General features: G+C 36.8%; 1 protein-coding gene across 1 annotated transcript; it reads right to left on the bottom strand.

Annotated features, from left to right (window-relative positions):
• Positions 1–39,092: 39,092 nt before the first annotated feature.
• Positions 39,093–65,525, bottom strand: TASL (TLR adaptor interacting with endolysosomal SLC15A4). Its single transcript, XM_043996932.1, has 3 exons — positions 65,357–65,525; positions 45,275–45,329; positions 39,093–40,774 (listed from the first exon to the last, which is right to left on the bottom strand). The coding sequence occupies exon 3, from the start codon at positions 40,757–40,759 to the stop codon at positions 39,857–39,859; it is 903 nt and encodes a 300-aa protein (XP_043852867.1). The 5' UTR covers positions 40,760–40,774; positions 45,275–45,329; positions 65,357–65,525; the 3' UTR covers positions 39,093–39,856.
• Between the last annotated feature and the right edge of the window lie 6,564 nt (positions 65,526–72,089).

Here is a 72,089-nt window from a genome sequence, read left to right as displayed (position 1 = left end):
AACTTGAGAAGATGTCCTCAAGCTGACCCGTACCAAATGGCAAAAGGAAGATGGAATCAAGGTTTTAAAGTTTCATCCCCCTAGTTGAGGAGAAAACTCCCCCAATCAATGCCCTATTGGGGGGAAACCCTGCATATATGAAAATAAAACATAAAAATTAATTTCCAAATTGAAATTAAGAAGTCTACTATAAGAAAAATTACTCAATGGCTCACAAAAGACATAGGCTGTCTAAAAAACTGTTCTAATTTCAATAAGCCTTTCATGTACGTGTGTGTATGTATATATGTATGTGTGTACTTGTATGTGTATATATAGTATATATGTAAACAAAATGTTAATGACCTTCTGCAAAGTAGACTCCTGAAAAAAATGAAATAAATTCATTCCTAACCCTTTACAGGTTTCCCCAACTACCTTTGTTTCCAGCTTTTGTCATTCAAAGTAGCATTCAGCTTCTTAGAACTGAGCATTTTTTCAATCCAGACAGAAGCATATAAATTTTCATTCTATCTTTGTAACTTAGAGGAATTTTAACAGATATTAGGATGGATGTATTCATTAATAAGAAATAGACTTAGGAAAAATCTTGAGAAAGATAGCAAGTCATAAGGCATTCAGAAGGAACTAGAAGTCAAAATAAAGGCCATTGCTTAAGGTCTAATTCTATCCAGCTGTCCCATTTCTGTGACCTTAGGCAACCAAGGACATCAGTTTTCTCTTGTGTAAATTGAAGAAATTGGCCTGATGATTTCTACAATTATTTTCAACTCCAGGTTTCAACCTCACAAACACTATAGGATGTCTATGAAAAGCTACCAAGTCCCTTTTCAAGCATACAAGAACAGTGCCAGCCAACACAAATGGAATGCAGAGAACTTCTTATTTCTCTAGCATCGAAATGAAAACGTGACCTAATATGTCAAAACTTTCTGAGCATTTTTATGTCCTACCTAGTAGATCAGTAGAAGTCATTAGAGAGAGTATTTTGATTAACATTAATTTCTACATCAGAAAAAATAAATGATTCTCCATTTCTCTTCCTTCCTTTGTTCTCACCTTCAGGTTGTTAAAGTCTTTGGAAAGAATAAAAGATGACACTTGAGCAGCTCACAAATCAGATTTAACTGTTCCCATGTCAGTTTGAGTTTAAAGTAGATTACTTTCCTCTAACGACCCTCTCGGAGACAGTGCTGTGGACCAGTTCTGGGTCACCTTTTAGGATGATTTATGCAGCATCTATCTAAATTTTAAAATAGCAGAAAATCCTACTTCCTATCTAGCTTTGTGCTGCCAGGACAATTATGAACAGTATCCTTCAGCACTTCAGTGCCAAAGAAAAGAAGGAAATAAACATTTCCTTTCCTCTAACTTTTTGCCACTTGTTCTCGTCCCCCCTACTAGACTATAAACTCCATGAAGACATAGACTCTATTTTCCTTAAATGTTATTGCTCTTTTAGGACCTAGAACAATGTTCTGAACAACAGACATTTAATAAATAAATAAATGCTCACAGGTTTAAACAAATCACCTTGGAATAAAATAGGACTCAAAGTAAAAAGACAGAAAATTACTTGACTTACCTAGGAAAATATGGGCAGTTAGGTGGTGAAGTGGATAGAACACCAGGCCTGGAGTCGGGAAGACCTGACTCCAAACAGCCATCAATACATATCTGCTGATAAAAATGGCCAGACTGGGTCCAGTCTTCTTGTCAGTGGTCATCCTCTCCTTAGTTTTCCCTCCCACCAGCCAGATCCAACCTGATGGGACCCAGGACTCTGAACATCTCAAAGTCCCAAGATCACCTCAAATTCTAGATGTGTCCATCTTGGAAAAAATAAAAATTAATGTCAAGAAAAAAACACACAAAAACTAACATAAAGACACCAAATCAAACCCAGTCATAGGTTTTTCTACAAAGGACAGGGGATTTAGCTGCCATGTATTCATTAGCAATGGACTCAGGGGGCAGCTAGATGGCGCAGTGGATAGAGCACCGGCCCTGGAGTCAGGAGTACCTGAGTTCAAATCCGGCCTCAGACACGTAACACTTACTAGCTGTGTGACCCTCGGCAAGTCACTTAACCCCAATTGCCTCACTAAAAAACAAAAACAAAAACAAAAGCAATGGACTCACAACCTTCCCCATCTGATTCTTAAAGTAGCTCCGCATTATTAGAAGCCAGAAAGGAAGCAAGAGTGGTGAGATAGGCCATTTCCTTTCTTACATCTACTGAATGTTGTTATGCTATAGCTGCACATTTTTTTACATAGGTATTTCTCCTTCCTGCTTGTATATTACACTTGACAGACATTAAATTAGTATATTCCTTCCTTCTCCTGCTATGCTATACACATACCAAACCAAATGAATTGCTTTGGTCAGGGATGAAGAGCACATAAAAATGGCTGGTTAAAATGAATCTATGTTATGAACCTGATCAAGAGATATTTACAGAGCACGAGGAAGAGGAAGGGGAGGAGGAGAAGAAGAAGGAGAAGGAGGAGGAGGAGGAGGAGGAGGAGGAGGAGGAGGAGAAGAAGAAGAAGAAGAAGAAGAAGAAGAAGAAGAAGAAGAAGGAGAAGGAGAAGGAGAAGGAGAAGGAGGAGGAGGAGGAGGAGGAGGAGGAGGAGGAGAAGAAGAAGAAGAAGAAGAAGAAGAAGAAGAAGAAGAAGAAGAAGAAGAAGAAGAAGGAGAAGGAGAAGGAGAAGGAGAAGGAGAAGGAGAAGGAGAAGGAGAAGGAGAAGGAGAAGAAAAAGAAGGAAGAGAAGAAGGAGAAGAAGAAGAGGAGGAAGAGGAGGAAGAGGAGGAGGAGGAGGAGAATTCTTTCCATATAGATCTTTCAACCCAGAAAGCTTGAGGTCTCTGGATTAGCAGTTTGTGTCAGGTACTAGTGAATCTTCTCAGTGCTCATTTGAAATTATTTATGTACTTGTCATTTGGTGCCTTTAATCTTTCAACACTTCTTTCCACAAGACATCTTCACTCCAAGTAATTTTATTATGATGATTATTATAATGTGTTTTAAGTTAGCATAATTGTTCAGCAATTGTGCAATCATGGGTATAGAAACTAGCAGGTACAATATAAGCAGCATAATATCAGAAAAAAGTAACAGATTCATATGAGCCAGTATCCTAAAATGAATTCACTACTAAAACCAATGACTTCAGATGTCTTTTTAGAATTAAATTAAATTTTTATTTTCAGTTCCAATTTGTCTCCCTACCTCTCTCCATCCTCTCCTCCATCCATTGAGAAGACAAAAAAATATGATACCCATTATACATATGATGATTTCAGATGTTTTTGTCCAAATCCATGTAGAATGGACAATAAATACTGAACTAGATCTTAGTGCAAAGAGTCAAATTTGATCCCATAGTTATTACTGTGATGTGGTAGGCTGGAACTCATATTTAGATAGAATAACATTGTTTACTAAGAAGATATACACTAATGGAATAAAGTAGGCCATCTTTTGCCTCATTTCTTACCCAGCTTTTAATCACTGAATGGGTGTTACCTCAGACAAACGGAGACCTGGAAAATAACTTAGCTTACAAAGACCAAGATCTCCCACTGCATCTGGGGTCACCTCAAGTTGTCCTGACCTATGTCTTGCCACTGGACTCTGATGACTGGAGGAAAGAGTGAGGCTGATGACTTTGCACGGCCCTGCTTCACTTAAATCCAATTCACTCACAAGTCAAGTCATCACCCTTCTTAGGAGAGAAACTGCTCTTCTGGCCCTGATTTTGAATAGTGAAGATGTTGAAGTTCAGATAATGAAAATACTGGCAGCAAGGAATAACTAAAATATCTTGAGTTTTCTAGATTATTGCCCTTGATTTCATGTGTTTTTAGCTGGATAAAGCAAACTGAAATTTTGTCTACGTGATCTAAATATTCAATAACTGAATTTTCCTAAGTATCTGGACTTTGTACAGAGCTACTAGATTTAAAAATTCTCAAGGAGAAGGCTTATTATCATTTAGCAATAGCCTGAGTAGTAGAGAGGCATTTCTGATTTCTTTTAGTGACGGGTTATTAGATCATAGAAAAACGGGTTGTGGCCCATTCTTTATCTTCCACATATGTTGTTCTGAATGAATCAGAAGACCATATAGCAATCTACATGGGGGAAATTACTTTGAGAACAGAATTTCTTTTTTACTGTGTAAGGGAGGTCATTATTGCTAGAAAGCTTGAGGTCTTCAGGTTAGCAATTTGTTCTAGGTATTTGTGAATGTTCTCAGTGCTCATTTGAAATTATGTATGCATTTGCCATTATATGGCCTTTAATCTTTCACCACTTCTTTCCATAAGACACCTTCATTCAAAGTAATTTTATTATGATGATTATTATAATGTGTTTTAAATTAGCATAATTGTTGTAATAATTGTGCAATCATGGGTATCAAGTGTCCTCCTCCCCTTCATCTTCTTTATGTTTTAAGTTCCCTAGATGTCAAGGTGTCTATGGCATCTGTTGTGACAAAGTTCTGTTATTGATTCAGTGATTTTGTCTCTGCATATGTTTGCATAGAAGTAAATTCATGTGAGCAAAAACCAAGTTTGATTACTCGTTCAGTTCATTCAGCATTAAAGAGCTCTGTGGTTTCAATCAGACTTAAACGATATTTTAACAGATTCCTATCTATTCCTTAGGGCTAAAAATTGGACTCACTAATACACTAAAATATTTATACTCTAAAAACGTGTCATATCTTTCTCCTAAAAACTCACAACTACATTTCATCCCCCAACTTTCTTTAGCTTTTGTCATTGTTATTTTTTGCTTTTGCCATCACCTTCATTCCTAAATATGTCCTTCCCCTGTCACCAACCAGCAGGTTATCCTTAAAACAAAGAATTTTTTAAAAAATCAATTCAGCAGAACCAACAAAAATAACCACCAAACTTGACAAATTGAAGAGAGCTAAGGATATGCCTACCAGAGAGCATAAGATAATCACCAAAGAACAAATTAGTCTGGAGCAGTATGAAGAATGTAGGTTAGCTAACTCAAAGAGGCCTATTGGTATAAGCTATAATAAAAGGCAAAAGGGTTGATTTGAACACCCAGTTAGGATGATACACTTCTTAGAATTTGATTCAATTTAAGCAGTTGGAAAAATAAGACATGGAGACCAAGAGAGGGGAAATTGAATAAGTTATTAACAAATGCTATAATTAGGGGGCAGCTAGGTGGTGCAGTGGATAGAGCACTGGCCCTGGATTCAGGAGGACCTGAGTTCAAATTCAGCCTCACAAACTTGATACTTACTAGCTTCGTGACCTTAGGCAAGTCACTCAACCCCAATTGCCTCACCCCCCCAAAAAAGAACAAATGCTATAATTGTTAAAAAACCACATAAGCACCCAATGAATTTCTAAATGAATTTCTATCATTACTCTAAGTAAAACCAATACAGAGGTTATATAAATTGTTTTCCATAGCAAAGAAAGATACCTCTCTTTTGAGTTCTAGCCATAAGAAAAGTATTCTCCTGATCCAGAAAACCATAGACATATCACATGTGGATACTGAGATAAAATAAATACATGTGAGAAATACAAGAACATATAAAAAGTTATTTATTATTATCAAGTGAGATAATAATTGCTATCGTTTATATATCATTAATGGTTTGCAAAGAGCTTTAAAGACATTTTCTTATTTGATTCTCATAATCTTATTAAAAAAGTGCTTTTATTATTCCCATTTTAAAGATGAAGAAACTGAGGCTGAGAGACATTAAGTGATTTGCTTAGGTCACACAGCGAGTCAACATCTGAGGAAGGCCTCAAACTCATTCCCGACTCAAAGGCACTTAATCTACTATACCTCCTAAATGATTTATACCAAGAATGCAAGAATAGTTCAGTATTAGGGAAATTATTAGCATACGACATAATATTGACAAAATAACAGACAACATTTGATTATATCAAAAAATATAGTGAAAAAACCTGTGATATAAAATTACTTTTGTTGAAAAAAACTTAAAAGAATAGAAATGTTAAGGATTTGTCCTTAACAAAATAGAAAGCATTTATCTGAACAAAGATATGGCCTTAAGACATGCAGTAGGGGGCAGCTAGGTGGCACACTGGCCCTGGATTCAGTAGGACCTGAGTTCAAATCTGACCTCAGACACTTGACACTTACTAGTTGTGTGACCTTGGCCAAGTCATCTAACCCTCATTGTCCTGCCCTGCCCCCCCCCCGCAAAAAAAAGATGCAGTAAAGTCAACTGTGAATTTTTTTAAATAAATAAAGGAAGAATTAAATAACTGAAATGATAATTAATGTTCATGGAAGTTGTTGTTGTTCAGCCTGTCCAACTCTTTGTGAGCCTGTATGTGGTTTTCTTGTCAAAAATACTAGACTGGTTTGCCATTTCCTTCTCCAATGAATTAGGCAAACAGAAACAGCTTGTTTAAAGTAACCCAGCTAGCTCATTTGAACTCAGGTCTTCCTGAATCCAGGCCCAGCACTCTATCCACTGAGCCACCTAGCTGCTTCCCGTGTCCATGGGTAGACTGAGTTAATAAAGTAAAGGTGACGATACCATGGTTGCCATTGGCAACCAAGGCATGCTAAGGTGTCAGTTATCCACAGACCCATCAGATCCATTCTACTCCTTCTCCCTTGTGGACTTTGATGGGGGGACTTGGGACCTGGATCAAGGGGCTAGCTCACCCAAAGAATTGGAGGCTCATCACAAATCTTGTAAAATAAAGATTTATTAGGAGAGAGGAATATTTGGCTGGGAACAGAACACCATGGTGACTGTCCCACTGGAGTAAGAGAAGACCTGGTCTTTTGTATCTTTATAAAACAAAGAAAGGGGAGTTACAAAGCAAAGGGAAATGCAAAAGCTGGAGCCAGAAAACCGAGGGGGGTTTTGATAAGGGGGGTTATAGTAGGATATGCAGCATCCATCTTAGTATTGCTTATCAGCTTACTGGGGTCATGTTCCTGCCTCACCTCATACCTGAGGTGGAAGTGAAAGCTGTTTTCCCCTTGGCCTAAGGGGTTTGAATCCTTTGGATTTCTTAGGGTCTCACTACAGACTTGGCTTCCTTAGTAAACATTCCCATTCAGAACCAAGACTAGCATGGTCTTTCAGAACATAGGGAAAAAATTACTTGACTTGAATGCATGAAGAATATCTTGTCCCAAGGACTCTCTATGTTTTCTTTGGTCCTAAATTCTTCCTCTATTCATAAATCTGACAGATAAACCATTCCATGCTCTCTTAATTTGCTTATGGTATCATCCTTTATGTGTATATCATGCACCCATTTTGACCTTATTTTAGATGTTGGTGTTTACCTTGTTTCTGCCATACTATTTTCCAGTTTTCCTAGAAGCTTTTGTCAAATAATGAATTTTTGTTCCAAAAGCTTGGATCTTTGGGTTTATCATATACTAGATTACTATTGTAATTTGCTATAGTGTAATTTGTACCTATTGTATTACACTGATCCACCACTCTATTCCTTAGCAGTACTGGATTGTTTTGATAATTATTGCTTTATAATACAGTTTGAGATCTGGTACTGCTGGACCACCTTCTTTCACATTTTTCATTGATTCCCATGATATCCTCGAACTTTTGTTCTTCCAGATGAATTTTGTTATTATTTTTTCTAGAACTATAAAATATTTTTTATCATTTGATTGTTATAGCACTAAATAAATAAATAAACTTAGGATTGTCATTTTTATTATATTGGCTTGGTCTACCCATGAGTAAGTAATTCATGTTTTTCCAATTGTTTAGATATGACTTTATTTGTGTAAAAAGTATTCTATAGTTCCGGTCATATACTTCCTGGGTTTGTCTTAGCAGGTAGACTCCAAAGTATTTTATATTGTCCACAGTTATTTTAAATGGAATTTCTCTTTCTATTTGTTGTTGCTGGACTTTGCTAGTAATATATAGAAATGCTGGGGCAGCTAGGTGGCACAGTGGATAAAGCACTGGCTGCAGATTCAGGAAGACCTGAGTTCAAATCTAGCCTCAGACACTTGACACTTACTGGCTGTGTGACCCTGAACAAGTCACTTAACCCTCATTGCCCTGGAAAAAGAAATATATATATATATATATATATATATGTATAAATGCTGATGATTTCTGTGGGTTTATTTTGTATCCTGCAACTTTGCTAAAGTTGTTAATAATTTCAAGTAGTTTTTTAGTTGATTCTCTAGGATTTTCTAAGTATAACATCATATCATCTGCAAAAAGTGACAGTTTTGTTTCCTCATTACCTATTTTAATTCCTTTAATCTCTTTTTTGCTATAGCTAACATTGCTAGTACAATATTAAATAATGGAGGTAATAATGGGCATCCTTGCTTCACCCCTGATTGCACTGAGAAGGCTTCTAGATTATCCCCATTACAGACAATGCTTGCCGATGGTTTTAGATAAATATTACTTATTTTAACATAAGCTCCATTTATTCCTATGCTCTCTAGTGTTTTCAATAGGAATGGGTGCTGTATTTTGTCAAAGGCTTTTTCTACATCTATTGAGACAAATATAATTTCTGTTGGTTTTAGATCTCCTTTAGAAATTCTTCTCTTCTGGGTTTTTTTCTCTCCATATCCAGTCTCTTGCATGCATTCAAGCAAGTAACATAGCACAAGTGAGTAAGCTTTTTAATGCAGTTCTCCAAAGGGCACCAAACCCTTAAAAGTTACTATTAAAAGTAATGATAGGGGACAGCTAGATAGCGCAGTGGATAAAGCACCGGCCCTGGATTCAAGAGGACCTAAGTTCAAATCCAGCCTCAGACACTTGACACTAACTAACTGTGTGTCCCTGGGCAAGTTACTTAACCCTCATTGCCCTGCAAAATAAATAAATAAATAAATAAAATTAAATAAATAAAACTAAAAATAATGATAGCGCTAAGCTGTAGTGCTTGGGATACATCTAGAAAAGGAAAGGGAAGAAATCACTGTGACTAGCCCTTCCTCTTTATCCCGCTCTGCATGTGAGGACATAAGAAGGGAGAAAGTACATATGGAAACATAAGTGAGGGGATGAAGCCTCTCTTGGAGGAAGCATGGAAAAATGTCCAGTGGTAGTCTCACCATAGCCAGTAGATTCTCTCAGGTCCAATCTGTATTAACAGACCTCGGACTGTGCCAAGCTCTGCATCACATGTTCTGTTCTGTGCTGTCTGACGACTCTCTTAAAGGTCAACAGGATGAGCTGGAGCTCTTGGAGTGAATTCCATCCACCCCACACTGAGTTTTCAAAGTCCTACTTCTATAAAAAGTAATAAATATTTTCTAACAGTTTCAAAAACATGTTACCTTTAATCACATGAGCACATTTAATTGCATCTCTTGCTTTGTCTACTTACTAGGAAAAATAGGAAGAGTTGAATTTTTCAGTTAATTTTATTTCAAAGGTCTTCAGACCAATGGTAATTATTTTTACCAAGGTATTATCTGTGAGTGGAACCATTCAAAGTTGTTTTGCATACAAAATGCCAAGCACTGGTAGCACCAACATTTGCAACATCATACAATGCAAGTAACAATCATTTTTGATGGTGTCGATTTGGTTTTCAGAAAAGTTTATTTTGAGGTTTCTTGCTGGCTTCAATCAAAACATTCATACAAAATGAACATGCTAATATTTTCTCTCCATCAATCACAGTACTTTCAATCCATAAGTTAAATATGGGCATATAATATTTTCTGGATTTTGGTTTTTTACTTTGTGTTTCTCAATCTCCACTATCTAAATTTTTAGCCTCTTTTGTCTTAGCTTGTATTCATTCCAACAATTGATCTCATCTTCAAATTATGTTTATCATTTTTAAAATAAGCAGAAATTTTAAGAGAATTTATATATAATTGTTTTAAAATGTAAATGATTTTCAATGTCCTAAAAGTTGCAGGGGTTTTTTTAATCAGCTAATAATACTTACAAAATTAATAACTTTGAGTTTTTCTGCCTTAGCAGCAGTGATAGTAGCAAATAGCAGCTGCATTGAGATTCAACATGAGCTGATTAATTAAATTCTTTGCACTTGCAATAATAAATATTCCTTTATTCCATCCACTATCATTTGGAATAAATTTTCCATGCTACTCTCACTTTTGTTTATTTAAATTTAAATTTTGTTTTCATTTATAAAATAAATGCCATAATTATATGCTTCATATAAAATGAAGTTTCCTTCATAAAGTTAGCTAAATAGTGAAGTGGATAGAGTGCTGGGCCTAGAGACAGGAAGACTTCAGCAACTTATAAGTTGTGTGACCTTGGGCAAATCACTTAACTTATTTTCAACTAAGTTTACTTAATTGTAAAATGTAAGGGCCTAAAATTCTAGCTATGATGTCTAAAATCTAATGAGTGGTCACCTTAACCTAGAAACTTTAGCAAGAGTTTAGATTTTTAAGCATTTATTAAAGTGCATCAGAAGTTAGTGAAGAGAGAGAGAGAGAGGTAAAAAGCAAACTTCATCTAACTGTCTAAGAGACCCCAGCATCTGACCCGCCAAGCCCAAGTCAAGAACTGAAAAGGCTTCGCTCCTCCCAGAAGCCTCCTGTGAAACAGGAAACATCCACACACACACAACTCCAAGCTAATTGGTTGATAGCTATGATTGACAGGACCCACAGGGTGGGAAACATCACTTTCTGACACTGAGAAATCCCAGAAAAGGTCACTTGCAGACGTTAAAGTCACATGCTTTCTTTTCATGGCCAGAGCTCACAATGTCCCTCCCAGCAAGGAGTGGCATTCCAATTCTCACAAAAAAGAGGATAATAATAGCACCTACCTCACCAGGTTGTTGTGAGGATCAAATGAGATAACATAAAGAACTTAACATAGTGCTTGGCTACATAGTAGACGTCATATAAATGCTAGGCATTATCATTATTATTTGGAAAAGTAGATGCACTGGAAGTTGTACTCAAAAATATCCAATAATTATGACCATTGATTTTTTTGCTCCTGCCACCTATCCCTCAGCCCCCTCCACCATCACCCTTTAGTAATATTCTTTAAAGCATACTTTATTTGTAGTTTGTAATTTGTTTCCCCTTTGTTAAACATGGAGTATAATAGGTTAAGAGCTTATGTGATTATATTCTTTATTTATGTGTTTATTTGTGCCTATGGTTATTAATGATATAATAAAGTATTTCAAAGTAAAAACTATTTTTTTTTTGCAGGGCAATGAGGGTTAAGTAACTTGCCCAGCATCACACAGCTGGTAAGTGTGAAGTGTCTGAGGCCAGATTTGAACTCATGTCCTACTGAATCCAGGGCCAGTGCTCTATTCACTGTGCCACCTAGCTGCCCCATAAAAACTATATTTTAAAAGTTGTCCAAGTTCTTCGCAATATTGGTATCTTTAACATAAAGCCAATATGTCTATATGTATACATACATTCACGTGTATATGTACACATATGCAAATATGTCGGCATGTCAATTTAAATTCATAGTCTAAATTTTGAAAGGCAAAATATGCTATTTCCTTTTCCATCACTCCAACTTCCCACACTCATCCAATTGGAATGATTTTTCTTTCATCTGCCTTTTCACCTTCTCGTGAAACCACTGCAGAGCCCTTCTTTATCTGCTGTCCCCCATTCCTGGAATTATTTCCCTTGTTACTTCCATTTCCTGGCTTCCTTCAAGACTCTACTTAAATATCACCTTCTACAGGAATCTTTGAAGCTACTGATGAATTACCTTCTCAATGTGCCTTCTATCTACTCTCCACATACCTTGTATGTACCTGGTTATTTATATGTTGTCTCAGAAAGACCTGAATTCAAATCTGGCCTCAGGCAAATAACCTCTGTCTGTCTCAGTTTCCTGAACTGTAAAATGGGGGTAATAATAGTATCTATCTTACAAGGTTATTATGAGGATCAAATGAGGTAATATTTGTAAAATGCTTAGCACAGTGCCTGGTACACAGGAGATAATTTAAAAAATGCTTATTTCCTTCCTTCCCTTCTTTTTACCTTTTCCCTTTAGAATGTACTCTAGAACAGAGACTGCCTTCTTGCCTTTCTTAATCTCCCCAGAGTTTAGCACAGCTCCTGTCACATAATGAGCTTAATTAATGCTTGTCGACAAAGATTTAACTGACTTAACCCAATGTTCACACAGATACCACATAGAAAGAGATAGAGACAGCATCTATTATTTCATTGAGATTGCTGTCTTCATTCTTCATGAGAGAGGTCTGTGCAAGGTCAATGACCTCTTTCTCTCCTCCAGAGCCAACTGGATCCAGTGGCAAGATAAACATAAGGATGACTGGAGATGGCCCCACGTGTTTTAAGGCAATTAGGGTTAAGTGACTTGCCCAGGATCACATAGCTAGTAAGTGTGTGAGTTGAGATTTGAACTCAAGTCCTCCTGACTCCAGGGCCAGTGCTTTATCCACCTACCTGCCCCATTTCATTGATATAGGAAATGCATGAATAAGGACACTCCTTCTACTAAAGCACCTTCTCTGCCTCTTAGTCTTAGGGATTGCTTAGATTGTACTTTTTGACCCTACCCTCCACTGCAAAATAGGCTTGGGTAAAATTCATGCTCTTGCAGTGAGGACTTTGGACTTTAAACAGAGTATTTAGAAAGTTGGGATTTAAATTTAGGTTTTTGGACTCCAAATCCAATGTTCTTTCCAATACATGACAAGATTTCCTTTAAACATCACTTCTAAGTCTCATTGCTATCAGAGAAACATGATGAGTTTTAAGAAAATTCTTGGGTATTAAAAGATGAGCCAACATTCACAGTAGGAGGTCTTGTTTTTCACCACTACCTTGGTGGTAAAGAATTTTCAATACTATCTTTAAATAATTTATTAAATGTAGCTCTTTGGTTCTGTGGTATGACTTGATTCCTGGAAAATGTGCTTTGTCTCTCTAAGATGATATTATTCCTGCTGTGTGTCTGCATGTGTTCTACAAACTTCAAGTACTAAAATTTCTATGCTTCTCTTTTGTTGGGGGAAGGGAGGTTCTACTCTTCAATTGTATCCTCAAGGGCAAAACAAAAATCCTCACTGCTGCAAACTGTGCTCAGACTCTGGAGTAAGCAACAACCGACACTAAAAATATGGATCTTTTCTCCCTATGATGTTTACTTTTTCATACACATATGCTCATATCTTGATATTGCTTCTAAATCTGTTGGTTACTGGTTATAAAGAACAAAAATTTAATAGTCACATCCAATTGAAACATATTGCATTTCTCAGTCTACCTGAGCAAAGAAAGAGAGTAATCACTCACTGGGAGAAGTTCCCAAAATAACATTTCCAATAAAACTGTACCTGTGAGATGGAAGTATTTGTGTTGCAGAAAGATCAGAGGAGGAGTAATCTGGGAAGAAGAGAGAAGACAGAAGGCAGAATTAAAAAGGGGGAGCATCCAAGACTACAGTGGTGTTATGCCAGAAGCCACATATCCTAGCATATACAAGTGAACAATGAGACCAAGCTACCCCAAACTGCAGCAGCATGATGCAAGAAGACACAGCCTGGGGCAGCTAGGTGGTGCAGTGGATAGAGCACCGGCCCTGGAGTCAGGAGGGCCTGAGTTCAAATCCGGCCTCAGACACTTAACACTTACTAGCTGTGTGACCCTGGGCAAGTCACTTAACCCCAATTGCCTCACTAAAAAAAAAAAAAAAGAAGAAGAAGAAGAAGAAGAAGAAGACACAGCCTCCAAGTAAGAAGTTTATGAGGTGGGGGTCTACCCACTTCATTCATTCTGAATCTTGAGAGGGAGAGGAGCCTTTCCCTATTTTGGATTTGTGAGTCTCTGAGAAACTGTCTTTCCCAGGCTACTATCTTGGATGAGCTTGTACTCTTTCAGGAATGCAGTCATTTGGGAATGTCTATCTTTTGTCTTGTTTTGTAATACTTTCTCCTGTAAATACTTTATTGTGTCAATATATGGTTTCTGCCTATTCGTAAGGTGAAAGTAAAATTCAAATGGTGTTTAGAAGTTCCCCAGTAGTTGGGAGGATGGTCTCAAGGAAGATGGTATAAATCAACACCACCATCATCATAACAATAAAAAAATAATAAAAATAATAATAGCAATATAATTGATTTCACATGAATTCAGAGTTGCTTGGGAAATAGTTTTAAAATAATTTTAGTGTTTCTGTAACTCATTCAATTTCAAAAATATCATTTGGTTATTTTTCAGAACAACCCCTTGAGTTCATACTTACCTAAGTTTCACCACTTAGAAAACTTGGGACATGAATTTCTTTCCCAAGGACGGTGTCAGAACTAAAAATAGACCTCTATTCATGACTGTTCCTATTTAGTCATCTGTACAGTGCTCTATTTATCTCTATATTCATCTATAATATGTTCATTACAATCCATTTTTCTCCATTATTCAGATTCTCAAGAGGCTATATTTCATAGAGAATGGAACACGAAGATTCTCTGACTTGATCTTGAAAAAGTCATAGAACTTTCAAAGCTTCAACTTTCCCTCTATTGAAAAGTAATTAATGAGGTAGATTTGCTAATTGATGGGATTGCTCGCAATGGCTTTGTCCCATGTGACTCCATAAGAACTGACCTTAACTGTTTCCCCAAAAGGGAGTAGATTGGTAGGGATAAGGAGGGAGAGAGGGAAGAGTGACACTTTTTCATCACAGGTTCAATGTAGAAATTAATTTAAATATGAGAAGGTGGATTGTGGGGATGTTCATTTGACAGCTCTTATGCAGTTACCAAGTTTCTGCTCTAAACTAGTTGTCTAGTGATTTCTAGTTGTTTCCATAAGAAAACAATCTATCCTTTTGCTTTGTTGTTGTGGTTTGTCCTTTATTCTCAAAGAGGACCATGACACTGGGGTGATGTCATAACCTTGCAGTGATTTTAAGGGAGGGAGGACTGTGCAAGGTCAGCATTACTTTCTCCTCTGGAGCCATCTGGGTCCAGTGGTAAGATGTACATCAGGATGACTTAAGGCAATTGGGGTTAAGTGACTTGCCGGGGTCACACAGCTAGTGTCAAAGGTGAGATTTGAACTCAGGTCCTCTTGAAACCAGTGCTAGTGCTCTATCCACTGTACCACCTAGTTGCCCCAAGAATCACAGAAAAGCTATAAACCTTGCTGAACCTGGAACAGAACCCAGATAGTCGCACGCAAATAAGGGACTCTTGAAAATTCCGACAAGTCAATCAGAAACTGAGAACAGAATGAACTCTACTAACTGGACATCTCTCCTGAAATTGAATATTTTGAACTTGATCTCAGTTCTATAAATGATATACATGATTTTTTGAGTACTTTGGGCATGAGAAAATAAATATTAGACATATTGAGCTAGATATAAGATTTATATTTCTTCTCTAAACCCATGACTTTATTATTCTTAAAGGCAATCTGATATAATGGCTAGTGTACTAGACCTGAAGTCAGGAAGACCATTTTCAAATCCTTTCTCTGACATGTACTAACCATGTTATAATGATAATAATAATCATTATATCATTTCATATCATTTTATGTTATTGTATATGTATGTACACATATATAATTTTGTTATTATTACTAGCCTTTATATGTCACTTTAAGGTTTCTAAGTACTATGCATATGTTATCCCATCTGAACCTCATAACAACTTTGTAACAACCCTGAAAGGTGGATACCATTATTTTCCCCATTTTACCAATGATATAACTGAGGCAGACAGAGGTTAAATGACTTGTCTGGGGTCACACAGCTAATAAATGTCTGATAATGGATTTGAACTCGGGTTCCTGACTTCAGGTCCAGAATTCTATCCAATGTGTTATTTAAATGCCTCAGAAGCTTCAAGGGGAAGTGAATGAGAGTGATCATGTGAGGGAGGGAGTGAAAGGATAATGGTCCTAGCCACCCATGGTATGTCTTTTTGTTCTTCTTTCTCCCCAACAGCCCTTATCCTGCTATAACTTGTTATACTTGTTCCACCATTCCATCATTTATTTAACAAAAATCAAGGTACTTAGATTCTCTGAACCTTGGGCTCTTCATTTGTAATACCTTTGCATTTTAGAAGTAATTTTTTAAAAGTAATATTTCCAAACTTTTCCATTACTTTCTTAAATATGACAATGACCAAGAATACAGGGAAGAGCCAAGATGGTGAAGGAAAGGCAGTGAGCTCCCAAACTCATGACACAATCTCTCCAAAAAACATCCAAATAACGCCATAGGAAAATGCCCAGAGCAGCAAAACTTACAGAAGAATGTGCTGAAATCATCTTCTAACCAAGAACGGCTTGGAAGGTCAGAAGGAGGGAGCTGCTGTGCTGATACAAGAGTTGAGCCCAACCCCACAGTCACCCTGACACATATCCAGTCCCAGGAAGGCCTCAAAGAGAAGGAGACCCCCAGAGCCTCTGAATCAGCTGACGCATCAGTGTCATCTGGAACTAAGCTCACAGTCTGGTGAGTGGGCTGAGCCCTGGGCAGGGGGGAGACTACAGGGGTCTATGCTAGTGCTGAGGCAGAACTTGGATTTTACACCCCTGCTGAGAACCAGGAGGTAGGCTCGAGTAGCAGTGGCCCAGGTCGGGGAGGAGCACAGGCTCATCAGAGCTAACAACCACAACACACAAAGCTGGTTGATTAGCAAGTTGGTCTGGGGTCATCTAAGGACCAGGGAACAGGCTGGGCGAGTGAAGAACCTGATTCTCCTTAAATCATACCACCTGGGACTTCTTAAGCTTGGGATGCTGCAGCCTGGAAACAGTGCCCCACTTTAAGGAGCTAAAAGTCTAGTAAAAGAAAGGCAAGATGAGCCAACAGAGAAAGGTGAGGACCATAGAAAGTTTCTTCAGTAACAAGGAAGACCAAGGGACACCCTTAGAGGAAGTTGTCAACATCAGGGCCCCTATATCTAAAGCTTCCAAGAAAAATATGAATTGGTCTTAGGCCATAGAAGTGCTCAAAAAGGACTTTGAAGATAAAGTTAGAGAGGTAGAGAAAAAAATGGAAAGAGAAATGAGGGTGATGCAGGAAAAACATGAGAAAAAAGTCAACAGCTTGAAAAGTAAAATTGGTCAAATGAAAAAGGAGGTACAAAACTCTCTGATGAAAATAATTGCCTAAGAATTAGGATTGAACAAATGGAAGCCAGTGACTTTATGAGAAACCAAGACACAATAAAGCAAATCCAAATGAATAAAAAAAAATAGAGGGCAATGTGAAATATCTTCTGGGGAAAACTGCTGACCTGGAAAATAGATCCAGGAGAGATAATTTGAAAATTATTGGTCTACCTGAAAACCATGATCAAGGAAAGAGCTTAGACACCATCTTCCAAGATATTCTCAAGGAAAATTGCCCTGAAATTCTAGAAGAAGAAGCTAAAATAGAAATTGAAAGAATCCACCAATCACCTCCAGAAAGAGATCCCAAAAGGAAAACTCCTAGGAATATTATAGCCAAATTCCAGAGCTCTCAGGTCAAGGAGAAAATATTGCAAGCTGCCAAAAAAGAAAGAATTCAAGTACTGTGGAGCCCCAGTCAGGAAAGCACAAGATCTAGCAGCTTCTACATTAAAGGACTGGAGTGCATGGAATATGATATTCCAAAGGGCAAAGGAAATGGGAGTACAACCAAGAATCACCTACCCAGCAAAACTCAGCATTATCTTTCAGTGGAAAAAATGGGACTTTAATGAAAAAAGAAGACTTTCAGATATTTGTGATGAAAAGACCTGAACAGAATGGTGAATTTGACTTTCAAATACAAGACCCTAGAGAATCATAAAAAAAATTGGAGCTGGGGAACATATCTGGGGTCGTACAGTGGGCAATTGTCTTGTGTCTGAGGCTGGGTTTTGGCTGGGATCCCCCTGGGTCTAGGGGTGATGCTTTGTCCACTGTGTCACTTAGCTAGGTGATGACATCTTTAGGGTTAAATTGAGGGGTGAAGGGAATTCACTGGGGGAGGGGGAAGGGCAGAAGTGAAATCCTACATGAAAGTAATAGGAAAAGGCTTATGGAGTGGAGGAAGAGATGGGAGAGGAGCAGGGCAGTAAATGAATTTTACACTCATCAGAAAAGGCTCAAAGACCTCAATCTCATTGGAATTGGCTCAAGGAGGGAATAATGTACACACTCAATTGGGTGGAGTAATCTCTCTAACCCTGCAGGAAAATAGGGGAAGGGGATAAAGAGAGAGGGGCAAAAGAAGGGAGGGCAGAGTGGGGGAGGGGACAGACAGAAGCAAATCCCTTTTGAAGAGTGATAGGATGAAAGAAGATGGATAATAGAATAAATATCATGGGGAAGGGAATAGGATGGAAGGGAAACAGTTAACAATAGTAATCATGAAAAAGAGAAAAGGGGGGAAAATTGTACAAAAATATTTATAGCAACTCTTGGTGGAGGCTAAGAATTGAGAATCAAGGGAATGTCCATCAATTGAGGAATGATGGAAAAAGCTGTGCTATATGATTGTGCTACAGGAAATCACAAACAGGATGATCCCCAAAAAACCTGGAAAGACTAATGAACATCGATGTATAGTGAAGTGAGCAGAGCTGGGAGGACATTGTGCATAGTGACAGCAGTATTATTCAATGAGCAATTGTGAATGACTTAACTACTCTCAGCAGTGCAATGATCCAAGACAATCCCAAGGAACTAATGAGGAAGCTTACTATGCACCCCTATAGAAAGAAGTAATAAAAAGAACACTTGTGGATTGTATATATATAACCTGATTGCGATCTTGTGGAGGGGGGAGGAAAGGGAGGGAGGGAGGGAGAAAAATTTGGAACTCTAAATCTTGTGAAAATGAATGTTGAAAACTACCCTTACATGTAACTGGAAAATAAAAAATAAATGTTTGTTGCTGAAAAAAAAAAATATGACAATGACCATACTAGGGATATGAAATGCCAATGTAGCAATTTCCTCTATGTGCTAGTAATATTATACCTGCTATTTCTGTCCTCATTAAATATATATATATATATATATATATAACCAATAGTAATTGTTATTTTCCCATTTTAAACTCTATAGGGCTTCCTCCACCTACATCATTCCATTTAAAACTTCATTTATAATGAGAAGACAAGGCTTCATTGAAGCATCTTTTTATGATTTAACTCTAATTGGAGGACCATGAAACTATCCCTGACACCTATACAACCACCCTAGTATGGTTCCTTCCTCTGGTCTCTTATACTTCTTGGTTTGTGCCACTTATAAAAGTGAGAGCTAATATTTATATAGGACTTTGTGGTGGGCAAAGTGTTGTACACATACCATCTCATTTGATCTGCGCAATATCCATGAGAAGTAAATGCTATTATTATCACCTCTTCATGGATAAGGAAACTGAGGCTGAAAGAGGTTAGGTGAATTGCCCAGTGTCACAAAGCTAGTGAGTGTCTGAGGTAAGATTTGAATTCAGATCTTCTTGATTCCAAGACCAAGACTCCATGTACTGTGTTAACTGGTTGCATTTAGAGCCTGCTTGATATAGTGCCCAGAGTACTAGATCTGAAGTAGCAAAACTTGGATTCCAAGCTTGTCTCTGAAACTGACTAGCTTTGTAACTTTGAACACATCATTTAATATTTGTGAGAATTTTTATATTCTCCATTTATAAATGGGAATAGCAATAATCTCAGCATTCAGCACTTGGTTAGTATAAGGCCCAAATGAAAAAATGCATATAAAGTGTTTTTCACCTTGAAGAACTAAATACTTTTCAAATAATAGTCTACTGTCCAAGGGCAGCTAGGTGGCGCAGTGGATAGAGCACCAGCCCTGGATTCAGAAGTACCTGAGTTCAAATCCGGCCTCAGACACTTAATACTTACTAGCTGTGTGACCTTGGGCAAGTCACTTAACCCCAATCACCTCACTAAAAAAAAAAAAAAGTCTACTGTCCAGCATCATATAGCTGTTATTTGTGTGTTGTAAGTTTCTTAGGGGCATGGAAAGGATTATTCTTATATAAGTTTAGAGCCTGCATACCTCCTAGAATATATAATGCCCTACACATTAGAGACACTCAATAAATATTTCTTGAATAGATAAATGAATGAATAAATGAGACTTAAATTAACTAGTAATACTTATTTAATGATAGGATCCTTAATTTCATCTTCCTGACTTTCACGGAAAGATAAAGAAAAATAGTCTGCATAAATACAGTCCTACACATGTATGTATAATATTTATCTTAACTCCAGTTAGGGTAATAGTCAATTCTAATAAAATCCTAGCCAATAGCAAAAAGAAATTCTCCTATACATGGCAAAGGTTTAAAAATTCTTAATATAATCCCCCTATTCAGAAAAATCGTCTTAATATCCAATCAACAAATGTTTATTAGACACTTTATGTGTACCAAGAAGACCTGAGTTCAAATACAGCCTCAGACACTTACTAGCTGCGTGACCCTGGGCAAGTCATTTAACCTTTGTTTGCCTCAATCCATTGGAGAAGGAAATGATAAACCATTCCAGTATCTTTGACAAGAAAACCCCAAGGATAGTATTGGCACACTACAATCCACAGGGTCACAAAGAGTAAGACACAACTGAGCAATTTAACAACAATCTGCCAGATGCCGGCTAACTGCTGTGGTTACAAAGGCAGGCAAAAACATAGTTCTGCCTTTTTTAGGAAGCTTACACTCTACTGGAAGTACACTAAGCCAATAGGTATGTAGATACAAAATATAGACGTGTAAATGGAAGGTAATCCCACAGGAAAGGCCTCCTGCAGAAAGTGGTTTTGAACTAAGGCTTGAAGGAAAGCAGGAGTCAGAGGAGAGGGGAGAGAGCACTCCAGGCAAAGGGAACTGTCAGTGCAAACCAGTGATATGTATGGGAGATAAAGAGTAATTTGCTAGGAACAGCAATTAGGCCGGTCTATCTGTATTGTGGAGCGTGTGAAAAGAAGTAAAGTATAGTTTTCCATAGGGGTTTTTTGTTTTGTTTTGTTTTGTTGCAGGGCAATGGGGGTTAAGTGACTTGCTCTGGGTCACACAGCTAGTAAGTGTTAAGTGTCTGAGGCCACATCTGAACTCACATCCTCCAGGGCCGGTGCTCTATCCACTTCACCACCTAGCTGCCCCGTATAGTTTTACTGGAAAAGTAACAAAAGACAGATGAGATGGTAATGGGTTTTAAATACCTAGAGACCTGATATTTCATCCTAGAGGTAATAAGGAATCACTGAAGTTTCTTGAGTAGGGGGATGATAAGTGCAGGAATTGTTAGGAAAATCACTTTGACAGGTGAATGGAAGATGGATGAGAATGGAGGGAGACTTGGGGCAGGGTGATTAATTAGGCTATGATGGAAAAATATTTAATAAAGCATAATATTCATTTGTCTTTTTAAAAACATACAAATATAGAGGGCAGCTAGGTGACACAGTACATGAAGCACCAGCCCTGGATTCAGGAGGACCTGAGTTCAAATCCTGACTCAGACACTTGATACTTACTAGCTGTGTGGCCCTGAGCAAGTCACTTAACCCTCATCGCACCTCCCCCCCCCCAAAAAAAAACACCCACATACAAATATACAAATAGAGGAATTTTAAAAATATCAGTGTTGTTGTTATTCAGTCATTTTCAGTCATGGCTAACTCTTTGTGACCCTATTTGGGGTTTTCTTGGCAAAGATACTGATGTGGTTTGCCATTTCCTTTCCTAGCTCATCTTACAGATGAGGAAATGGAGACAAAAAAGATTAGGTACTTTGCCTAGGTGTGGAGAACCCAGAGGGCTCTCTGTCAAGCCTCTGACTTAGTTCCTCCTCCCCAGGCTCAGGCTGTAGTCATTGAAGCAGCAAGTTTCCTGGGAGAGTTTTGTGGTTAAAGCTTGAATTCCAGAGACAATGCCTGGCGGGTCTCCTAGGGTCCAAGGTGTTAGTTGTGCAAGCCATGCCTTGTTAAGGCCTGGAACAAGTTTTGTCATGCTAAGGCTGAAAGGTTGAAAAACACTCTTATTCTCTAGAATTATTCTTGTGGAGATATTATTTGATTTCCTTGTCGTTTCTTTTTGCTTTAAATACTGAGCTATCCTAATAAAGGACGCACACAGTTATTCACTCACAAGGTGGTGCTGATATGTCAATTATTTATCATCTCCAATCCTCAACCTCCATTGGCCTGAACCCCCAACCCCAACAACTAGGGTCACATAGCTAGTAAGTGTCTGAGGATAGATTTTAACTCAGCAAGGTAAGCGTTTCTGACTCTAGGCCTGGAACTTTATCTGCTATGCCAACCTAGCTGCCCTTAATATCATAATAAGTATCAACTGAAAAAACAACAAAAAGCATCACATGCTATTGTGATATACTAGAACCTTTTCCAGTAAATATAGCAATAAAGCAGATTTTAGTCCTGCACATATATACCAAGGAAGTCAGTGATAAAAAAAAGTCCCTATATACGACAAAATATTTATAGCAGACCTAGTAAAGTACTGGAAACAAAATAGATACCCATCAATTAGGGAATGGCTAAGGAAATTGCAGCATATGAATGTAAAAAAATAAAACTATGCTACTATGCTGGGCAAAATGAAGCGTTTGATTACTATTAGAAGCACAGAAAGACTTACATAAAATAATGCAGAGTGAAGTAAGCAAGGCCAAGAAAGTTACATACACAATGGTAACAACGATGTAAAGGAAAAGAACAGCCACAAAACCACCAAAAACTAATGTTGCATAATTACAAAGGAAATAATTGTCCCCAAAGGAGAAATGTGAGAACACACATTCCTTCCTTCTTTTGCAGAAGTGTGAAATACATCATGTAGGATATTACAAATATTATCAGATTTTTTTTTTCTTTTCTCTTCTTCCTCTGTTTATTTCAAAATAGTATTTTTTATATGGGATGGCTCTCTGGAAGGGGGATTCAGGGAAAATTTTAAATAAAAATTTGTCATTTTTTAAAGGAAAACTTTTTCGATAATCTAAGCAAAATATGATGAGGGCTTGATCTAGAGTAGTAACTCTGGGAATAGAAAGAAGGGAACCTGTATTAGATATGATGTGAAGGTACAAATGACAAGCTTTGACAGTAAATTGGATATGTATAGTTTGTGAGAGTCAGGAGTCAAGGATGATACCAATATTGTGAACCTGGCTGACTAAGAGGATGGTTGTACCCTAGGTGATAACCAAAAAGTTGGGAAAAAACAGTTTGGAGGAAATACACTGAGTTCTGGTTTGGAAATGGTGAATTTTAGTTTCCAATGGGAAATTGACAGAGAGAGACAGAGACAGAAACAGAGAGACAGAGAAACAAAGAGAAAGAAAGAGAGAGACAGAGACAGAGAGAGAATTCAACAAGAACAAGACCAAGAACAAGAAAGAAGAAAGAAAAAGAAAGAGAACAAAGGAAGAAGGAAGGAAGGAAGGAAGGAAGGAAGGAAGGAAGGAAGGAAGGAAGGAAGGAAGGAAGGAAGGAAGGAAGGAAGGAAGGAAGGAAGAAAGGAAGGTGAAGAATGGAGGGAAGGAAGAGGTCCCTATTGAAATGGTGGTTCCAGTCAAGGAATCAGTCATCAATCAGGAGTACAGTACCTTAGGACAAAGGTTTTACAAAGGTGGAAGAGTAATTGGTGATATGAAACTAAAGTTCAGGAGAGAGATTAGGATATATTAGGCTGGAAATCATCTGCATGTAGATTTTTGTTGAACCCATGAAAGCTGATGAGATTATCAAGACAGAATAGAAAAAAAAAAAAAAAGAGGGCCAAGGATAGAGTTTTTAGAAATACCAACAGTTAGTGGGGGTAACTAGGATGAGATCCAGCAAAGAATACTGAAAATAAATGATTAGATAAATAGAAGAATCATGAGAGATCAGTATCACAGAAACCACAAAAGGAGAGATTATCCAGGAAGAATGGGTCAACAGTGTCAAAGGCTGTAGAGAGAATATCAATGACATGGGCCTAAAATCAGTCAGAAGGGGGTTTTCCTTTGAGAACTGGGAAGTTCCTCCTGAGAAAAATGATCAATCTACCAGACAACAAGATAGAAGGAAGCCAAATGTTAACCACATGTGCTAATAACTGGCTCCAGCTAGGAGACAGAGATAATCCCAGCAGACAGGATTGTCCCCGCCCCAAAGCCTGTAACCTTTGAACCCAGGGCTCAGGAAATGTGATAACAACTGTTTCAGTATCTGGTGTCAAGCCTCCCTCCCCTCATCCATCCTCTATAAAAGCCTTGCCTGCTCTATGTCTTAGAAGGAAGTGATTTTGAATTGTTCTTCCTCTTCATCACTTTCCTAGCACCAAATAAAAAACTATTATAATTCTAATTGGACTGTGAAAGAGTATAATTCTTTATTGAGAAATACCTAAGGACCACAACCCCTCACCCATGACAATCAACTAATTTTAATTAGGTATGGGACATGTAATTGATTCCTAGTCGTAAAAAGGATTGCTAAACATAAAAAAATCATACTACACATTAACAGAATTATTTGAAGAAAATCCAGTAACTTTACTTAAATGCAGTTAAAATCAAGGGGGGAGGGCAGCTAGGTGGATAAAGCACTGGCCCTGGATTCAGGAGGCCCTGAGTTTAAATCCAGTCTCAGACACTTGCCATGTACTAGCTGTGTGACCCTGGGCAAGTCACTTAACCCTCATTGCCCTGCAAAAAAAAAAAAAAATCAGTTGGGAAGCTGATATTTATGCCTCATTAGAATATAAAAGAGTTTTGTAAGACCCCCTTATCCCATTTTTTTTCTTAGGTATTCCTCAATAAAGATGCACATAGTCCAGTTAGAATTAAAGTGTCTTTTATTTGGAGCTAGGAAAGTGACTGAGAGAAAGGTCAGAGACCTAGCCTCTTGGGGAGGAAGAATTCAAAGCACTTCCTCCCAGACAGTGGGGAAGGGCAAGGCTTTTTACAGAGGATAGATGCGGGTGGGGATGGTGGGGCGGGGACTTGACACCAGATACTGAAACAGTTGATAATAAGTTTCCTGAGCTCTGTCTGGGGTTAAAGGCTTTGAGGATGGGATAGTAGCAGTTTAGGTGGTTAACATTTGGTTTTCAGCAATCCTATTATCTGGCAAATCAATCATTTTGCACCAGAAGAGCTTCCCAGAACCTGTTGCATCTTTGATTTTGTTTCTCATAGGAAAAACCCCTTCTGGATTATTTTAGGCCCATGTCAAATAGGCAATCAAACAAGGACTGGGAGAGGAGAGAGGGCAATTAAGAAAAAGGGGAGATTCAGGGAGGATTTAGTCATAAACAAAACAAACTCTACCTTTGGAAAGTAGAGTTTAAAGGGGATAATAAAGGGAAAGAATGGGTAAAGGTCAGAGATTAGGGACTGGGCATAAAAAGAGGAGTAGTGGAACAGAAGCAGTTGGCATCAAATATAGATTAGTGATATTGAACATTCTCTTCTCTCAACATCCTCTTCTTTATCCTAAAGAGAGAAATGGGACACAGAAAGAAAAATATAAAAAAAGACAGAGAGGAATACACATTTAACAATCATCACTCTGAAGATGAATGGGATGAGTTCTCACATATAAAGGGAGGAGGGCTGCAGAATGAATTAGAATTCAACACTTATTTTCAAGAAAAATGCTTGAAACAAATATTCACATATAGTTAAAATAAAGTATGACACAAAGTCTATTATACTTCAGTTGCACTCAAAAAAGTAGAGGGAGCCAATCATGATCTCTAAAACAGAAGCAATAAAAGTGGACAATAAAAAATTAAAAAAATAAGAAAATTACTTTATACTCAAAGGCATACTAGGCAATATCATTTAATTAATGTCTAATCTGAATGGCATAGCATCTACATATCTACATAACTGAAAAAGTATTAATAGTGTGTTATGGGATTAGGATTAAAGTTTAAACTGATCACCTAAACTGAAGGACACCTTGAGATGAAAGAGAGATGAGCCCATTAGGCATGACTGCTGCCAAGGGGATAGATAACTCCAGAAGTCAGGACCACTTCCCCTCATTCCAACTTCCCCCACCCCCAAAGAGAACTTTCCACAGTCAGATGATCACCCCATCTGTTCCTCCACTATCTGTCCTCTATAAAAGCTTTTGCCTTTCTCCTGTTCCAGGAGATAGGTATCTCAGAGAACCAGGTCTCTGAACCATCTCCCCATGAAGTCCTTGGACTTCTCTCTTGGTTTCCTTTCTCTAGAGCCTAAATAAATGATAATTTTATTCTAATTGGATTTGTGTGTGAGAGGGTGTAATTCTTTAAAGAGGAATACCTAAGGACACCTACACCAACCATTTTCCCTGTGACATAGTGGGTGCACCACATTTAACCTTTTTCAGATCCATACAGAGTGGATGCAAAGATAAATAAGAAAGAATTTTAAAAGAGATAGCATGAGATAGAATGGGAACAGAATGGAGTATACCCATATCTCAGCTAAGTATAACAACTTCACAAAAATGGACCAGGGCATAAAAACCTCAATAATTAGTATAGAAAGGAAGTTATTTTAAATATATCATTTACTGACTACAACATAATAACAACTGCATTCATTAAAGGGATTTTGAAGAAATGATTAAACATTAATTGGAAATGGTTGGAGTTTGGGGTAGAGGAAGGAAAATAATTTGGAACTGAAAATAAAAATTTTAAATTTAATTAATTGGGAACTAAATAATTTAATCCTCAAGAATTCATGGATTAAAGAACAAATTGTATAAACAATAGAAAATGTTCTCAAAGAAGATGATAATGAGACAAAAGCAAATCAATGAATTGAGCATGCAACTTTAAAAATTTAGAAAACCAACACATTTTTAAAGCCTCAGCCAAAACTTCTACTTCAACTATAATGACTATTTCTTCCATATTTAGCATAAAAATGTTATTTAGGTGACCTTTGCAACATTCCTATGGTACAACAAAAATTGCAAGTTATATTTCATTTTCCATTAACCTCTTTTTTTAATCTCTTCCTTCTATTTTGATTCAATTTTTTTTTTTGAGGAGTGGCACTTTAATGTAAATTTGAAATTGTAAGCAGAGTAAATCTGCATAGGACCGCCCAGCTTCAGTAATAAGATTCCCCAGCAAAAATGCCCAAAGCTAATAAAAAGGGATAAGCCTAAAACAACTTTTTAATGTAATCATTTCCCTCCAGATAAGGGTCACCTCCCCTCAAACTAACCCCACCCTCAACACTTTCATAAAACATTTGTAGGACAACCTCACACTCTAGCAGGTGTTGGCTTTGTCATTGTTCTCCAGTTGTTTCATCTCTTTGTGCTTTATTTCTCCATAGGGATTGTAAGGGCCCCAGGGGCAGAAATTGTCTTCTATTTCTTTTGTTTCCTAGCTTTATGACTCACTGGTAAAAAGCACTTGTTAGTTAACTCTTGTTGAGTGAAAAAACTCAGCTTTCTAATAAAATAACCTTCCAAAAGAATGGAGGAAAAATTTCTTTACAATATTTTCCTACATTTACTTCTCTAAGAAAATTACTTTCGTATATTCAATATGTATGCATTTTTTTTTTTGCGGGGCAATGGGGGTTAAGTGACTTGCCCAGGGTCACACAGCTAGTTAAGTGTCAAGTGTCTGAGTCCGGATTTGAACTCAGGTCCTCCTGAATCCTGGGCCTTTGCTTTATCCACTGTGCCACCTAGCTGCCCCCATGTATGCATTTCTCAGATAGGTAACTATTTTTCCTTTTCCTTTTTGTAATTTTTTTAAACATCACATAATATTTTTCACCCTCCCACCTTGCCCCCAATAGGAAAAAATTCCTTTCAACAAATAAGAAAAGTCAAACAAAATAAATTCACATATTAGCCATGTCCAAAAATGTGTGTCTCATTCTGCATATTAGACTATCACCTCTCTGTCATAAGGTAGCATTCTTTTTTATTTTTTGGTGAGGCAATTGGGGTTAAGTGACCTGCCCAGGGTCACACAGCTAGTAAGTGTCAATCGTCTGAGGTTGGATTTGAACTCAGGTACTCCTGACTCCAGAGCCAGTGCTCTATCCACTGTGCCACCTAGCTGCCCAGAAGGTAGCATTCTTTGTGGGTTTGTTTTTTATTTGCAGGGCAATGAGGGTTAAGTGACTTTCCCAGGGTCACATAGCTAGTTCAGTATCAAGTGTCTGAGGCCGGATTTGAACTCAGGTACTCCTGAATCCAGGGCCGATGCTTTATCCACTATGCCACCTAGCTGCCCCAGAAGGTAGCATTCTTAATCAGTATCTTTTCATTGATCAGAATTTTTACATCTTTCAAAATTATTCCATTTTTATGACATTGATGTTTTAGTATAAATTTTTCTCCTGGTCCTTCTTACTTCACTCTATATCAGTTTATAAAAGCCTTCCCAGGGGCAGCTAGGTAGCACAGTGTATAAAGCACCGGCCCTGGATTCAGGAGTACCTGAGTTCAAATCCAGCCTCAGACACTTGACACTTACTAGCTCTGTGACCCTGGGCAAGTCACTTAACCCCCATTGCCCAGCAAAAAATTTAATTTAATTTAATTTTTTAAAAAAAGCCTTCCCAGGTTTCTCTGACATCATACTTTTGGTCGTTTTGTACAGCATTATATTCATGTAAAATGATGGGCACTCCTTAGTTTCCAATTCTTTGCCACTCTAAAAAGAGCTTCTTTAAATATTTTTCTCTATATAGTACCATTTCCTCTTTCTTACATGTCTTTTAGGATATAAGGTTAATATTGTTACAGATAGGTTAAAGTTACATACAATTTAGTGACTTGGGGGAATAATTCCAAACTACTTCCCTGAATGACTGGACCAATTCACAGTTATATCAACCATGCATTAATGTGCCTGTTTTCCCAAAGCTCATCCAACATTTTCATTCTTTGCTGTCAACTCTTCTAATCAGATAGGGGCAGATGGGATCTCATAAATGATTTGTTTTGCATATCTCTAACTGTCCCCTGACCACACAGTCCTTTCTCCTAATAAATATCTTTTTATTTTACAAGATTCATGATGAGCCTCCAATTCTTTGGATGAGCTAGCCCCCCATGCAGGGTGCAAGCCCTGCCCCCCAACATTATCTATTTTATTTTCTTGCTGATCAGTCAGTAAATAAGTATTTATTGAGCTACTACATTCTGTAAAAAAAAAATTATTAATAATATAATATAATCTGGCAAAATTTATAATTGTACTTATAAAAAATTATAACTATATATGAAAAAATTACAGGTTTAGAAAAATTATAATTGGGCTGTAAATCCCTTCGTGGTTGCCATTCAAATGTAGAAATATTTTAACTTATTGGCCTAATTTATAAAGTCCCACCATACTGCTCCACTCCCAAAATTGATTAAGCAAAAGATTAAGAAGCTTCTTAACTAAATAATCAAAGCAGAGTTTATTTATGAGATACAATTTAAAATCATGAATACAGGGAAATAAAATGTACATCCTGACTGCATTCCTGTGATCTCTTCCCACCTTTTAGGCCTGGAACTTTTTTAATACAATAAGGGCCATAGCAGCCTCTTGCCTTATAGGGTATGTTACACTTTCCCTGCTCAGCTACTTTCTAACTCTGAGCCCCTTTCACTTTGTAAATCCCCCTGCTTCTAACTTTCCTCTCCTTACTGCCACTGCTGAACCCCTGTGTTTCTCTCTCACTGACCTCTCCTTCCGTTCTCCTAGTGCTCCAGTGTCCTTCTGTTCTCTTAATCTTCACTTTCTCCAACCTGTACCCTGGACTGACCACTTCTGTGCTCTCCGCTGCCTCCTGTTCTGTCTGTCTGTCTGTTTGCTCCTTCAGTCTGCCCTCTGCCGCCTTTGCCTTGCCGCCCCTCTCCTCCGTTCTTCTAATCTTGTCAGCCTCCTCTCTGTTCTTCTAATCTTGTCAGTCGCCCTCTTAATCTTGTTTGCCAGCCTCCTCTCCCATCTAACTCCCAGGTCTATATATATTTTCCTTTCCTCCACTCAAATCTCAGGGCTTTTTGAACCCCCACACACACCAAGCTAATCCTCCAGCCAGGGCTGAGGCTGGGGCTGGGGGGACACACTTGAGCCTCCTGTGCATACCACACCCAGGGTTCCAGGGGCCCATGCCCCTGCTGCACACCTAGGACCTCGGCACAGGCTATGCCAGAGCCCAGCCTGGACAAGCCCAGGATCTCTCGGATAGATCCTCTGAGGGTGGAGGGAGCTGGGGATCCCTCCCCCAGCTGTCTGACCTGGCATCTTGTACAGTCCACGGGGGGGTTTTGGCTCAGCTGAAGCAGAGCGGGAGGGGCATCAGCACCTCCCACACAGAAGAGACCCTGAGGGCCTAAGGCTTTCTAATCTGAGCCCAAACGTAGGGTCCCCAAATCAAAATAAATCTCCACAATTCCTATCACTGTGCTAAATACTGGATATAAAAAAAATTGCAAAAGACAGTCCCTGACCTCAAGGAAATTGAAATCTAATGGAGGACACAACAAGCAAATAAATGTGTACAAACTATGTACAAGATAAATGGGAAATAATAATAGGAAGGCACTTTTTTTGTGTGTGTGAGGCAACCGGGGTTAAGTGACTTACCCAGGGTCACACAGCCAGCAATTGTCAATTATCTGAGGCCAGATCCTAACTCAGGTCCTCCTGAATCCAGGGCCAGCGCTCTAACCACTGTGCAACCTAGCTGCCCCAGGAAGGCACTTTTTAAGGAGAGATTGAGAAAGGTTTCCTGGAAAAGGTAGGATTTTAGTTGGAACTTGGAGAAAGCCAAGGAATCATAGAGGTGGCAATAAAGAAGAAAAGCATTCCAAGCATGAGGAACACCCAGAGAAAATCCTTTTTTTTTTCCTTTTGGTGGAACAGGAAGGAGGCCAGTGTCACTCAATTAAATAGTTATGAACTCTTCCCCACCCATAAGTACAAAATATAAGTTCTTCCTTTTCCTCTAATTTGCATATGATGTGAACTTTTATATCTATTCCATTGTATCCATTTGGAGCTTATCTTGGTATGTGGATTAAAGTATTTATCTACACCTAATTTCTACCAGACTGTTATCTAGATTGCTCAACAGTGTTTGATAAATAATGATTCCTTACTCCAGTAGCTGGGATCTTTGTCTTTATTGAACACTAAGCTACTATGGGCTCCCTCTCCCCTCTTACCCTACCCCTTACCTCCCCAGTATTTTGTGTGTCTATTCTGTTCCATCCATCAACCTTTTTATCTTTTAATCAGTAGTGAATTATTTTAATTCTTACTGCTTGTACTATAGTGTGAGATATGGTACTTATACAATTCCCTCTACCGTGCTTCTTTTATTATTATTATTATATATTAATATTATATTAATTGTATGATTAATTATTATATTAATAATATAATTGTTATTATTAATAATAATTTCTTTAATATTCTTGATTCTTTCTCCAAAAGAATTTCATTATTTTTCCCACTTCAATTAACTAATCCTTGGCAGTTTGATTGGCATAGCACTGAATAAGGAGATTAATTTACTTGGTATTATCTTGTTATCATATTGGTTCAGCCTAACCATGAAGAATTACTTTCTCCAATATTTAGGTCTGGAGTTATTTCCATAACCAGATTGTATTGGAGTTGTATTAAAGTAGTTTCTATGTGTGTAGACTCTCAAGTATTTTAGATACTCTATAGCTATTTTAAATGGAATTCCTCTATCTTTTCCTCTTGGGTTTTATTGGTAATATACAGAAATACTGATTATTTTGTGAATTTATTTTATATCTTGAAACTTTGCTGAAGTTATTTCAATTAAAATTTTTGGTAATGGTAAAGATCTTTAAGTCCACCATTACATCATCCACAGAAAGGATCATCTTACTTCCTCTTTGACTATGTTATTACCTCAATCCATTTTTCTTGTTTCATAATGGTAGGTAGCATTTTTAGTATTTTATGAAATGGTAAAGGTAAAACTGGACACTTTGCTTTTCCTCTGATCTTACTGGAATAGAGTCTAATTTAACACTATTATATATAATGCTGGCTCTTGGTCTTAGATACAATTTACCATGTAAGAAAAGATCCATTTATTCCTATATTATCTAATATTTTTAAATAAAATGACCACTTTATTTGATCAAAAGATTTAGGGGGTTTGCATCTACTAATATAAACAAATATTTTGTTATTTTTTTCTATCTCCCCTTTTTTTACATTAATATGTATATATGGAATAAAACAAGCATTTCCATAATGGTACAATACAAAAGATGATTGTACATAAAACTGCAAACCTACTGAGCATAACTTGCTATTCCTTTCAAATATACAACAAAATTATCACGGAAAATTCTTTTTTTCTACCCTCCCCCCACCCTGCCCTAGAGATGGCTACCATTAGACACAAATAAGCGTGTGTGTATACATTTATATGTACACACACATACATATATAAATATATGTATGTGTGTGTATGTAAAATTATTCTATACATATTTCTATTTATCAGTTCTAGTTACTAATACAATCAATTTTATATATATAGTTTACCAAATATTAAACCAATCTGGCATTCCTGGTATAAACCCAACATGGACATAATAGATTATCTTTTAGGTATGTTGCTTCAGCTTTTGTTTTTTGTTTTTGTTTTTTGTGGGGCAATGAGGGTTAAGTGACTTGCCCAGGGTCATACAACTAGTAAGTGTCAAGTGTCAGAGGTCAGATTTGAACTCAGGTCTTCCTGAATCCAAGGTTGGTGCTTTATCCACTGCACCACCTAGCTGCCCCCTGCTTCAGCTTTTTAAAGGAAATTCTAAAGTTTTTGAATCAAAGTTCACTAGGAATATTGGTCCATAATTTTCTTTCTTTGTTTTGACTTTCCATGCTTAGGTGTCAAAGACATGTTTATATCATAAAAGGGATTTGTTTGGATCCCTTCTTTTGCTATTTTTGCAGAGTTTATACAATATTAAAATTAATTGTTCTTTTGGTGTTTGATAAAATTCACTTATAAATCCATCTGGTTGAATATTGGATTGGGGGGGGGCTCATTTATGGCTCTTTTGATTTCTTTTTGTGAGATTTAGTTGTTTAGATAATCTATTCCACATACTAACAAGCTTAGTGTTTTATATATGTGTAAGTAATATTCATCCATTTCATTTAAGTTTTTGGTTTTATTGGCACATAGCTGGGGAAAATAATTTTGAATGACATCTTTTATTTCTTATTTATTTATTGAGAAGTCTCCATTTTGTTACTGGCAACTTACTTTTTTTCTTTTTCTCATTTTTAAACAAATTAACTAATAGATTGTCTTTTTAAAAAAAAATGTTTCTGGTTTTATTTATTAATTTTGGGGGGGTTGCTTTAAATTGATCAATCTCTTTGAGTTTTAAAGTTTCTTTTTTGATGTTTTATTGGTGATTTTTTTACCTGATGAATTTCTAGGTTTTTTAAAGGTATATATTCAATTTTTTAATCATTTCTTTCTCTCTTTTGTTGAGGAAGTGTTTAAAAGTATAATTCCCCCATGTCCCAGCAGTGTTTTGGCTGAATCACAAAAGTTTTGGCTTATTGTCTCATTTTTGCCATTGTCTTCAATGAAATTATTTATTTTTTTCTGATTTGTTCTTTGACTCACCAACTCATTAATATAAAATTAATTAGTCTCTAGTTGACCTTTTTTTTTTTTTAAGTGAAGCAGTTGGGGTTAAGTGACTTGCCCAGGGTCACACAGATAGTAAGTATTAAGTGTCTGAGGCCGGATTTGAACTCAGGTACTCCTGACTCTGCGCCACCTAGCTACCCCTCTAGTTGACTTTTAATATTTTCTTCAAAAGTCTTTCATTAAATAATATTTTATTGTAATGTGGTCAATAAAGGATATTTTTTGACATTTATGTATTTATAAAGTTTTCATGCCTTACTATATGGTCATTTTTTGTAAAAGTGTCACTCACACCTGAGAAATATATATGATCATTCTTATTCCCCGTTAAAAACCATCATACAAGAGTCATGTGTAACTTTTCTACAATTCAATTCAGCTCCTTACCTTCATGCTTCTTTATTTTTTGTTATATTGGTCTAGCCCTGAAAGGAGTACATCAAGGTTCCCCAGAGTTACAATTTTAGTATTTTTACCTATAACTCATTTAGCTTTTCTTTTAAGTATTTAGTTATTATGCCATTCAGTGCATATATGTTAAGTACTGAAATTAACTCATTGTGTATAGTACCTTCCAGCAAAATATAGTGTTCCTATTTATCTCTTTTAAGTCTATTTTTGGCTATTGTTTTGTCTGAGATCATGATTGCTATCCTTGCTTTTTTTAATTCAACTTAGTCATAGTAGATTTTGCTCCACGATCTTATTTTAACCTTCTATTATTCTGTCTGTTTCCTATAAACAATATATTGTTGGATTCTGCTTTCTAATCCATTCTGTCATCCTCTTCCAATTTATGGATGGTTATAATATTCACATTCATAGTTTATGATCATTTATTTTTTATTACCTCCATCCTATCCTCTTGTACTTTTTCTTTTCCTTGTTACACTCCCATCTTCATAAATCCTCCCACCCCAGCCTTTTTCTCCCTTTGCCCCTCTTCCTATTCCTTCTTGTTTCCAAGCTCAATAAATTATGTGTCTACACCAAACTTTTTAGGTATATATGTATATGTTCTACTCTCCTTTTATGTTAGATGAAAATGCGGTTCAGGTGACACCTGTTCCCCCCTCTTTCCTTGTTTATATAGACTTCTTCAAGTTTGTGACCTTGTGCTAAGAAAGATGACTTTTATGGTTTCTCCTTAGATTTCTTATCATTACTTGATCTGGGGCTCATCTGAAATCTTTTTCAAAGTAGTTGTTGGGGAAGATGGATGGGACTATTTGCTTTTATTCCACTGTTTGGTTACTCTCTGATATTAAATCTACCACAAAGCAGTGACCCAGTCAAGAGTATGAAAGAGCTTTCCAACCACCAGAGACTGGATGGCCTTTTGCAAAGGTGTATCTAAATAAATATTTTTTCTTTAAAAATATTTCATTGATGCTTCTTTGTTTATATTACTATCAATTTCCAGTGCCTTTCCTTCATAAGACCTTCCCTCATAAGAGAAACTGTTAAAGCAAACCAACAACAATATGTGAAAGTAGACAGCTTTCCACATCTGTGGTCCACTGCCAAAGCAGTGCTTAGGAAAGGCAGGGCATAGTTTCATCATTAGTCCTCTGGAATCCAAATCTGTACTTTGATGCATACAGCAGGTGTTTGCATGGAAAGTTGTGCAGAAGAATTGTGAATTAATTATTTAAAACCAAATCCTTTTTCAAATGGATCTGGCTACATAGAAGGCTCTCATGAGAAATCACAAGTTTGATGTTAGGATAGGGCATTAAATTTTACTCTCTTCTTTGGCCACAAACTATACTGATCCCACCCATAGAAGCAGAATATTACAGTGGAAACAGATTGAGAGTGAGATTTGCTTTTGCAACCCAGGTCTGTCACTTATTAGCTGTGTAACCTTGAGTAAATCTCCAGGTCTCAATGACTTCACCTATAAAATGAGGAGATTGAACTATATAACCTTCAAGGTTACTTCTAGTTCTAAATGTGTTATCTTAGATATCTCCCAAATAACTATACTACTCTCCACAAGAACATAATGTCATTGGCTCACTGCTAATTATCACCCTTCTCACCTCTATGTCTTAAATTAAATCTCCAGCCTCCTTTGAAGCTCAACTCAAGTACTACCTCTTATATGAGGCCTTTCCTCATCCTCCTAACTGCTAGTGGTACTAAAAAAAATTTACTTTTTAAATTTACTTTGCATCCTTTCCATATATACTTAAGTAGGCATATGTTGTTTTCCCTAGTTGAATTTAAACTACTTGAGGGCAGGGCCTATTTTCATTTTGTTCATTGTATCCCCAGGGCCTAGCACAAAGGAGGTATATAATAAATGCTTGCAGATTAATTGATTGATTCATGATTTACCACAATTACTGAGTAAACTCAAAGTATAAGTCTTTCCTGAGGATAGGTCTTTAGTATCTTCTTTGCACACTTAGGATATTTGATGCTGTTGGCACATAATTACTCAGGTAGCAGTACAACAGATAGAGAGGTAGCATAGCCTCAGAATCAAAGATGGGACAGCTAGGTGGCAACTATGTGGTGCAGTAGAAAGAGCACTTGGCCTGGAGTCAGGAAGACTTGAGTTCAAATCCAGCCTCAAACACTTACTAGCTGTGTGGCCCAGGACAAGTCACTTAATCTGCTTTGCCTCAGTCTCCTCATCAGTAAAATGAATTAGAGAAGGAAATGGTAAATCACACCTGTATCTTTGCCAAGAAAACCCCAAATGGTGATACAAAGAGATGGACATGACTGAACATCAACAAAAGACTCAAAAGGATAGAGGAAGTATCTCTCTGATAGCTCCCTACTCTGTTGAAATCACAGATGTAAGGGGTGGGGAGGGGTGGAGGGAAAGATGATAGATAGATAGATAGATACATGGATGGCTGGCTAGATGGATGAATATATCTTTCTGTATACATACATATATATATGTGTACATATATATGTATATGGTATGTATGTGTACAATTTGTTGTTGTCGAGTTATTTCAGTCATTCCTGACTCTTTGTGACCCCATTGAGGGCTTTCTTGGCCAAGATACCAGGTTCTTAATAAATGTTTAATTGAATTATTGATTGGACTTAGGTTAGAAGCTGCATACGCATATATGTGTATGTATATATAAAATATAAATATATTTATGTATATTAAATATTTTATATATTATACATAATAATTTACTTAAGGACTTTAAGGTAAATCTGTGATTTCACTGATGTGAGCATTCCTTTCATTGATTTAGATCCCAACTTCTCCATACCATACAATGTGGGTCTTGATTAATTTCAACGGCTGAAAAAATTCATCATCCTGTGGCCTGATTGTGATCTTCTCCAAACTTAACTAAGCTGTCCCTGGGCCACAATTATACATTACTACTGCCATCCTGCTGCAGTCACAAACACTGTTGTGTTCCAGGAGGGCTAAGGGGCTGAGGGGAGGGAATAATTACCAGCTCCAATGTTGGAACTTTGAGTTAAAAAAAAAAAGATGAAATGGGTGGGGGGAGGATAAGCAAAGTGGTGATGTCCCCGAAATCTTTAAGCATCCAGAGTGCCAGGTAAATTTTATTGCAACCATATTACTCTCACCTGAGATCCTTCTATGGTGATGCCTGGAGAGGTTAGAATTACCTGGGGAGTTATTTCCAAATACCCGTGATCCATTAGTAGATTCCTCTGTTTGCTATGGATTTCAATGGGTTTTTTTTTACTCTGTAGTGTTGTACAATGTTTAACTCCACTCTTCTAAGTCATCCCTGAGATAATGACAGAGGCATCAGGGGCTATCCAAGCACTTTCCTCCATCCTTGTTCCTTTTAGTAATCCACATATAATTCAGCTTTAGCCATAGGATTCTTACAGAGGTGGGAGAGTCAAAACTTTCCTCTCAAGGATTTTCCACTTGAAATGATACATCTCAGGAGTCCCTGAGGTAAACATGACTTCCTAATGATAGTTCAGAATTTGAGCCAGGATACCTTGGCTTATCACCCTGTAAACAAGCAAAATAATATAGATGCCCCAGTATCTTTTATAGGTTTCTTTTCACTTTCTTGAAGTGGCCTTGATTTGTATTCTCCAGAGCCTAAGACAAGACCATTCTATATTATGGTTGCCAGGTCACCACCAGGCCCAATTCTACAGTTTCCACTAGGGAAGCATCATTTTAAATGAATTTTGTTCAATGTCACAATTTCTTTTATGTAGCTGTCAAGTAACATGACAGTCATGATTTAGATTTTTTAAATGTAGCCTTATAAATATTTCTCTCTTATAAAGGAGCTAGCCTTAAAATTTTCTAAATAAAAGCAATTCTGATACTTTATATCTAAGAGGTCTGATGCCTCAACATCTTTATCTAAACTGACTGTTTCCTGATAACACTGTAAAATAAACCAGAGCTCTTGCAAAACATTCATTGAGAATTGTGTGTGTAAAAGCAAATGTTTCTCCCATTATTTTCTAACGTATGGTGCCACTAAAAGTTCTGAAAGTAGTATTAAAATATACAGAGTTAATATTGTTACATGTGGGATGGTTACAAATATGCCATATTTCTTTAATATTTCAGACATAGATTTCAAATCAAACCATTATTGTCATTATATAAGATTGTATGTTTAAAAAATATCAATTATATATTACAGGGTCAAGCTTAAACCATCAGGGATATCACTTAATCTTAGGATCTATAACTTTACAAAGAAAAGTGCTCTGGCAAATCTATTCATGGCTCTTGTGGGATTTGGGGAAGTGTGCATGCATGTATGCATGCATATGTTCATGCATGCTTGTGTGTGTGTGAGTACGTGTTGGTTGCTTTCAGGGGAACAAAAATGAGAAATAGAACCTGTTATATTCTTTAATAAAAGCACAATATCTCCAAAACAATGTGGTACATGGAAAGTGTGTGGGATCTGGAGTTAAGGGGCCTGGATCTGAATCCTAAGAGCCACTGTGTGTAAACTCTGTTACCTATGTGACCTTAGGCAAATCTTTGAACCTCTCCAGGCCTCAGTTAAGTCATCTGTGAAATAAGAGCAATGACTTCTGGGACTATTTCAGCTCTAAATCTGCCTATCAAAATCAAGTTGAAGTTTCAGGTTGTCACAATTTCTTTCTTTTATTTTTTGTATTTTATTTATTATTATTATTGTTATTGTTATTATTATTATTATTATTATCATTATTATTATTATTGGCAGGGCAATAAGGGTTAAGTGACTTGCCCAGGATCACAAAGCTAGTATGTGTCAAGATTTGACCAGATTTGAACTTGGGTCCTCCTGAATCCAGGGCCGGTGCTTTATCCAATGTGCCACCTAGCTGCGCCACCCCACCCCCAACCACCACCACAGCTTCTTTCACTATTTGATAATCTTATTTTTCAGAGACTTGGTAGATGTGGGAACATAATTTACTCATACACTTGTGGCTAAGTAATCATCCACATAAAGATAAAAAACAAAACAAAATAGAAATTCCCCTTTATCTAAAAAAAATGTTCTAGATGACTAATCCTTTAAATGATTTTCAGATAAAATAAGGGGGAAAAAACACAAGTAAAAATATAAATATACCCATTCTAATAATTTGAAAAATTTGAACCTGCCCCAGAGTACTTTTTTTTCTTCTTTCATCTTTTTTTCTTTCTTTTTCTTTCTTTTTTTGGTCAATAGATACAGTGTTAACTTATCCCTTACTAGCAGTTTTCTATACTTTTCTATGTTCCCCCAATGCCCTCTCTTACACTCCTTCCCACCAGAAAATTTTCATTAGGCAACATACAAACAGATAATCCTTTAACTTGGAAACTGAGAACACTTTTTTTTTTTTTGGTTTTCCTTTAATCATTGATTTTCTTTCCTTCTCTTGAAATATCATATAAACGTGACATTTATTTTCTCTTTTGTTCAGTTGTATTTGTCTTATTTGGTTGCTGTATTTGTTCTTTAAAATAGTTCATTATGCTTTCCTGGTATTCTTTCTTCATGTTACTGTCATCCTTTTTGCCCTTTATTCTACATCTATCTCTGAGACACGTTATACAGAACTACTCCATGATTTTAACCTTACACGCCTACTGCTTGTTTTCTTCCTTCAGGAAAAAAAAAATAATAGAATACAGCTTTAAGTTTGAACATAAGAGGAATCAAGATATATTGTTTCATAGATTCACATTGCTATATTGGGAGATATGCAGACTAGGGGTGCTGATTTCAGTGGAGACTAGTCGTAAGAGGCAGTTAATAACCATATCCTTGGCCTTTATGGCCTCTAAGTTTTTCTCCCGAGATATTTGTAGGCTGATTTGATCCACACTGGTCATTAGGAGCTCTGAGCCCAGAATCTGAATAGGAGAATTGTCATGAAATACAGTGTCCATGAAATACTGTTTATACAACTCCATTACCTTCTGTTCCAAATACTCATTCAGCATGGCATTGGAAAGAGGCTTGTGAAGCGGCATAATACTTTTGTCCTTGATGCTGGTTATTCTCCAGTAAGATGAGTGTCTTTGAAGGGGTTTACAAGGCAAATCACTCAATTGAGTTGAAATAGATTCCTCCATAGGCAAAGGAATTTCTGAAGATTTCAATAGGGGGCCAAATTCAAAGCTGCTCTCCAAGGTAGAATCTGTTGCCGCTAAGTTGATGGCCATGACTTGGCCCCCAGCAATGTGTAAATCATTATAATTCTTGCAAATACTTTTACAGGAAGGAGGAACCAAATAGGTTTCTCTGCTCATATTGGAGTCTCCACAGTCTTCAATCCTAGTAGAAGTTTGCCATTCAAGGAGAGGATTGTGACTTGACTCCAGCACTGTCACTTTTTGTTTCCTGCTATTTTGGCTTTCTCTTGAAGGGATTGAAGAAATAAGCTTTCCAGGAGGCTTCCATCTCCAAAGAAGACTTTTGTCTTGTGCTTCATCTACAGATGAACAGGGTATACTATTGGAAGAGTTCAGCTCCACTGCCTTTTCCTCAGCAACCGGTTCATCACCAGGAGTGTAAGTCGAGTGGTTGTCAGACCAGTAGGCAATGCCAAAGAGATATGCTTCTGAAAGCATTCCTAGAAAGAGCTGCTAAAAAAAAAAAAAAAGAAAGAAAAAAGAAAAAAAATTGGTGAGCATAAAAACTATATAGTCTATCAGAAAAACAACAATAATAAAAAAAGCAACTGTCCTTTAAGTAAATTTAATTCAGTGTAGCTAAATGGATAAAAAGCTAGTCTCAGAACAAGTACTTTCTATATTCAAATCCTACCTCTGACAAACATTTGCTGTGTTTCCTTGGACAAAACTTCTCAGTGCTTTAGGTAACAATTTTCTGAAGCTATAAATTGTAGAGAATGCACCAGTCTCAAATAGTAAAGGAAATTCTTTACTAGGAATTACCTACATCACTGAAATCACAGGCCCAGTCCCTTTCCTAAGTCATGATAGATATGCTTGAACTTATGGAAACATTTCTCAAAAGTATATTTTTATCTACAACTCCTAACTTAAGAAAATGCTAGTGTAGAAACAATTTTTTTTCTAATAGAATATGTTTTTGTGGGCACCTATTCATCATTTTTGTCATTTATCTCCCTAGTACTTAGCACAGTGCCTTGGACATAATAGATTTAACAAATGTTTGTTGATTTGAATCAAATTTCCATGTTTGAAAAATCATTAATTGATTTGCCCCTAATTTTTTGGTTAATTCTTTTTTAAAAAATCAAGTCAAGAAGAAGACATTAACAAAGAATCCAAGGTTAGAAAATGTTCAGAGAATAGGGAGTAGGAAAGTTTGTCTAGAGTAGCTTCCCATAAAAGAATGGTGAGAGATAAGGCTGAAAAACTAGTCTGGAGTCTAGTCTTAGTATCGAAGACAATGCTAAGGAATTGGGGCTTTATTTTTGCCTTAGAACATATACATATTTCCTTCTTAATGAATAGCGATGGGCCAGAAGGGAAGCAAATCCTTGGAACTCAATTTTTTTAAATGAATGTTAAAAAAATTTTACATGTCAAAATAATTAATGAAATAAATAAAATGTTTTATGTATACAAAATTATAGCAGTTCTTTTTGTAATAGCAAAGAACTGGAAACTTCGGGAGGGCCCAATAATTGGGGAATGGCTGGACAAACCATGACACCTGAAGATAACGCAATATTATTGTACTGTAAAAAAATGAAGAAAAAGACATTTTTAAAGAGACCTAGGAAGACATTCATGAGATGATGCAGAGTGAAGGGAGCCAAACTAGAAGAACATTTTGTACTATAATAACCCATTGTAAAAATGAACAATTTTTGGAAGATTTAAGAACTCTAATTAGTACAATGATAAAACATAATTTTAGAGGACTGATGATGAGGAATGCTACCCAACACCTAACAGAGAGGTAAAGGACAATTATGCAAAATAAGACATACATTTTGGACATGACAAGTATGGAAATTTGTTCTACTTGACTATGCTTATTTCTTGGGAGGGTTCCTTTTTTCAGTCGGTGGAGGGGAAGGAAGGCAAGGAAAAGAGAAAAAATAGATACTTAAAACCACCTATATACATATATACATATACATGTATATATGAATGAATATGCATTACTAATATGAATGAGTATGCATGATTCTAAGCATGAGCTATTTTAGGACCTTTTGGGTAGGAGCAGTAGAAATTAAAAGACAGACATTATTAAGAAAAAAAATCTATAGGACTCTTGATTGTACTCACACTTTTCCCACAAAAGTAACATTTATACACTTAAATTTTCATATCCCTTCAATAGACTTTAAGCTCATTGAAGGTAAGGAAGGTTTTCATCTTTGTCTTTGTATCCCCAGCACCCAACACTTGCCAGCCATGCAATAGGAACTTTTAAAATGCTTGTTGAAATGGAATGAGTTAGATAGACATAGGGTAAGCAAAAAAAAAAAAAAAAAGGGAGTGAAATGTGACTCATTCAAAAAGGAAACTGGGTATGTAATGAAAAGAACACTACATTTTAGTTCTAAAGGACCCACATTTCAATCCTTGCTCTGCTTCTATAGGATGAGAGAATTAGTCCAGATCGCCTCTATGTTCCTATCTCTAAATTAGGGATTCTTACCCTAGGGTCCATGAACTTAATTTAAAAAATGTTTTGATAACCATGTTTTAATATAAATGGTTTTCTTTATAATTCTATGCATTTTAATACATTTAAACACATTATTCTGAGGAGTCCATGGGCTCCACCATATTGCTACACACACACACACAAAATAATATTAAGAACCCCTGGTCTAACTCCTTTGAAATTATGTACTTTTACTTGAAGAATAATGTTACCAATAAAAAAAATTTAGGATGGGCAGCTGAGTTAATGGAAGAGGTGATATTTGGTGTGTTGGGAGATGACCAACATCCAAATACAAATGTACAATGTTCCTCAACTGTGGCAATGAAAAGGAGAGAAAGGACAATGGCTAAAGGGAAAATCTGGGTCACGATAAAGGTTAAATTTTCTTTTGTTTGTTAAAGGACAAATCTGTGCATGTTCGAAGGCAAAAAAGATGAACTAATAAAGACAGGAATACTGAAGATGGAAATAAAAGGGATTAAGTAAAGTTCACAAGTAAGATGGAGTAGAAGAGAGTCGATCAGCTTCAAGAAGACCTGTATTCAGCCTTAGATGCATCCTAGTTGTGTGACCTTGGACAAGTGAGTTTTACAAATTAAGCTAAAGGTGGCAGCTAGGTGGCACAGTGGATAGAGCACTGGCCCTGGATTCAGGAGGACCTGAGTTCAAATCCAGCCTCAGACACTTGACACTTACTAGGTGTTTGACCTTGGGCAAGTCACTTCACCCTCATTGTCCCCCCCACACAAAAATATTAAGCTAAAATTGTGGTTTTTTAATTAATTGCTATTGCACCAGTTTGGGCAGTAAGCATTTATAGTGTGTGTGTGTGTGTATACATACACACATATACACACATACATATTATATATTATTATGTCATATTATATGTACATGCATGCACATGCAGACACACATGTGCATACACATACAAAGATATAGACATGTGTATCTATACATACATACACATATGTTATATTATTGTGTCATAATATATACATGTATACACATACAGACACATATGTGCATGTGTACATAAATAGATACAGATGTGTGTGTGAATAATATAAATGGTTTTCTTTATAATTCTATGCATTTTAATAGATTTAAACACATTATTCTAAGGAGTCCATAGATTTCCAATCAAACCATTATTGTCATTATATAAGATTGTATGTTTAAAAAATACTAATGAATTAAGTAGCACTAAATGTAGTAGTACTGTAACACCGAATTTTGCTGCCATAATAATATGGCATCCTTTCTATATCAGTAAAGGATTGACCGTGTGGTAGAGAAAGCAGGGAGAGAGCTTCAACAGGAAAAAAGCCCCAGAAGACCCAAGCTGTTTCTGAGAGAGACAGCACATGGTCTCAAGGAGAGTTCAGAAGACCTACAAAACTTAAAGGGTAAGAGGAAGAGCCAAAAGCAGAGAGTGCAACCAGAGAGAGAGAGCCAAGTACCAGCAAAAAGAGAGAAACCCTGGCTTGGCCAAGGGTTTTTATCCTCTTTTTTGATAGAGGCCGGTCACTATACATTGATCAAAGCTAATTGATTAGCATCATTCAATTCCATTGGTTGACATGACTTGAGGGTGGTCCAAATTAAAATGAACTCTACAGATGACATGAGGGAAAGACCCTCTCTTCAAGTTCCTTAACTGAGCTAGACAAAAGAATCAATCTCCACTTCTCTTGTTCCCTAGAGTTTGTCCCAGACAAGATCTGACCTTTTTGGAGGGGAGAGGAGCAGAGAGAAAGCACTGAAAAGCTGATCTCTGGGTCCCCCAAGAAATCCAGCATTAATAATTATTTTCTCACACAAGTCCCTTACATTTTTAGTGCTACTGAATTCATTAGTCAAGTACGTACTGTAATGCAGAATTTTGCTGCCATAATAATTGTAATTACATTCTAATATATCTTCCTCTACCTGTAACATTCAGTTTTACTTCTCAATGCTCCAGGGAACTCTCTAAATATCCTAAGTTGCAGAAGAGTTGCCTGTCTGTATTAGTGGAGGGAATTCTGTACACCAATGAAGTCTCCATGCACTAATGAAATTGGTTCCTGATCAAAACAAAACAGGCTAAAAGTCACAGAGAAAATAGAGAAGTTAACTTTGGATGAGAATTGTCATTTCTTCTGGGCTAAGAGGAAGGGAGAGAGGACAGCTGTAGAAATAAAGATATTTGTGGGAGAGCAGGGGAAATTAATCTTGATCTTCTCAGTAAAATAGAAGAGAAGGTAGTTTTCCTGCAAGTTGAGGGAATAGTTGGGACAGGTAAAGAACAGAGAAGATGTGGAATAACTGAATGTTCTTATGAATAAACACAAATAATTTCAAAAGCTTGTGATCCATTTAGGTCTGATCTCCAACTAAAACAGAGCTTCAAAATGGCCTGGTAAATAACAGGATGAACTCAAAGTGAGAAAGTCTCGAGTTTGAATTGTGCCTCATATACTTACTAGCTATATGACTCTAGACAAAAGAGTTATTCTCTCTGAGCCTCAAGTTCCAGAGCTGTAAAAAAGAGATAAAAAAGCATAAGTCCATCATGAAGATCAAGTAAAAATACCTATATGACTTGTTTGACTAATCCCAAAGCATTATAACCATAACAACTGTTATTATCACTTTCACAAAAATTATAAGTAGGCTGCAGTGTTTTCTGATTCTACTAAATCAATTGTTCTTCAAGTAGAATAATCACTAAATTTTGAATGTTGAAGGTAGTGAAAAGTGCATTATACTGCAATAAAATTATAGCAAGGACATTATTATTAGAGTACATAATTAATGAATTCAGAAGCAGCTGGATTATGCAATGCATAGAGTGTGGTAGCTGGAGTCAGGAAGACCTAAGTTGAAATCCAGTCCCAGATACTTAATAGCTGTGTGACCCTGAACAAGTCATTTAAACCTCTGCCTCAGTTTCCCCATCTCTAGAATGGGGATAATAATAGCATCTACCTCCAGGATTATTGTGAGGATCAAAGGAGATGATATTCATAAAGTGCCTAACACAGAGTAAGTGTCATACAAGTGATTGTTATTGTTAAAAATATGAAGCAGAGAGACTGTGAATCAGGGGACCTTGATTCTCTTCCCCATTTTTCCATAAATTCATTTTGTGAACTTGAACAACTTATTAACCTCTCTGAGCTTCAAATTTTCTACATCATAAAAATCAGCCTGTTATACCAGATGATTCCCAAGATCCCTTGCATTTTAAACATTCTATAGTTCTCTCCCAAGAAAAGAAACACATTTAAGTTAAAAGAAATTGCTTAGAATAGAGATGAAATTCTCATGATAACCAGCAGATGGTGGCAATAAGCACAATTATGGTAGCCTATAAATTGAAAAAAAGCACACTATGAATCTGTTTTAGTATGCATTATTAAGGAGAATATTACTATGCTTTATAGTGTGTTATCTTTTTTTAACTTAAAATATTTTAAATGCATCACTTTGGTTCATTCCTGGGCCCTTTTTTTGATAGTTTTCATATTCTTTTTGTTTGAACAATTTAAAACATTTTTAGAATTAAGAAATTCATGTTGGTTTTAATCATCATGCTACTCTATTCTCTTAAATTGCATTTTAGAAATTTCAGAAAAATAATAGCTCATTAAAAAAGTTCAGTACATCTGTAAAACCATAGTTTAATTCAATACAGTTTTATTTGAACTGAATTCTTACTACTTGATTTAAAAAAAAATTCTAATCTTGAAGATAGTTCAGAAGTTCATTTGAGTTCAATTTGCAGATAAGGTACTCCAGAATATTTACCTTGTGTGAATTTGTATCAGATGAGAGAAAACCAAAATTAACTTGAATTGCAAATTCACAATTCAGGAGAAAAAAAAAAACCTACTAAAGAATAGCAACTTGTTATAATAGGTGGGTGCTTACTGAATTACAAAATCAGTAAAAGAAATACCTCTCTTCTGTGTGTGCTTTGTTTTTAGCAAATTACCCTAAATTTTAACTTCCATTCTTCCACAGTGGCAGAGAAAGGAGATTCTTAGCAGGATATAGTCAAAATAACACAGGTGGAAGAATTAATCAATATCAATCAAATAATAAACATTTATTAAGTGCTTACTGTGTGCTAAGCATCTTGCTAAGTGCTGGGGATACAAATAAAGCCAATTAAATAAATGAGCTGAAAGATCTGAGGTTATTAATATACCACAGCCATGAAAACATATACTATCCCAAATATACAAACTTAAAAGTAATATAATGTTGGGATGCTCTGCCTCCTTATTCTATTTGAAATTGCTTTTCATATAAATCTGAGATGATAGTACAGGAGGAATCAATATTTTACTGAGAAATAAAAATGTTTATGTTCATTTTTAAATTTTTTAATAGTTTTCATTTATACCATTACAGTTATTGAGGGTGGGGAGGAACTTCCCCTACTGACTCTTATAATAAAAAAAAATTAAGCAAAATATATGATACAATGACCACATCTGACAATGTATGCAACATTCTGTCTCCATAGTCCCCCACCTCTCTATGGTAAAAAGTTGTGTTTATCTGTTTGTTTCCTGTCACTGAAGAGATCAGCTTATTTTATTGATCTTTTTATTTATGTTGTCACAGTTATTGTGTATATGTATATGTGTGTGTGTGTACCTCTTATTTCACTACATATCAATTCATACAAATCTTCCAGTGTCTCTCTAAATTCCTCAGGTAGAACTCCCCTCTGTGATCACTTTGTTTCAAACCAGTTTACTTTCTCATAAATACACAGAGTTCATGAGGGCAGAGAGGAAGGGAAGAGTAGGCACAAATTTAAAATACAACGGGACTGAGGCATGATTATAGGAAACACAGTGGCCAAGGCAACTCAGAACTCTAAGACTACAATCCCACATTGTTCTTTTATTTTCCTCTGAAAATTGCTCTAGAAGCTCACTGTAGGTGTGGTTTCAATGATAGATAAGTAACTAGATTACTCAGCTGGGTTTAATCAATGTAGGGCAAAGTTATTTTCTATAAATAAATCAATCCTCCATTTGCTGGGTCAAGCAGGTAGTTCAGTTACTCAGCTGATTCTTCACTGGCCTTGGTTGTTGCAAGGCTGGCACAGGCAAGTCACTCAGCAAGCCAGGGAGGTCACTTGGCTAATCAACAGCTTTCACTGGTCTGGGTTAGGCAGTTTTCTTGGCCATGAGGCTCATTTTGAGGCATGGGTCTTTGCAGATGAGTTGGTCCACTGGCTCCTTGAGCTTATCTTCAAAGAGTGTCTACCATCTTTCACCACCTTCAGTCCCAAGTTTGACTAGGTGGTACTGTGTTCTCATCAGCTGGAGTATTATAGTGGTCTTTTCATTCATCTAGAACATTACTCTGTCTTTTAGCTGGGGCAAGAACACCTATTTTAGGATTAAAAGAAGAATCTCCTCTTTGACTCACTCAGAGTCTTGGTTCTGAAGTTTTGTCACCTACATGCAGGTCCCTTAGATCTATCATCTCTGTAGAAAGTTCTTCCTGGATCAAAGCCAGTTCCTTAAATTCATCTACCTCAGTACTATGGTGATCGTTTCTAATTCAGTTCCAATTGTAACTGATGTTACAATCACCAGAATTCCTTTGGGGCCTTGGCCAGATGATGGGCTAGGGACAAATGTAGGAATGCAACTTGTAAGCATTATCTTTACTGGATTTATCTTCATATGTAATTGAGCTATTCTAGCAACAGAACCCTTCCAACAGGTGGAATGTTCATTTTAGAACTGAAAACTTTTACATTGCAATCTCTCTGTCTTTTTGTCACTTAAAACCTCTTGTTTCTGTTGAAATCTCACCAAGACCTCTGTTTCTGACTTAGGGGTATATTCTAACTAGTGGGATCACTAGGTGAAAAGGTGTAGACCATTTAATCACTTTTCTTGTGTAATTGAGAATTGTTAACCAAAATGGTCAAATCAGTTTACAATTCCACCAATTGTGTATTAATGTACCTGTCTTCCTATAGCCTTTCCAGTATTGATTGTTCCCACCTTTGGCATCTTTGCCAGTTTGCCAAGTATGAGTAAGGTGAGAGTTGTTTTAATTTGTCTTTCTCTTACTATAAGTGATTTGGAACATGTTTACAAGTGGCCATTTGTAGTTCGAGCTTGTGAAAACTCTTCTTATCCTTGGCTATTGAGGAATGACGTTGGTGTTAAAAATGGTAAATTTCTTTTATATCTTAGATATCAGACTTTTATCTAATATTAGATGAAAACATTTTCCTACTCTGCAGTTTTTCTCCTTATTCTATCTTCACTGATTTTATTTATAAAAAGTCTCTTTAAATTTATGTTGTCAAAATTTTTCATTTTGTCCTTTATGATTTCCTGCATCACTTGTTTAGGTATGAATTCTCTTCTCATCCATATTTGGGGAAAGTATCTCTGGCAGTTCTCCTCTATGGATAGAGACTTGATTTCCTTGATATTGGGAACTCCTGAAGGAGGAAATTCCCTCTACCAAGGCAGGTCGGTACTTTCTCTACAATTTATTGTCATAGAATTGCTGGAACACTCATAGCCAGTCAAAGGTACAACTTGACTATGAGTCTTTCTGTTTCCAAAGGTGGTCCTCTATCCCCTAGGCTATGATGGCTTCTCTTTTAATTTCCATTTTTTAATGAAATGACCATTTACATTGATTGTGTATCCATTTTGAGATGATAATCTAAACCTATCTAACAATACAAATTACTGCTGGACCCAGGAAAACAGGTGCAATCTTCCTTTGCCTCTTCTTAAAGGGAAACCTGTCACTGGACTCAGTCATTCAGTGATGGAACTAGTTCTAGTTCTAAGGATGCCTGGCCTCTAAAAAGAGTTGGGCTTTCTTTTCTTATATTCTTTGGTTTGTTATGTCCCCTATCCCAGAGTCCTATGGAAAAATTACTTATGACTTAGGTTTTGACTCGTGTTATATCTCCCCAAAGTAGGTAGAAGAAAGGTACTCAATATACAATATCGATTCTTCTACATCTTTCTTTTTGTTTGTTTTTGGTTTTGTTTTTGTGGGGCAATGGGGGTTAAGTGACTTGCCCAGGGTCACACAGCCAGTAAGTGTCAAGTGTCTGAGGCCAGAGATTCTTCTACATCTTAAAGGTAAAATTATCAGTAAGGCAATTAAGAAACTTCTCATTTTGTCCATTTTTATCAAATGCCAGATCCTTGAATTCTTCATCAAACCTAAATCCTTCCAGGGCAGCTAGGTGGCACAGTGGATGAAACACTGGCCCTGGATTCAGGAGTACCTGAGTTCAAATCCAGTTTCAAACACTCATTGCCCTGGGGGGAAAAAAAAAACCTAAATCCTTCCTCTGTCATCATTGTAACCCATATTAGGAGCTAAATAGTCTTTTCTTCCACTGAGTTTAGTGATATGTAGATAGATAGATAGATAGATAGATAGATAGATAGATAGATAGATAGATAGATAGATAGATAGATAGATAGATATGATCACTTCTATTTTTCCTTATTTTTAGCTTATTTAGCTCAGTGACTGATTCAATCAAGAATCATTTAATAAGTGTCTACCATGTGTCAAGTACTGTGCTAAGCACTGGGAATATAAAGACAGGCTAAAGACAGTCCCTGATTTCAAGGAAATCACATCCAACCTCTGATGCTGAACAAGTCACTTAACATTTGTATGCCTCAGTTTCCTCATATGTAAAATGGAGATAATTATGGTACATTCATCCCAAGTCTGATGATCAAATAAGAAAATAACAGATGTAAAGTACTTTGTAAGCCTTAAAATACTTGATAAATGCTAGGTATTTATTATTACTACTGATTGTGGAATTATATTCTTTTTATGCTACTTATATCCTATATAACTTTAGGAATATCACTTCACCACTATGGACCTCAGTCTCTTTGCCTGAAATTGAAGTGTTTGGACTGAATTATCTCTAAAATGTCTTTCATCTCTGAGTTCTATTTCCCTATCATCATCTCTATGGTATTCAGTTTACTAATTATACATGGTCAGTTTTTTCTCTGCCTCTTCATGGTCAGTTTAAAGTCCTCTTGATGAGATCAGCAAGTGTCCAGGAAAATGCATTCTTTCTGGGTCTCATGAGAGACACTCTGTCCCTGGCCAAGAGCCCATAATTCTTGCATCTTAAACCATGGCCCATAAAGTCTAGTATAATGAATTTTAAAGTTTGGCCACATAACAGAGACTATATGAGTGATAAAAGAAAGAGAAACTGGCTTTATGATTAATGTCGTTAGGACTTTGATCTTAAAAGAGTCAATTATAATATTGTAATGGTATCATGTAATAGGAGGTATATACACATCTTTTATAGACCACAATCTTTATTGGAAGATAGTGGAGTCTGCAAGATATAGGTCAATGATCTCAAATTCTAGTGAACTTTAAGAACATGTTATATTAAAGAGTTATAGAAAGGAAAGAAGTCATCATGAAGAGCCATCATGGCTTCATCAAGAATAGGTCATACCAGACCAATTTGATTACAAGTGTTCAATTAATAAACATGTATTAAGCACCTACTATGTGCCAGGCACTTTGCTAAATGCTAGGCAGACAGAAAAGCAAAACAATGACCCCACTCTCAAGGAACTCACAGTCTAATGGGGAATATAATATGCAAACAACTATGTAAAAAGATATATTCAGGGTAAAATAGAAATAGCCAACATAGAGAAGTAACTAGCATTAGGGGATTAGGAAAAGCATTTTTCTGAAAGTGGGATAGTAGCGGGAACTTGAAGCTAGGGAGGCCAGGATTACTAGATTGTTAGATCTGAAGAATGCCTTAGAGTTTACCTTGATTTTAGTAAATTTTTTTAATTGCTTATGCTATCATATAAAAAGATGGAAAGATCTTGATCAGATGATAGTATAATTAAGTATATTAAGAATGGTCAGACCCAAAGAGTAGTCATTTATAGTTTGATTAAAACTCGGAAGAATGTGGAATGACCCAAGGATTTGTGTTTGGTCCTGTATTGTTTAGCATTATTATCAGTGACTCAAATAAAGACAAAGATTGGATAACTGTAAGATTTATAGGTGGTACAAACTATGGAGGAATAACAGTCAGAATTCAAAAAGATCTTGACCTCTGGGACATTGCATCACATCTAATGAAATGGAGTTTAATAGAAATAAATATCAAGTCTTTTTCTTGGTTTCAGAAAATTAGACTCGGTATATAAGATAGGGGAAGCAAAGACAGCACTTCATCTGATAAAAATGGGTTGAAGGTCAGGATTAATGAACTAAAAACTTAATTTGAGTCCACAGGGGTAATCCAAGATTCCCAAAGTAATCTTAAACTGCATTGATCTCAGGTTGACAATGGCATAAAAGGATGTAAAGGAGCCCAGATCTTCTGCAAATACACTATTAAAATTTGAAAGAAGGAATAATGATTTAAAAAACAAAGAGAGGGGGCAGCTAGATGGCACAGTGGATAAAATACTGGCCTTGGAATCAGGAGGACATGAGTTCAAATCCGGCCTCAGACACTCGACACTTACTAGCTGTGTGATCCTGGGCAAGTCACTTAACCCCAATTGCCCAGCAAAAAAAAAAAAAAAGAAAGAAAGAAAAAGAAGAGGAAAAAAACAAAGAGAAATGGCTCTCAGCCATTCCTTATGGTTTAATCCTACACAAGAAGATTTTGAGAAACCTATAGACACTACAATCTAAAGGGGATGCAGAAACTGTAGTACCTAGGTGACCCAGCTACAGTCACCGTAGGAGACATAGCCAGTGCAACAATGCAAATCCTAGATACCCTATGACAAAGCCAACCAGGAGGCACAAGGGGACCAATACCAAGGAGATGGAGCGCCCAAGAATTTTAGGAAAAATAGCTGGGTTCTTGGAGCAGACTTGCTTCCACAATGATCAGCAAAATGCAGTTGAGGCCTGGCAAAGCTAAAGCAAGGGTATGGAACCAATTGCTGTGCAAGGAAGAGACAGAGACAGGACTGAAACCAAGATGTGGGTGAGCCACCTGAAGACTGAACTAAAAGCCAGAGATCTCTGAAAAGGGTCAGGACTCATCTTAGCTACTACCTCCAGAAGAACAAAGGCAGCCACATTCTGGTGAAAGAAGGGATTGACCCAGTAGGATCTGGCTACCCCATCCAAAAATACAGGAGGCAACAAAGTCCAACACAAGTACAAAATCCTAACCCAGAAACTGGCTACAGAGATATGAATAAACAGAAGAAAATATCAAACACTGAAGAAATACTAAAGTTTGAGGGAAACCCAAGAGTTTAAACCTAAAAGAAAAGAGAAACCCAAGAGGTTAAGCCCAATTTCAAGTAAAGCCTCAGAGAAAATAGCAGCTTGTCTACTAGAACTACAAGAGTACCTTGGAAGAAATGAAGCAAGAGATAAAACAATGAAATAAGAAAGCTAGAAGAAAAAGTTAGAGAGAATAAATAGCTTAGGACAAAAAATCTTATGAAAAAATCTTATTATAGGAGGAAATACCCTGAAAAATATAATGGAGATATCAGAACTCAATAACTCCATAATAAAAAGAAATATTAGAACAAAGTAAAAAAATTAATAACATAAGAAAATATAAAATATCACAATCATAGGTTGCATTAAGAGAATTATAACTTTCATCACTAAAGAAGTGATTGTTCTACTGTACTCTGCCATGGTCAGACCACATCAGTCCTGACTGTTACATTTTTAAAAGGTTACTGATGAACTGGATACATTCTTCTCAGATTTCATAAAATGTACTCTATCTCTGGCCAACAGCCCCAAGTTTTTGCATCATAAATCATGCCCCTGGGGCAGCTAGGTGGCAGAGTGGATAGAGAACCGGCCCTGGATTCAGGAGGACCTGAGTTCAAATCTGACCTCAGACACTTAATACTTACTAGCTGTGTGACCCTGGGCAAGTCACTTAACCCCAATTGCCTCAGCAAGAAACAAACAAAAAACCATAAATCATGCCCCATAAAAATAACCTGTAGTAGACTTAAAAGTTTGATTAAACACCAAAGACAATACAAGTGATACAATAAGGAGGAAGAGAAACAGGATGGAGTACATGCAACATGAAGATACATTGAACAAACCAGAGATGTTTAACCAGAATAGAAGATGGCAGCTGTCTTTTGGTATATGACATCTGTTCTATGGAAGAGCCAAGTCAATAAAACATTTATTAAGTTCCCACTATGGGCTAGGAAATATTCTGCTTAGTCCCAGAAGAGTAGGTTTAGAAGCAAGGGGTGAAAGGTTTAGAAAGAAATTTAAATTCCAGCTTCACATAATTGCTTAATTGTATTTTAATGGATACTATCGGTGGACACTATTGATGGACAGGGCAGGGATGTGCTGAGGTCTTTATGGGAGTCAGTAGTTTAGACTCTCACTAAGCATTTTGTGGCTGATCGTTTTGGTCCCATATAGAAGTACCACTAGTAAAAAGAGGAGAGAAGTCCCATCTGTCAGCACTATGTTAGGTGCAGCCACGGCCAGGCAAGGGGAGGGGCTGAGCAGCAGCAGCAGATGTGTCTGTGCACAGCTGGGGCTGCTGGGGTTTTGACCAGCAGCCAGGGATATTGTTTTCTCTTCCCAGGTCACAGTCAAAGAAGGCAAGATGATGTGGAATGACTAAAGAAATGCATACTACTCTCTGATCGATAGCAGCCAATCACAAACTGAAATATTCCTGAGCACCACTGTGGTTGGGTACAAGTGCTACCCATTTCTAAGCTTGTTTCTTAATCTTATTATAAATTATGTTACAGAGGTAGTTTTCCTCCTCATGACTTTCTGTGGTCAATCTATGCATGTATATCACATGAGATAGACAGTCAATTACATTTATTAAGCACTTACTCTGTGCCAGGCACTGCACTAAATGTGAAGCATGAGTGTGAAGGGGATAGCACTTCTCAATCTCTAACCTATTATTTGAGACTATCTTCAACTGGGGGAATAATCATTAGTCATTCACATGTTTCATAACTAAAACTCCCAAGGGCAGAATTAATATGAACCCTGCCCTTTTAGCCTGCCACCATCAGATTACAAACTTAACCTGTTATTTTGCCCAGTAACTGAGATGTCTGACTCACTAAGGGTTCCAGGGCTCCATAGTGACCCCTAATGTTACCCTGAATAAAACTTCCTAACCATTACATGTATCTAAAAGCAAAATGGGGCGCCTTGTCAGGTAAGTGGGTAACCCCTTACTAGAAAATTTCAAGCCACAGCTAGATGATTACTTGTCAGGTAGGTTGTAATGAGGGCTTTTATCCATGTATAGGTTAAGGTAGATGGTCTTTGAGGGCCTTTCTAACTCTGAAATTTAGTGGTTCTGTGATAATTATGTTTTGTTGTTGTTCAGTCATTTCAGTTGTGTCTGACTCTTTGTGACCCCCTTTTGGGGTCTTCTTGGTTCATTTTACAGATGAAGAAACTGAGGCAAATAGGGTTAAGTGACTGAAGCCATATCTGAGCTCAGGAAGATGAGTTTTCCTAAAGCCTGGCCTGGCATTCTATCCACTTTGCCGCCCAGCTGCCAATTATTATTCTTAAGAGAACTAGTTCTTAGGGCTCTCAGTTTCTGTCACGAAGACTAGACAGTCAAAGAGAAAGGCAATAAAGCCATTATTTTCTTAGAGATGTAGCGAGGTCAGAGAGAGAAAAAGATGTGATAGAAGGCTTGGGAGAAATGGGTCAGTCAACTAGCATTTTTAAAATGCCTACTATGTACCAAGTATTATGGTAAGAGATGGGGAACACCAAAAAAGCCAAAATTAGCCCCTGCTTTCAATGAACTTACCATCTAATGGGTGCAGCAACATGCAAACAACTATGTATAAAGGAGATATAGGGACAGCTAGGCTGGCCCTGGATTCAGGAGGACCTGAATTCGAATCCAGCCTCAGACATTTGACACTTAATGGCTGTGTGACCCTGGGCAAGTCACTTAACCCCAATTGCCTCACCAAAAAGAAGAAGAAGAAGAAGAAGAAGAAGAAGAAGAAGAAGAAGAAGAAGAAGAACATGATGATGATGATGATGATGATGATGATGATGATGATGATGATGATGATATAAACACAAGATATATAGGAGATAATATTAAGAAGATTAAGGAAAACTAGGAAAGGCTTCTTGCACAGGATGGGACTTTAGCTAAAACTTGAAGGAAGTCAGTAAAACCGGGAGGCAGAGAAGAGGAAGGGAGAATGTTCCAAGCATGGGAGAGTTCAAAAGTCTGACAGAATTCCTCAGTGCTAGCAGTTACTATTTATATAGAACAGATGGGCTGCTGAACTGAGGTTGAAACAATTTTTTTTTTTTTGCCACAGTACCTCTCAATCCATTTTGTGCTTAATGAAATAGAACCCTGGGGAAATTTACCTTAGAAAGGGGGTATAGGGGCAGCTAGATGGTACAGTAGACTGGCCCTGGAGTCAGGAGGACCTGAGTTCAAATTGGACCTCAGATATTCAACGCTTACTGGCTGTGTGACCCTAGGCAAGTCACTTAACCCCAATTACCTCACCCCCCCCAAAATTAATTCAATTAAATTAAAATTTTATTTTTTTTAAAATAAAGGGGGTTTGATGTCTTAAAATCTAAAATGTGTTTCTTTCTACAAGTTAGTTAAAAGCTGAACTGAGACCCAGAGGAAACAAAACCATTCAGTTAAGACATACTGAGAAAAAAGTTCTAAGAAGAGTTCAAGGGGCAGACCTAATCTCAGACTAGATTTCTGTATTTATTTTTGTACAGGCAGCCTGAGGAGAAGAGAACTTTGGAGCAGTTTGGCTGAGAGCTGACTGGGAAATATGCAGTGTTTCATAGCCCCTGGCTGAGAATTCTGATTGAATATAAACTTTACCTTCTTTACAAAAAAAGAAAATGATTCACTGATTACAAAACTTACAGTAGATCATAGGACCACAGGTTTTGAATTTGAAGGGACCTCGGAGCCCATCTAACACAATCTCCTCATTTTATCTTAAAAAAAAAAGCACCCTTAAGCCCAGAGAAGTGAATTGCCTTGCTCAGAGTCGCACAGGTGACGTTTGTCACAAAAGTAGTAAATATCAGAGGCAGGATTCAGACCCAGGTTCTCCAATTCCAACTGCAGTGGCTCTGATATTCAGAGTAGCTCAGCCGAGGACTCTATATGTGCACAGAAACACTGAAAAAAAAGAGCAGACTCAGAGAGCAATCTGAAAGGCCATAGCTTTGTAACAGAAATACTTAGTAACTATAGCACTTACCAATGGATAGCTGTAGTGGCTAAAAGAGGAAGTGAAAGAGCTACACTGGTCAAGCAACAGTCATTTTTTTAAGTTCTTAGCATGTGGGAGATACTCTACTAGGAAGTAGTTCTATAGAGACAAAAATGAAACAAACAAAAAATCCCTGCCCCCAAGGAGCTTATATCCTATTTTCTTTTTTTTTTCTTTTTTGTGGGGCAGTGAGGGGTAAGTGACTTGCCCAAGGTCACACAGCTGGTAAGTGTCAAGTGTCTGAGGCTGGATTTGAACTCAGGTCCTCCTGAATCCAATGTCAGTGCTTTATCCACTGTGCCACCTAGCTGCCCTCTTATATCCTATTTTCTAACAAGAACATCCATAGTAGACATCTGACAGGTCCCTGGACAGTTTACCCTGAAAACAGATGGAGTTGATAGGCAGAATGAGAGCAATGTTTGGTGGAGAAACAGCAGTGAGCACTTGCCATAATGGATCAGCACAGACAAACACCTGGAGGGAGTCAGCCTGATAGAGAGTAGCAAGATTAAATTAGTAGAAGACACCGGTAGCTTTGCAGTGTGCCAGACACAGTGCTGGAGATGAAAATGCATATGTTTCAGTCACATACGTTTGCTGTGTGTGTATCCCTTTGTGTGTGGAATCACATGTGAATCCCTTATAATTCCTAAGAAGATATACTTTTTCCTGGGAGTGTGTGTATTTTTAAGTTACAAGTTAAATTTATTTTACAGTTCATGTATATAATATATGTAATGTATGTAAATATATAGTTTGCAACTTCAAGGACAAGCTTTTACTGTTATTTTTTATATTTCTTTATATTTGGAAAATGTCATTTTATTTGAAGCTTAAGTTTTATTAAAAAAAAGCATTTTTAAAAATTGTTCCTGTTAGACTTGTCTCTTTTGAGTTGATTGCATTAATAATAGAGCCAAGTAGCAGCCAAAAAAAGATACCCAAACAATGCCCTAAATTTGTCCCTAGTTGGTTTAGGCAAAGGAAAACATGAATGATTTGTTAAGGCTTTCACAACAGCAATTCTGAGTTAATGATTCACTTGCTTTCTTTTAAAAAAAATTTAATCCAATTTTATTTTATTTTAAATTCTGAATTCTCTCTCTTTCCTCTTTCACTCCCCAACCTTGAGAAGGGTAGAAGAACAAAACCCACCACAAATACTTATAGTCATGCAAAATAAATGTCTGCATTGGCCACATCCAGAGAGACAGAGAGAGACAGAGAGACAGAGAAAGAGAGAGAGACAGAGACAGAGAGAGACACAGAGAGAGAGAATGTATCTGTGTGTGTGTGTGTGTGTTTGTGTATGTGTGTGAGAGAGAATATATAAAAAATAGTATATTATTACTTCATCTAGATTGCTATTTAATTAAAATGCCTTTGTTATGAACTGAGTGTGCTGTTTGGATGACTGATCAAAGTAAAAATTTATTGGTAGGAGTTCATGAGCTATGATTTAGAGAAGATTTTGTCTCACAAAATATTTAGACCCTAGGGGAGCTTGCTGGGGATCCCAGAGGCAGGAGGTCTTTTGGACTACACAAAGGTATATTGTTATAACTGTTGGTACAATGGATAGAATCATGCCTTGAGGGTTAGACCTCCTGTGGGAAAGAGTTCAGATGATTTATTCATACTGAAGAGCTACGCCACCTTCACCCAGCTGGCACTGATGATCTCCTAAGGAATTAGGAGACCCCTACAGTTTGAATAATAAGACTATCCTTCACAGAGTGGTACTCTTAATTGACCAAAGGAAAGCAGTCAAGTACATAACCCCTTCATATTTTTAAATAACTCCTGAACCCTTGAAAAGATGCAACTTTGTCAGAGTCCAGTCCAAGGAGATTAAATACATTAGCCATCTTTACTCAATAATGATGCTAGCCAAGATAGAAAGTCATTCAGTTTAAACAGTTATTAACACCAGCTAGGCAAATACCTTGTTAGGTGATGGAGATCCAGATGTGAATTAAGAACCATGGGGAGTTGGGAGCAGCTAGGTGGTGAAGTGGATAGAGCACCGGCCCTGGATTCAGGAGGACCTGAATTCAAATCCAGCCTCAGACACTTAACACTTACTAGCTGTGTGACCCTGGGCAAGTCACTTAACCCCCATTGCCCCATAAAAACAAACAAACAAACAAACAAACCATGACACCCAGAGCCTAACTCAGTATTCTAAATGTTTACTGATTAATAGATTCATTTTAAAGGTGATATGACTTCTTAATGCAGCTGTGAGAAAATTATTAATAATGGGGTGTTTTGGGGACTCAGACACACACACACACACACACACACAAACACACACACACATACACAGAGGAACTCTGACTGGTTTTGCAGGGCCAGCCCAGAGTCAGTAGAATTGCAAAGGAAATGTAGATTGACCTTCCTGACTTCCTAAAGGAAGTTAACTCACCTAGACCACCCTCAAGTCATGCCAATCAATAGACTTGAATGTAGTACTGGCCAATTAGCTTGGGTCAAGGGACAGCGACCCACCTCTACCTGGGAGAGGATAAAAACCCTTGGAGAAGAGGGTCTCTCTCAGTGCTCTCTTCTCTCTCTCATGCTGCCCTCTGGCACTCCCTCTCTATCCTAGGTATGTAGGGCTTCTGAACTTTCAGAGCAATATGCTCTCTCTTAACTAACATTTAATATGCTTTAATAAATGCTTAATGCCAGACTGGTGCTGTAGCCTCTCATTGATAAGTAGCAATATATTAGAAACCCCAGCGAAGTTCCCTAAAACCTAGAACAGAGACAGGCACTCCCATATAATTTCAAACAACACAAAGCTCAAGATAGGCTTAGCTGTTTAGCTCTCATGTCACACTACTGATTTATATTTGGCTTTCTATTCACTGAACACTGCCCCCCCCCTCCAATTCCACTATATACAATTGGACTCATATACTCCAGTGGGAAAAAAAAAACTTTAAAAGTATAAGATGTTACATTTATCTTTATGAAATATCTTTTTAGATTCTATTACTTAAAACTACTGGAATCTATGAATCCTGTCATCCAATGCATAACATTACTCATCAAAATTATTGATTTTAAAAAAATTTTAACAGAATAGAGGCAAGTACATATCCTGAGATATTCTCCTCAATGTCTCCCTCCATATCAACACATTAGTGTGACATCAACACATTAATAAATGTATAAATCCTATACTATATAGGGCAGCTAGATGGCACAGTGGTTGGAGTGTCAGTCCTGAAGTCAGGAAGAGCCATCTTCCTGAGTTCAAAACTGGCCCCAGACACTTACTAGCTGTGTGATCCTGGGCAAATAAATCATTTAACCCTGTTTGCCTCAGTTTCCTCATCTATAAAATTACCTGGAGAAGGAAAAGGCAAACCACTCCAGTATCTTTGCCAAGAAAACCCCAAGGGGGGGGGGGAAGTTAGGTGACTCATTGGATAAAGCACTGGCCCTGGATTCAGGAGGACCTGAGTTCAAATCTGGTCTCAGACACTTGACACTTACTAGCTGTGTGACTCTGGGCAAGTCACTTAACTCTCATTGTCCCAAAAAAAAAAAAAAAAACCCAAATGGGGTCACAGAGTCAGACACAACTGAAAACTGACTGAGCAAAATATCATATACCAAGTGCTGAAAGAAACTTTAGGGATCATCTAATCCAACCCCTTCATTTTACAGATGTAGAAAGAGAAGCTCAGAAAGAAAAAGTGAATTACCCCAGGTTCCTCCAGAGCCATGTGGGTTCAGTGGCAAGACATATATCAGGATGACTGAAGATGGCCCCAGATATTGAAGGCAATTGGGGTTAAGTGACTTGCCCAGGGTCACATAGCTAGTAAATATCTGAGGTGAAATTTGAATTCAGGTCCTCTCAACTTTAGGGTCAGTGCTCTATCCACTGTTCCATAAATAATAGGTGACACAGGGAAGATTTGAACCTATATTTTCTTGTTCTAGAACCACTGTACCATACTCGGTCACCCTGGTGATTCAATCAGTACTGAAGCTTTCTAACTTCAACACACAAATCTTTCCATCCTTTCTATAAGGATAATATAGACCACTGCTTCTGCCATCAAGGAGTTTACAATCTAATAAGAAGACAGTTAAAATATCCATAAAAACAGCCTTGGTACAAGGCAGTATATAAACATAAAGGAAAGGTTTACTAAAGTGCTTGGAAAAGATTGAGGAGAACATTATTACTTCTAGCAGGGGAATGAGGAAGAAGAAACAGAAAAGGTTCCATAAAATAAATCACACCTGAGAGGAGTTTTGAGGAAGGGAAGGATTTCAAAGAAGTTGAAAAGATGAGAATAGTGATTCACTTCAAGCATGGGGATGGCATGAACAAAGGCACATAGGAGAGAAAAGAATGTTAACTAGTGGTCCACTTTGGCAGGAACACAGAGTCCCTAAAGGATAAGAGCATAAGACATGGCAAGAAAGGTTGATTAGAGGCCAGCTCTACATGATCAATTAGGCCAATTCAAAATCCAGAGTCATTAATGAATCAGGGGAGAATTGTGAAAGAAGCCCAAGAGAAAGAGAGCATGCTAGAGGAGAAAGATTTAGTAGTGTCAAAGATCTAGCTATGTAGGAGAGAATGGGGGCTGGGGAATAACAACCAAATTTGACACTAAAGAGGTGATTTAGAATCTTGGAGAGACACTTGCTTTGGTAAAGTAGTAGGAAAGTTAGCCAAATTGCAAGGCTATGAGGAGTGGATGAGGAAGAAATGAAGGCAAATAAATGTAAACGACTGTTTCTAGAAGTTTGACAGCAAAAGGAGAGACAGAGAGAGAGAGAGAGAGAGAGAGAGAGAAAGAGAGAGAGAGAAGACGATAGCATGGTTCTGCGCTAAGGGGATGGAGGAAACAGAGAGTCTAAAAATAAATGATGACTAATGTATCAATTGCATGGTAGAAGTAGAAAGGGGCAAAATCAACCTGAGCAGGAAGAGTACTTTTCCCCTCTAAAATGGAAAGTGAAGAGAAAACAATGAGTGAAAACCCAGACACTTGTAGAGAAGCAGTAGAAGAAAATCAAGGGAGCATATTATATTAAATGACCAGTATCTCAGTAAAATGAGAGGCAACATCATTTGCTGGGGAGAAAGTAAGTCAGTAGAACTAGGGGCTTAAGGAAGATAGAAGCTTTGGAAATTCAAGTGGATTTGATAAAATATGAATAAAAGGAGCATGAGCCCAAAACATAAGGGCATCTGTGTATGTCACAGTTATTTTCAATTTAAAGATAGAAAAACTGAGGATAGAAATGAGACAATAAATGTAAGGTGCTTCTGATTTATGATAAGAAGGGATACTCAGCTGAGATTATGTATTGTGATATTTTGTTGACAAATGGGCAAATACCTAAAAGATCTTTGGAATGATTTTCTTCATATTTCTATCTTCCCCATTTCCTTTGAATTTCAAATCATTGAGGTTAAGAATTTATTCTAAGAGTACCATAGTGCCTTCTTTTTTTTTTTTGTCACTTTAAAGTCATTAAAAAGTCCACTAAGACAACCTGGAAATAGTGGAACATCAGTGAAGTTCAAAACATATGTTGAAAGCATATTTTTCTCCTTTGCAAGTACATGAGAATCTGTACAGCTTCTGTTTTGTTTTGTTTAAAGCAATGTTCCAAGAACTTCCTTAAAATATGATTATGTTTTATGCAAATTCCAATAAGGAATAGAAACCATCTTTTTGCTTAATGTAACGGCTTAGTTTTCTTATTTTCATGATAAAAAGACACTTTGGTAAAAGATAGAAATAACAATTAACATTATATCCTATGAATTATATCTTTATTTAACTTCTCATGTCATTTCCTGATATATTTTCCATTAAAGGCCTGTATTTCAATTTCTGATGCTAAATAGTTAAGCCATGATTATCTGCACACGTGCATGGCACAGAATAGGCACTTAAATGTTTATTGATTGATTCTTGAGCCAAATCAACACAACAAAAGGAAAGAATTGCTCACTTAGCTGCTTAACTTGTAACAAACTAACATGGCAACTTAGATTATTAAATCACAAAATTTGACAAACTAATTTTCAGCATCAATTCCACCAAGCAATGGAGCGATCTTTTGACCAGGTTACTGTGGTTTAAGGGTAAAAGCTAATATAATTTTAACCCAGGTACTGAGCCCTTCTTAAAATAATGGAATACCAATGAATTTCAAAATATACTTAAGAGGTCTTAATTTTCTTTTTTGAAATAAGTACACTAAAATCTGTATAATTAACCTCCCTTAAAAATCATTGTAGACAGAAGAGAGGTACAATAAAAAGTTTGTGCAGAAACCTTTTTTGGCTTTTCTTGAGACTTTCATCCTGAGATGGATTGATCTTGGTGGTTTTTGTTTTAGTTTCTCAAAAAATAAAAAAAATAAAAAGTATGGTCATGAATTCATTTTTCTGTTCTGATCAAATATGATAGCAAGGAAAAAATTTAAAGATAATTATGTAACATTTCAATTAACCATGCCATCTGCTTTTTCAAGGAAGTCCACATCTGAAATCTATACCTAATTTGTAAACACCCATGGACCTTCAAGAATACACAAATAAAATGATTTCAAATGTTTGACCTTCACCATTTATATGGCTAAAAGTAATATGATGATTTGTATTCAATTACATAAATATCTTTTTACTTTGAAGGAATAAAATTGATTCAATAAATTTATACATCCATAAATGAACATTCAGAGCTTTTTTCCCATTAATTTCAAGCACCTTTTACCTCTGGCTAAGAATTCTGAGACTTGAAGGCATTAAATTGATTTTTATGGAGTAGCTTTTCTACAAATTAAAAAAATCATTAGCTCTAAAAGAAGTAAGACCATACACAAATATACATGTAAAGAGAAAAATGAAAAATCAAATTTGGGCCCCTTAGCCAAGCCAAACATACATCTACCTGTACATACACATGCCTATTTTTTTTTGTTAGGCTAGTAATTTAATCACTTGTTTTCCTTCCTCAAGCTTCAAATTACAAAGATAACTAAGACTATGTACACATCTTAATAAACAAACATTATCACAACCAATTACCTTCACTTAAATGCGTTTTACTCAATATAATATTACATAGGATTGTAGTACCTTGTACTTTAGCCCATACTATAAACTCAATATTATCAACATTCTCTTGGAAATAACAGTAGTTTCAAATCTGCCGTATGCATGATGTGATTGATCACAGAATCATAGAATGGTAGAGATGGAAAGTACTTTAGAGACAGTCTAATGCAGTCCAGTCACTGAACAGATGCAATTGACAAGGGTCAGAGAAGTGGGACTAGAAGTCAGATCTTCTGACTTTCAGTTCAATGCGCTTTCTGGTTCCTCTTCACTAAATTGTCGTTCCTTAAACAAAAATGAAAGTCTGCGTGCAATCCCTGCAAACCTCTTGATTGAATTTGCAGACTTTTTAAAACGTAATACATGGACATACAGGACCCCAGGAAATTACTGCATAGTCGGTGCTGAACAAGTTGCTTGTGCACTAAACCACTACATTGAGAATGAGTATATGGTAAATTTGGAGAGCCAGCCTAGATCATACAAAGGAAAATAAGATTGAGTAAGCCCAATGATTGCTTAAGTCCTTTCCCAACTTCTCCTTCCCCCAAAACATATTATACAGATAACTGTGGCTGAAGACTCTGGAAATGTGCTACATGTGCAGGCCTCAAGATCTTTTTTTTAATATATCAAAATTTTATATATATAATTTTTTGATATATAATTTTATATATCAAAATTTTAAAAAATATTTTTTAAAAGCATTTTTGGTTTAATTTACCTTCACTATTTTAATGGAATAGATAAATGTTGGATCTACCACCATCCTTTAGTTTACATTTGCCTAAGGAGGTCTAAGAAACATCTCAAATATAAGTCTTATAATCTTACAGCCCTTAGTGACCTTAGCAGCTATCTAGTACAACCTATTCATTTTATAGATGAGAAACACAGACCTAAGGAACGTCAGTGATTTGCAAAGATCACATAGGAAATATCAGAAGTGGGATTTGAACCCTTTGACTCTAAACCCAGGTACCCAGTACCATACAGCCTCTCATTATCAAAGGTTTGGAGCTAAGTTATACTAAGCAAGTGCAAAAAAAAAAAAAAAAAAGTGGATGAGAAAAAGATAGCTGTCCCAGTAAGTAACATTATGTTGCTTCCTTTTTTCTTACCTTTTCCAGTCTAATGGTTCATGAAGCACAGCAGAAACACAACAATTGACCATGGAGAGAACAAATTCAATTGCTCTTTTTGCCTCTAAATATTTTCAAGCCTTCCTCGAGCTGACTTTTTGCTAATAAAAAAGAAAGAAAATTCAAGTTGCTCGGTATATTGCTCCTCTTTTTGTCACTGCCCACATGGAAATAGTTCTTGGTGTCTAATTTTGATTTGTGTTATAGCAGCAGTGGGAAGTCCCAAGGACGGGCTAGTGGGTGGTTGGGAGGGTAGTAACTGACGGAATTTAAATCTAGCCGCACAAAAGTATTTCTTCCTCTTTTTGGTGAAATGAAACTCATCTATGAAACTTACACTTGCTAAAATAGTTTATTGAAAAATATTATCTGAGTACCCATCAGCACCATTTCATCTAAAAATCATAAAGACAAATTATTGGGAAAACAAACATTAAAAAATAGCATCGTATCCAAGTCAGATAAGGTCAAATTCATCAATTCAAAACCATTTGTTCTTCTCCCTGCTTCCAAATGGTAATGGTCTTGGTCCCTTGTGATCACAGTGGGGATACCTAAGACCATGAAGCACCTGGGAGCCACTGATTACAATCTTTCTGGTAAGATAAAATATTACTAGGCCCTAATATGTGACTGACCACTGCTTTCCAAGGTCTTCCAGGTTCTCCAATGCACCCTGCTACTGTGCTGTTGACACTTCCATGCACTGCAATTAGATTTTTTCAATGAAACTTCAAGAATTCTGAACCTTCCCAACCTCCTCCTTGCAGCTGAAACCTCCATAGATGATATCTTCCTGCATTTTAAGTGAGCTGTCTTGCTTTTTCTACAATAAGAGCTGGGCCTGGAGTCAAGAAGACCTGAATTCACATATGACCTCAGACATTACTGGTTATGTTACCCTGAGCAAATCACTTAATCACTTAACCACTGCCTTCCCATTTCCTCATCTGTAAAATGCAGATAATAATTGTACCTGCTTGCCAGGATTGTTGTAAGAACAAAAATGAGACAATATTTATAAAATGCCTTGCAACTTTAAAGCATTATATAAATGCTGTCATTATTACCAAATGCTTTTTCATTCATTCAGTTCAATAGCCTCATATCCAAAATAACCAATCTCCACAAAATATTAAATAATTTTCTAGGAAAGCATACTTATATAAAGTACCTACACAGAGAAATAGGGCCAATAGGAAGAATGATTCATTTCCTTGTAGTCCAAAGTAGGGAAAAGAGAGTTTACAAAGATAAGCCTGTCTAGAAATAGGCCAATCAGCAAGGACAAAATACAGATATAATCGTTATTTGACAAGGTTTGGACTGGCTGCCTTTTGGGGGAAATTATATTACCTCCCAGCTCAGGAAAAGAGGACTTTATTATAGGAATGGAACTGGAAGGTGGAGTTTTTCTGTTTCCTCAGCATTTTTTTAATTCCTCTAGAGAACAACTTGAGGAGAGAGGGTTGGAGAAAGGGACATCAGTAGGAGCAGGAGCATCAATAGGTGCCAGATGTTTTCTGGAAGACTTACTCTAAACATTCCAGGAGCTATTGGTTTTTTTTTTCTTTTCCCTGGCTCCCAGCTCAGTTTATTAAGAGAATCCGGTAGAGGGTAACTGAATTATGGCTACTCAGAGAAAGACTTAGAATAATGAGTTTATTCTATTCTCTGTTTCTCCCTTCTGTCTTTTTGCTATATTCAGTGGGCAGCATGGTTCATTACTGTGTTCTCTTCTGTTTTAAGAACATATTTAAAAAATAATAAAATACTTTAATGATTTTAAAAAAGAATATATTTACTAGTTACTTGAGTTTTAACTATGGTTTACTGGATAACTATAAGATAACTTTAACTGTGACCTGAATTGAAGTTTTTGTTATATAGAGTATAATGAAGAGGGGGTTGGGGGAAAATAGGAGAGAAAACTGTGTGGATAATTGGTCACCAGACTCAACTGGCTGCAAACATTCTCCCTGTTTAGCAATCAGTAGATTGCCTGGGTGCTCAATACATTTTATGAGTTTTATTTATGTTCTATATTTTTTAACTTTCTAAACTTTTCAGAGAAAGGAAGCCATGGGAACTGTGACATGTGCCTCTAGATCAGAGGTATCAAACATATATTTGATGGCCACATGCAGCCAAACTAAGTCAATATTAAGTCTGTGGGGACTCTTATGTACAGTGTAATGGCCCCTGTTTTTGAGTTTGACACCAAGCCCTAGATTAAAACTCTCATGAGTCAATAACAGGCTCCAAGAAGACAGGTTGCTTTATACTGAAAGCTTCTGGATTTCTCTAAATTCTACCCTTTGATCCAAGTGAGAGATATGGAGGATGGTGAAGACCTCAGAGAAGAGACAGGGCCTGAGTCAGCCTCACTGAGCAAATATAGGCATGATCAATTCTATCCTCTTTCCCCAAATTGAAGGAAAATGAAAAGTGCTCTTTATCCAACCTGCCCTCCACTGCGACCTATATGGGGTAACAGAGACCAACATTGAATATCATTCAAAACCATTAGAATTGTTAACTTTAGGAAAGTAGAATAATTACCCTATCCAAGAGCTATCTACTTTTGAGTTCTTTCTGTTTAGTTTATCAAATTTGAATTTCTAAAAAGTTCCTTCAGATAGATGAGTTTTGGATTGTATTTAAATTACGAGAATTATCACTAATACAATTCTTTTCAAGTGTGTTGACATTTCATTTATTTATGAATGGTCCTTATTTGGGCAAAATGGATAGGCCCATTTCAGAAAATTTCCACTTGTAGGCCATTACATCTGTATGTAGTGTTTCTTCACCATTGAGGGTGGAAGTGATCATATTGCTGTGTATTGAATTTGGGTTTTGGTTAGAAAAAACAACAGCTTGTAAATGTTTAAGAAAGAAATTAACAAGATATATTGATATGGATTCCTTAGATTGTAGACCATATCTGTCCACTGACAGTTTTGTTTACCAGAAACTATATGAATACAACTACAAATCATTTTTTGTACAAATAAAACTAGATCTAAACAATTGGAAAAATATCAATTGTTCATGGGTAGGCCAAGGTGATATAATAAAAATGACAATTCTAACTTGAGAAAATAATTATTAATAATGGATTGCTTGTGGGTAGCTAGGTGGTGAAGTGGATAGAGCACCAGCCCTGGAGTCAGGAGGACCTGAGTTCAAATCCAGTCTCAGACACTTAACACTGACTAGCTGTGTGACCCTGGGCAAGTCACTTGACCCCAAATGCCTCACCAAAAAAACCCCAAAACAGAATGGTTGGAATAATGGATTGCTTGGAGGGACCAAGATATCAGTTTCTTAGTCCTTTCTTCTCCCCACCCCACCCCCCACTCCAGAAAGTTCAGATCTCATCTGGAACAAAACCAAGGGAACAAAAGAAATGGAGATATACTCTTTTGTCTAGCTCTGTGAAGGACACCTAGATAATGGACTTTGCCTTAAGCGACTTGAGAAGGGTCTTTTCCCTGATGTCATCTGTAGAGTTCATTTTAATGTGGACCACCTTCAGATCATGTCAACCAATGGAATCGAGTAATGCTAACTAATTAGCTTTGATCAATGTATAAATATGCCTCTATCAATAGAGGATATAAATCTTCAGGAGATGTCATTAGAGTGCTTTGGGGTTTTAGAGACTCTTGGCTTGGTTCTCTGGCTTCTAGGTCTTCTGGGTCATTGAGTACTTTTCTCCTGCTCCAGCTAACTGCCATGCTGAAGCTCTCTCCCTGCTTTTTCTACCACATGGCCTGAGACTATGAGAAGTTAGGGAGACTCATGATCCATTCTTTACTAGTATATAATATTAATAAATTAAAATATGCTTACCCAAAACTGAGAAAGCAATAGTAATTATTTTTTAAAATACATACCTAAATTGATTTACTTTTTCAGTGCCATACCAATTAAACTATCAAAAATTATTTTATAGAGCTAGAAAAAATAATAACAAAATTCATCTGGAAGAACAAAAGGTAAAGAATATCAAGGGAATTAATGAAAAAATGCAAAGGAAATAGCCTAGCCATAACAGATCTAAAACTACAGTATAAAGCAACATCAAAACTATTTGGTACTGGCTAAGAAATAGAGTGGTAGATCAGTGGAATAGGTTAGGCACACAAGAAACAGCAGTAAATGACTATAGTAATCTACTGTTTGATAAACCCAAGGACTCCAGCTTCTGGGATAAGAACTCACTATTTAACAAAAACTGCAGGGAAAACTGGAAAATACTATGGCATAGATCAACATCTTACACCATATGCCAAAATAAGGTCAAAATAGCTACAAGATTTATACATAAAGGGTGATACCATAGGCAAATTAGGAGTGGAAGGAATAGTTTACCTGTCAGATCTATGGAAAAGGGAAGAATTTATGACCAAAGAAGGGATATTATGAAATGGAAATGAAGCAGTTTGATTACATTAAATTTTTTTTAAATTTACACAAATAGAATCAATGCAACCAAGACTAGAAGGAAAGCAGAAAGCTGGGAAGCATTTTTTACAGCCAGTGTTTCTGATAAAGACTTCATTTCTCAAATATATAGAGAACTGATTCAAATTTATATAAATACACGTCATTCCCTAATTGAGAAATGATCAAAAGATATGAACAATTTTCAGATGAAGAAATTAAAGCTATCTATAGTCATATGAAAAAATGCTCTAAATCACTATTGATTAGAGAAATGCAAATTAAAACAACTCTGAGGTACCACCTCACACCTATCATGGCTAATATAACAGAAAAAGAAAATGATAAATGTTGGAGAATATGTGGGGAAATTGGAACACTAATACATTGTTGGTGGAGTTGTGAACTGATCCAACCATTCTGGAGCGCAATTTGGAATTATGCCCAAAGGACTATAAAACTGTGCCTACCCTTTGACCTATAATCATTTTTAAAAATGGAAAAAGGACCCATATGCACAAAAATATTTATAGCAGCTCTTTTTGTGGTGGCAAAGAATTGGAAATTCAGGGGATACCCATCAATTTGGGAACAGCTGAACAATTTGTGGTACATAAATGTAATGGAATACTATTGTGCTATAAGAAATGATAAGCAGAGGAAGTAAGGGAAATGGCTTCCAAGATGTAGGGCTCCGAAGCAGCTCCTCCTCCGAGGAACCTCCGAACATCAATAATTCTGTCCATACCTGAACAAGAAAACACTTTAAAAAAACATCCCAGAGAAGTGCTCACTCAGCTTTTGCTTGAAGTTCTTAAGTCAGAAGGAACCAACAGCTAGATCATAATGAATGTGTGTTTGAATAATGCAGAATTCCTTTAGTGTGGATTCTTAAAAGATACCAGGTTACATTTAATGTAAGCAAAAATTCAATTAATGTGATATGTGGGAGCTAGGCAAGGTTATTAAAAAGCCACTAAATCATCAGTCTGTACTTGCCTATCATTGAATGTGGTTGTGATGTGCCATTGCATACCATGTTATCAACAGATGTGTGTTAATTTTTCAAAAAAGAGCCCGTAATAAAATGGAGGAAAGGAAGAGTACTTCAGGTCGTAATGTTGCCAACACAAAAAAGAAGAGACTTGTTATTACATTAGAACAAAAATGTGATGTAATTGAACGACATGAACGTGGTCATAGTAACTCTAAAATAGGAAGAGATATAGGAATGCCTGAATCTACAGTACGGAATATTATAAAATATGCGGGTGAAATTTTTTAAAAAAGGCAAAGTTGCATCAACTTTTTGTGGTTTGCAAACAACTACAAGAAATAGAAGTATTACAATGATAGAAATGGAGTGTCTGTTAGCTGTATGAATTGAAGATTGCAATAAAAACTGCATTCCTCTTACCAGAGCAGCCATTCAGACAAAAGCTTTAAGTTTATTTAAGGCAGTAAAAGAAAATGGAAATGAAATGGATAGTGAAGAAACTTTTGCTGCAAGTGTTGGTTGGTTTAATCACTTTAAAAATCGACTTCAATTGCGTAATGCTAAAATTACCAGAGAGACAGCCAGTGTAGAGAAGGATATCCCGGTGTGGAAACACATTTTGCCACACTCTGCAAATAATAATTTTGAGGGTTTCCCCCCTCAAAAACAGACTGTTATAGAAGAAATAACAAACATTTGAAAAAAGCTTGGTTTTGATGAACTAGAAAATGGCGATGTCCAAGAATTGCTTATTTCACACTCAGAGGAATTGCTTGATAATGATCTTCATTTAGAACAACCAAAAGTGTTTGAAGAAGCTGACTATGATGCCAAAGAATCAGATAATGTGCAAATGGAGTTCACTCTCAAGGAATTGGAAGATATCTTTCGAGTTGTAGAAGTCAGGAAGCAAAAAATTATGAATGCTGATCCCAACGTCGGTGGAAGCATACAGATTCGACAAGATGTGGATAAAGCTCTCTGTACCTACCAACATATGTATAAGGATTTAAAGAAAAAGACAGTTCAGCCTACTCTGCTAAAATATATTAAACAAGAATAAAGATGTTTTTGTCGTATCATCAAAAAAAAAAAAAAGAAAGAAATGATAAGCAGGTTGATTTCAGAAAAAAAAATCTGGAAAGGCTTACATGAACTTATGCTGAGTGAAGTGAACAGAACCAAGAGAACAATGTACACAGCAACAGCAACAGCAACACTGTGTGATGATCAAGTATGAAAGACTTAGTGCTTCTCAGCAAT

The sequence above is a fragment of the Dromiciops gliroides genome, chromosome 3 (genome assembly GCF_019393635.1).
Source record: "Dromiciops gliroides isolate mDroGli1 chromosome 3, mDroGli1.pri, whole genome shotgun sequence".
Classification (NCBI taxonomy): Eukaryota; Metazoa; Chordata; class Mammalia; order Microbiotheria; family Microbiotheriidae; genus Dromiciops; species Dromiciops gliroides.
The sequence above is the reverse complement of the archived record's forward strand: the minus strand, read 5'-3'. Positions and strand labels throughout refer to the sequence as shown.

What these genes read in the sequence shown, in the direction of transcription:
- TASL (XM_043996932.1), bottom strand. Translation starts at nt 40,759, where the DNA reads ATGCTTTCAGAAGCATATCTCTTTGGCATTGCCTACTGGTCTGACAAC.